Source organism: Tetrao urogallus (genome assembly GCF_951394365.1).
Source record: "Tetrao urogallus genome assembly, chromosome: 4".
Lineage (NCBI taxonomy): Eukaryota > Metazoa > Chordata > Aves > Galliformes > Phasianidae > Tetrao > Tetrao urogallus.
In genome coordinates this window covers 47,252,186-47,324,274 of record NC_136817.1, presented here as the reverse complement: position 1 = coordinate 47,324,274, position 72,089 = coordinate 47,252,186, and the positions used below count along the sequence as shown (strand labels likewise).

Genomic DNA, 72,089 nt, shown 5'->3' with positions numbered 1-72,089 from the left:
AAGTAACAAGAAGGAAAAAGATAGAAAGTAGCAATATTAAACATTAAAATTTAATTTTATAATGATCAGTTGTGGAAAATCCTTTCTTTACTTATTTTGGTCAAGACATATCTGAATGAGGCTGATGAAAGTCTAGTGAGATGGGGACAGTTGCAGCTAGAAGGACAAAAGTATTGAATGCCTGTAACACTACCATCAGATGAAGAAGTAGAAAGCCTATTATGTTTCTTGCAATTCAGTTTATCAAAAGATTTCTGCTGTGTTGTAGTGCCCGTTCTTTGTAATCTGACATAATCCCTAATGGGCAAATTTAGTTGTCTTTAAACTGTTGCTGAATGTCAACTTCTCTCTGGTGAGCTAAGCTGAAAATTTTGCCTGGGACAGTTCACCAAACTTCATATTTTTGAGCATCTGCCACTGAGTACAGGAGGTATTACAGAGCATTATATGGGATTTTATGCAGCTCATGCTAGAGCCTCTTAAATATCTTTCAAAGAATAAGTGGAGGGGCAGTTTTAAAAAAGGGGACCTGTTCAGTTTGAAGGCTAGCTGGAAGGAGGCAAGCTTCCCTAGACACAGAAGAACAAGATAAAAATAGATTATCATCTTCCACTAGATTGTTAAGACCAATGGAAATCAAAACATGAAAATATGGACAGAGGTCAGCTGAAACTCCGTGGGTAGTATTTTTGGTTTAGATTAGTCTTACAGCTGAGGAAAAAAGCACTGCAAACTACAAAAGAAGGTGCTGGTTCATTTGAGACCTTTTTTATAACTGCAATTGTAGAGGTTTTTTAGGAAATAACAGTTTGTCTATGCATGCAAAAAGCCCTCAGTCAGATTTAATCAACTTGAACACCTCAGGAAGTAGCTCTGGGGCCTTGGCTAAATTAAAGAGAACACTTCTTGCTTTGAAATGGTGTATTTCAGTCTTTATAGACCAAATTCCCTTTTTCCCTCCTGCAACAGCAGTGCTAAACCTCAAGGCCTTTTCTAAACCACATATCTCACTTGGAGCTCCTATTTTAAATTGTCTAGTCTACCTACATAGCTTACTATTCCGCCAGATCATATGACTGCTTAATGTAATGTGATATGATGCAAACTTCAGCTTGAATCACTGTTGAAAACAAATGACACTTTCTGGGGCAGGTTAAGAATTAGAAAGGGGAAATAAATATTCTCTGCATCAGTCTGATCAACAGACTGGCCTTTTCCTTTTGGTGGACTATGAGAGCAGCAACTTTGCTTTTGTGTTTTAATAATACTGGCAAATAGAATTAAGGGGAACAGAATTTTGAAGTGGTGAAAATTCAGTCCCATGAAAGAGGTTCTTGTTCGATAAAAAGAGGAAAAATACCCAGCATATAGAAAAACAACACAACGTTGTCTGAAAAATTATTTAGGTTGTATAAACACTGTTGTTTTCGCCCAAGGAAAATATAATTAGTTATTGGACTACATTGCAATGTTTTGATAGCAGCAGTTTTACCTCAGTATCACCATTCTTAATATCACTCAACTAGTTAGCTTTATATAATACTACTGAAAATGTAAATAAATTGACCAGAGGTATATAGCTTACTGTCAAAAACTGCCTATAAGGTATTAAGTTTGCTTGGAGAATCTGCAATTTATCATCAATTTAAATCAACGGGTCTGCACTGGGACTCAGTGAAGATGAACTATATTATGATCAATAGGTACATTTTTAGACTTGAACAATACTTTGTCTTGTTCATGAAGACAAATGACTGAATTTTAACCTCCTGTCACAAACAATGCATTTCTTGTACAACCACCCCTGTGTCCTGTAGGACTTCAAGAAGGAGGATAGTTTTCCAAGTACGGTCTTGCTCTATTATATTTCTCTCAAAACTTGTAAAATTTCATTCTACGAGATAAAACAATTTCACATATTTCTGAAAATAAATTTTAGGCATAGATAGACATTTGTACAATACTGTAAATTTTTACTGAAAATTCATAATTCATTTGATTAATTCAAACAACTCATTCAAAGGGTGAATCACAGAATCATAGAATATCCTAAGCTGGAAGGGACACCAAAGAACAATTCCTTCCTTCACCCAGCTGCCAGTGTTGCGTCTGATGCACACCACAGTATCATTTATCCCTTTGGCTGCCAGGGGACAATGCTGACTCACATCCACCTTTCTGTCAACCAGAGCCCCAAAATCCCCTTCTATGGGACTATTCTTCAGTCTCTGGTCTCCACCATGCACATGTATTTAGGGTTGCCCTGTCCCAGGTACAAGAAACAGCTCTTACTCTTGAGATATAGCATTGTTGCAGATGGTAAGACAATTATGATAAGCTAAGAAAAAGATAAGTTTTATACAAAGCGTATCACGTAATAATTGCTGTTCATTCCTTAGAGAAAGAAACAAGCTTGCTACAACAGATGTTTGAAATGTTTGATGCACTGTTGAGAGTACCTGGTGAATGAGATGTTGGCAACAAGATGAAGGCTGCAAGATAAGCCTCTCCAACAAGAAGCCAGGGCGCAATGGACCCACCACAGAACAGCTGATGGCATCTCTGTGAAAACTTATCTTTTAAAAAGAAAACACCTCACAGGCAGTGAAAAAGGGAACAGAAGAATGAGAAACAACAGTGGTGACACCATGTTCACAACAAGAGAAAGAAGTGCTCGATGCAAATGTTCCTGAAGGACTGCAGTCCATGCAAAGCCACATTAGAGCATAAGAACAGTGCAAAGAGAAAGGAGCAGCAGAAGAGAACAACAGTATCCTGCTGATACCTCCCCACTCCCCACCCTCCTGTGTTTCTTGGTAGAGGGGTGTATAGGAGTCTGTAGGGAAGGAGCAAATCTAAAACTAGGGAATGGAAGATCTACTATTAGAATTCAAAAAAAAAAAAAAGAAAAAAAAAATAGTTTATTAAGGTGCTTCAGTTGAATTCCATAAACTGTCTTTCAATAACTTCCACACTTCCAGCAGTGTGCCCAGGTGGCCAAGAAAGCCAGTGGCATCTGGGCTTGTATCAAGAATGGTGTGGTAAGCAGGACTAGGGAAATAATTCTGTCCCTGTACTCGGCACTGGTGAGACTTCACCCCAAGTACTGTATTCAGTTTTGGGCACCTCTACAGAAAGGACATTGAGGTGCTGGAACAGGTCCAAAGAAGGGCAACAAGGCTTGTGAAGGGCTTGGAGAATATGCCCTACGAGGAGCAACTGAAGGAACTGGGGCTGTTTAGTCTGCGGAAAAGGAGACTGAGGGGAGACCTTATTGCTCTCTTCTAATATCTGAAAGGTGTTTACAGCAAGAGCAGGGTCTTTTCTCACTGGTGACAGGCGACAGGACATGAGGAAATGGCCTTAAGTTGTGCCAAGGTAAGTTTAGGTTGGGTATCAGGAAACAGTTCTTTACAGAAAGGGTTGTTAAGCACTGGAACAGGCTCCCCAGGGAGGTGGTTCAGTCACCATCCCTGGCTGTGTTTAAAAACCGTTTGGATGTGGTGCTCAGGGACATGATTTAGCAGAGGGTTGTTAGAGTATTATTGGTTAGGTTGTGGTTGGACTCTATGATCTTTAAGGTCTTTTCCAACCTGAGCAATTATGTGGCTTTATGATTCTAACCACAGAGCTGCAAATAATATTCACTGTAACAGATTTTGTGCAAAGGAGCCTCAATGACAGCTGAGATTCTTACCCTGAGCTGTGCTTTTAACAAATTTATTTACTCTCCCAAAAATTTAAGCAGTCAGATCAGGAAAATATAATATATATGCATATGATTTGATCTAAACACAATTCAAATCACTTGGTAATATTCAGTAAAACTATATAGAAAATTACCCAAATCGCATGGATTCAACCGCGAAGCAACCATTACTTGCGAATATTTCTATTATCTAGTCACAGTTTCATTTTTCTGTTTGCTCTGCAATCTGCATCATTAAAAATAAAATAAAATAAATAATCTAGCATATCCAAAAAGGCTGTGATTCATTTTAAGTTCACAGCAAGCGATGTAAGATCCAAAACAGTTCTCCCGGATTATTTTTTATTCTCTTAGATTAAGTCAAAGACCTACTCTAGCTGATCTTTTAATTAAAGTTCTACACAATGGACTCCAGCTTTCTAATTAGTTCAACAAATGTTCCTGTATCAGATTTTAAGTTAAACTATTGCCTAGCAGAACAGATCCAAACAAAAGCTGGTAATTCTGGATGAGCTTATCTCTCCACAGGTTTTCTGAATATTTAACAGAGTATATCCTCCAAGACCATGCTTTTTGGAGGTGAAATCTGAGGAAGAACAAGTTGCCATTTCAAAGCTGATTCAAGTACATCATCTCCAGTTTTCCCTATTGTAACTTCTACAGCAGGATCCCTGTAGACAGAACCTGAAACTCTCACGTTCCCAGACCTTTTGTGAAAATCTCTCTTAAAAGCGTAATTTCCTGCCAACAACTACCTACGTAGTAGACAAAGTTTTCAGGATGCTATAACTTCCAACAAAGGAGAAATCTGATACATTTGTAATTTGTCCATTTCAGATCTATCCCACCCCTAGAAGATAACCACACCCAGCATTATAGGAGGAGATATATTTCAGAGACTAACATCAGCACTTATCTCCTGCCATTAGCTCTGTCTCAAAAACAGATTATAAGCAAAGATAGATCAATAGGAGTGCTGTGAAGCTACTCATCATAGAAGCCTCTTGAAAAAAACAGAAGTAACATGGAATGCCATATCAAAGGTAAGTCATATGTTAAGAGGGGCAGAATATGCTATATTCTTCCATGGAATAAAGTTACTATATAGGTTACTAAAAGTCATCCAGAATTGAAGTATATACTGTTCATTTAAAGTTGCCAATTTTCTATTCAAATCAAGGATGTATTGACTACTGAAAAGTTAGAAACAAGATATCATTGCAATTATAGCTCATAACAGGAAAATTGTTCCCATAGAGCAGTATGAAAGAAAAAAAGCTGTTTCTTTCTACTGTTTTAATTTTTCCCTTCAATAGCATTCAAAAGCAAAATTTGACAATCACATATATAATGGTTGATGGGTTACCAAGGTTTAGACATTCTGCAGTTCTCTGCAGAATGAACTATTATCTTTCCTTATCTTATATTATCTTACCTAACAGAAATGAACTATTATCTTTCTTCCATGAGGACTACCACAATCACAGGTATGGTAAAATAAGAAAGTAAAAAAAAATTAAAAATTGCAATTAAAATAGAAATAAAAACACAGTCAAACTCTGCATTATGTGTAGCTCTCACATTTTATCATTATATTTCCTTCCATTTTAATTGTTTTAAGTCATTTTAAGCTTCCTGGATGTGAAGAGGGAAAATATAAACAGAGGGGAAATGGAAAAGGGGAGGTGATGGGAAGGGGAAGGAAAAAGCAAAGAGGATAGCTGATCTTTTCTCTACATTACCAAGTTAAAGAGTAGCATCCCCTTATTCTTACTTTTTAAATTACAACCAATCACCTTTATGAAATCTTGATGCAGCCAGATTGCAGTTTTCAGCTTCCATATTCTCTGCAAATTGTATGAAATGCTCCAATTTGAAATAAATCATAGGTCACACCACATAAACTCCTGGAACCTTGTCAGGAACCAGACTGAAACAAAGAATAATAATTTTTCTGCAAATAAATGTATAAAGAACATAAACCTTTCAAAAATGTTTGCTATTTCTCTCTCAAATGAAAGAGTGTTCGACCAGTTGTTTACCTGTGTTGGTCACTGATCATGGATTTTATCTCCTTAGTGCATCTTTATTAAGTAACTTCCTGGTTGCCCAGGCATGATGACTATGTATTTAAACCAGTGACGCCGTGAAAAAGAAAAAAAATGTTTTTTTGTAAGAGAAACAAACAAAACATGTAAACTGGGGAGAAAAAATATAGCTCACTGTTGTTACAAAGGTAGTTAGAGAGTCCATCTTACAAACAAGTCATGTCTTTATTTTTGAACTGAATCAGAAAGAATAAATGGATGACTCTCATTTCTATACCTCAAAATCTCTCCTCTTCAGGTTAGGCCAAAATGTCATTTCTTCAAGCTTCTTTACAGCTTTGAAGTGGAGGTCCCTAGCTATGGCTTCTGAATCCTCAGTTTACAGTTTGACAGTCATTTTCAGAAGGAAAATCATCACTTACAGAAGGAGCCGACACAGAAGCTTGTTGATAAATTGAACTGTGTACATACTCGATATTGTGACATACTTGTGTATTTTTCATAAAGTGCATAGGACTGTGAGAGTTCAGCTGACTTTGCTTGAGCAAGTACCCCTTCTCTGAGCAAAGCAAATAATGTAATGGCTGCCCCATGGACAGCACAGTACTAGACACAGCCTAATCAGTTACGATACAGGGCTGTCACCTTACCTCCAGTTTTGGTGTGGTGTCTACAGTAGTTCAGGGGTCTGCATGCTGTGTAGACCTACTAACACCATCTGTAACTGAAACTAGTGAGAGTCTAACTAAATACTGAGATCAATATTTATCAATAATTAAAATTCATATTTGAGAGTTTTCTGACTTAAAAAAAAAAATCTAAACAAAACAGACAGACATAACTATTTTCAAAATGTCTAGAATTCATCAGCAATAAATTTTTAAGACTATTTTAATTTATAATTTAAATTATAATGAGTTCTGAAGATAATTTCGCTTTTTTTTCCACTTCCTCCCTTCCTTGCCTTCTGTCTGCTTTCCTTTTCTTTTTTTTTTTCTGTTCCCTTCCCTTTCCCTCTGTTCCCTTCCCATCATGTCCCTTCCTTCTTTTACCTTCTTTTTACCTTTTACCTTTTTGTTTGCTGCCAGCTGGAAAGCAAATATTTGAAATATTTCTCAAGAAAATTATTTTCCGTGAAATTCTTTCCCTGTCCCAGAGAAGATCTGAGCAGTTCCTTTCTAAGATTTAAATTGTTCAACTAACAATTTAAAGCAACTATTCACTTTCTTAGGCTGTAGGAAACACCTTCCACAAGTCTCCATAAGTCTCACCTGAAATACTCCTCCTTTCCTTCTATAACCTTATCTTCATTTTTCTTTTAACACAGCTTTCTATGCTCTGTTTCTCCTCAGTTTCAGAAAACATTCCTGTTCTATTTATAGGCTTCTTCACAGGCTTCATAGGCTTCTTTATATGACTTTCCCGGTTAGGTAGTTTTGACCTTTTCCCAAGTCCACGCAGACAAATTCAAAACACATTTCTGCTTCTACTCATTCTCCTGAGGAATTCAGTTCTTGAAAGGAGAAGGCTTTGATATGCACCTAGATTTTTCAGTCACTCTGTGGGTATTCTTAACAACAAAAGCAATAAACTCATTCTCTCTTCTCTCTGTAACAGAATTGTTCACATCTCATACAGTTGTTATGCTTCCTAAGAACTACTATATCAAACATTCTCCTGTAAGTAATCCCTTGCACTAAGAGGCTGCTGGCCATACAGTTCACAAAGTGGTTAACACAAAAAAAATCCAATTAAAATATTTAGATTTACATTTCTGGCAATAAATATTTCAGATTAAAGATATTTCATATTATTTGAATTTCTTACTAAATCGGGAAAATAAAAGTCATAGACTCAAATGTTATTTAATGACCACAATGTTATAATATTTAAGATCGACATTATCTCAGACTTTCTGAATGGCCTTTTGTTTCCTCGATCCTAACAACATTTGACATTTGTGCCTGTGGATAGAATACCCAGCAGCTAATGGTATCCTTCTCAAACTTTTATCCCTTGAAAAGCAAAGCGTCTGGTGATGTAATGAAAAGTATAGTGTCTTCTAATGACATTTGAACTTTTGTTTAGCTCCTTCTCTCCTTTGATCTTTCTGCTTTTACCTTCTAGGGAAACGTCCCTAGGCTGGGATGCTATGGAAGGACTATTCCCGGAAAACTCTTGTCTGGAGAGCAAAATGGAGTGAGTAGGCATTATCTCTCAGTGAGGATATCTCAGTGTAAAAATGTTGCCTCCACATGGTCTTCATCAAGGCAGTAATAACTATTAGAATGAAGCATTGGTTTGTGCACAGAAAACTATCATTTCTCTGTTGGACTATGAATAATGAATTAGTGGCTTATTTTCTGTCTAAATTATCAGCTAATTATTATTTCTCAGACAAGCAATAATCCCTTTCATGAGAGAAAGCCTTCAAAGGGAATATTTTCAATCAAGAACACAAAGAGCTCAGAAATGTAAAGCAAAGAAAGGTTAATCTTGGTTTTGGTGCAAGCCTTCCCACTTCTCTAATCTTTTCAGAGCCTCAAGGAGTTGGAAAGGCCTCAAATAAAGAGACTTTCATTTATCACTCTTCTAAAATCCATTTAAAATCTGTATCTGTGAACCTGATCCATTTGTATTTTTAGTGTAGGAATTAGAATGTTAAATGGTGACAGGAAAGATAAAACAGAAGGACAGAGACATGGCAATGCTGTGCCAACTAGACCTGGAAAAACATCAATAGGGACTGATGGATTGGGTGGAGAAAGAAGGAAAGTCAGTTAGGCTCCCCCTAAGCCGCTAGTCTGAGCAGAAGGCACCACTGCCTTTGTCCCAGAAAGCAGGAAAATGCAATGATGCTGGAAAGTCCTTCTGTTGGATCATAGAATCATAGAATCACAAAGGTTGGAAAAGACCTCCACGATCATCCATTCCAACCACCCATTGATCACCAATATTTCTCACTAAACTATATTCTTCCTGGCTCCCTGCTGAATCAAACAGGAATGCTGGAAATTCTCATGCTAAATAAGAACATGAATTCACCAGGATAATGTGTGTGACATGGGACAGACATGTCTGCAGCACACTGCCATCTTTGGGCCAGATGCCTATGTTCTGCCAGGGCCCTCTACCCACAGAAATCAGCTCACAAGCAATAGGGCTTGTTTGGATCCCATCATGTTCTCCCTTGCCTGTCTGATCCCAGGACTGAGTCAGGAAAACATATTAGCATAGCTGTTCCAGGCATAGCTGAGCTCAGAAAAGCACATCTGAGCAGAAAAGGACATAGAATTCTCAATGAGGCTAAAAGGTCACAGGAATTCACATCAGTTCCCCTTTCGTTCTTTCCATTGCAGTTAGATCAGCTACAATTCCAGTCTCTTAACAGAAATTACAGTGCTGCTTTTAATCAAATTCTGAGAATAATGTCTGGCAAAGTGACTGCAGTCATCTTTCCTAAGGCTGGCATTGTAAGCATAGTGTGGTACTCACTCTGTGCTAATAGATAGTAAGAGGTCTGCTCCCAGAGATGAACACAAAGGCAGCAGAGTGCAAAGAAGGCTGATGGGTTTTAGAGGAACTGTACATCAGGGAATTAATAATTCTCACTGAATGAATCATGTTCTATGTAGTCAACACAGCCTAATATCATCTACTTCTACTTATCTTCACAATGTCAGCATGATTACTGGCTATATCACAGGACACTGGCTGGATTTGCTGCCCAGATATTACACACTAATCACAAGTAATCTAGAGAACAAGTCAGTTTTGATTCATAACTTTGCTTAATGTGCTTTATAGAATACAGAGACAATAACACATGCACATTCATCTTCATTGTTATTGCTGCAAAATTTTGAAGGGTGTCTATAACAAGCTTTTCCCATTTAGATAAATGACCATATTAGGATTTTAAAGCACTCAGTGCTGTCAGAAGGTAGCAACAAATCTCTAACCTAAGAAACATTATGTGAAATAAGAAAATAATTGGCTAAATAATAGCTAACAGCCTTCTACTGCACACTGCTGTAGAACTCCAAATACAGAGAATCAATCCCAGACATGACCCTAATGTTGAGAAACGTAAGTACACGATGCAATCAACTGCACACATTAAGTAGCAGCAGCTATGGATGAGACCAGTGTTGAACACTGACAGTCTGAACAATGACAGTGATTTCACAGGTTTGCTATGTGCTGAGAGTGCTGTAATTCCAAAACCATTACTTCTTTGCAAAACACTTGTGCTTTTTCTCACCCAAGACAGAACATACAGATTTTAGTTATAAAATCATTTGGATTATGCAAAGTTGCAGCTGTAAATCAGTGCAATTCTATTGATTTCAGAGGACCACACACTGATGTTCTGGTCCTGTCAGCTTTTAAATAAACTTAGAGCAGCAGTTAGAATTCTCAATGCAGAAATTAAACTTTGCTATTAATTTTATATTTTTCAGACTATTTTTAATCATCTGCTCATTCTGTACTAAAGTAGCAATGAGTTGCGTGCATGTCTACAGCTTAAGTTAATGCAACTATAAATGTCTTATGGTCTTCCAATGCTGTCTGTAGAACAAACTACAAATAAAGCTAATACTGATACAGTGTGTTGGTATCAGCAACAGTTTTGAAACAGGAAACAGATAAACAGGATAAAAATTGCTTTTATGAATTGTAATTAATAAAAACTGAAATATATCATTTTACCTGATTTCACATCAATTTCAGAGAGTTTTTGTGTTCCAAGGTTACTCTCCTGATAATTCTGCTTCTTGCCACTTCTTGAGGTAAGCCCTGATCTCTAAATTATTCTGAGGATCATAGAATCATTTTGAGTTGGAAAGGACCATTAAAGGTGATCTAGCCCAACTCCCCTGCAAGGAACAGCAACACCTGCAGCTCAGTCAGGTTGCTCAGAGCCCTGTTCAGTTTGACCTTGAATGTCTCCAGGGACGGGGTACCCACCATCTCTCTGGGCAAACAGATCCAGTGCGTCACTTTCACAGTAAAAAGCTTCTTCCTTATATTCAATCTAAATCTCCCCTCTTTAAGCTGGAAATTTATTCCCCTTGTCCCAACCGATCCTGCTGAAGTGTATGTCCCATTCTTTCTTATAGACCCTCTCTAGATAGGGAAAGACCATTAACACTTCACTGAATCACAGAATCACAGAACTGTAGGGGTTGGAAGGGACCTCCAGAGATCATCGAGTCCAACCCCCCTGCCAAAGCAGGTTCCCTACACCAGGTCGCACAGGTAGGCATCCAGGCAGGTCTTGAACATCTCCAGAGAAGGAGACTCCACCACCTCCCTGGGCAGCCTGTTCCAGTGCTCCGTCACCTCACTGTAAAGAAGTTCTTGCGCATGTTTGTGCGGAACTTCCTATGCTGCAGTTTCCGTCCGTTTCCCCTTGTCCTGTCTCCACTCACCACTGAAAACAGTCTGTCCTCGCCATTCTGCCCCCCACACCTTAGACCTTATAGACCTGCATCAAGTCCCCTCTCAGTCTTCTTTTCTCAAGGCTGAACAGACCCAGTTCACTCAGCCTTTCTTCATAGGAGAGATGCTCCAGGCCCTTCACCATTTTTGTGGCCCTCTGCTGGACTCTTCCCAAGAGATCCCTGCCTTTTTTTTTGGGGGGGGGGCTACTTCAGACTACAGGAGGCTGATGTACTACACCATCAGACTGTTGATGGCATATAGAAAGGCAAGGTTTCGTTTCTGAACTCAGCAGCACTTTCACATCTACATCTCTCCCCTTCCATAATTCTTTCCTGTGAATGTGTGAATTAACCCAGGACTGAACAGAATTGAGAACATGAAGGTGCGGAAGCAGGTGAAAGGATGGACAGTGAAATGAAAATTTAGGAAGACACAATCATACCTAAGGCAAGGAAATGAACCAGGTATCATATTTGCTGAGAAAAGTTAGTACAGCAAGGATCAAGATGGTAGGAGGAAGTCATAAAGAAGGAAAGAGGTGGGTGAAACCTGAAGCAGTATTTACTTACTAGTTTTAGTTATTCTTCTACTAATTACTACAAAATAATCACTATGATTAGAAATCATTAGGAGAAAGAAGTTGGGAACTCCCTTAAAAATGCATTGCCTTGTTCTAACTCTGCATTGACATTTAGTAAATTTAATCAGCGGGGCTTGGCCCCACTCAAATCTTTGCGGTCTAATATTTGTAGAAAATAATATATTTCAGTCTGTCAATGAGAAGTAAATTATTAGCTCTCACAGGCATGTATTGTGGAAGTTCACTCTGTTGACAGTGATAATGAAAAATGTTTACCTTAAAAACATAGATGACAGAATTTACTTTGAAGTCTGTACATAAGGGCTTTGCTTAATTCCCTCATTCATCAGCTGCTTCCGTAGAGATTTGATTTTTTTTTAAGTAGAAAGCTATTCAAACCATTATGTTCTCAGAGATTTGTTATTATTCAATACCACACTTCACTGAATTGCTCATATAACAGAGAGAATATCAACAACCTTAAATAAAAATAAAAATAAATGCTATTGTAGCTTAAACAACTTTAAAACTTAAGTAACACTTTGGAAGTTGTAATAATGAAGATAGTTACCAGGGAAAGAAGAACGTACAGCACAGCAAAGAACCTAGGTAACACTGATATTAATGTTTTTAATCTAAATGTACAAGAGGCTGCAGAGATCTATTTCACTATCCAGAACTCTGAGTGCCTGAAGTGGCTTAGAGCATCTTTGACTTCTTTCCCAGAATTTTTATTTTGAATGTATCTTCATCACCTTTCCACACTTAAAAAATATTTAAAAATATTTCCTGGGACTGATCACAAGAGAAATCTAATACTCACAGGCACATCCCCCGATGATCATCCAGGCCAGAGAAAAAAGCAGGTGAGGGAAATAATTTCCCCAGGCGTCTGTATTCATCATGGACTCTGCTCCTTGCCTCCTGACACATGTAATTGAAAAATACAACCTTCTCTAAAATAACAAGAAAGACAAAGAAGACGAAGCCACACATCATAGACAAAAAGGATTATGTAAGGGGAAGGAGAGTGGGATTAGCCAAGTGCCAGAGCAGGACCTTTTGTCAGACCATTGCTCTGTGATGTAAAACTGGACCCAAACAAAATAGGATTTGGGCTCCACGCTTTTGACCCAGGCCAAAGTCTTCTGTACATCATTATTTAAGCAAGAAAGAGGGGAAGAGATGAGAGGAGGAAAATGAAGAAAAATGTGAGCAAGGAAAGGTATTGCTCTTGATCAGAGCAGCGTGCGAGTTTATTTTCACCAGGAAAATAATAGTTTGTGTTCAGTTCTAAAGAGAAAGGAATGTATGCCACATAGAAAATAAATATCAGAAAGTGAGTAGCCAGGCACTATTTAATTGCTTTCACAGTTTAACCAACTTCACAACAGATGAAACAGTAAAAGCAATGCATTACAACTTTTTTTTTTTTTTACTTTTTTTTTTTTTTTTTTTTACTTTTTTTTTTTTTTACAAAGTTAAGAGTTGAAACTCTTGATTCTTGTCAGTTTAGGAGACATCAGAGCACAAACATCTAATTAAATGTGTTCATTTTGCACAAAGCACATGGTTTTCAATGGAGGTTTGTTTGTTTGTTTGTTTCTCTTATTTTTAAGACTGTAGCTTTCAGAGTTCTACATTAAAAAGATTGCAAGCCATGACTCAGAGACACCTGTGTGAACCATATGCCAGAGTGCAAGCACATTTCCTTTCAACACACAAGGTCAAGTGCAACATTTATATGAAGATTTAGTAGACATTAACAATCACTGTGCAGTCATGAGCTACAAAACCTACTGTTCAAATTAACATTAGTCTTCTCTTGGCAAGAGGCTTCTGAGATTTTTTTTCCTAGAAGTTCTTCTAAACCATTTTTTTTTCCCCATAACCTTACTACAGAACTTCTGTTTTCAAAGCCTAGAGCATCTGAGAACCTTCTGATAATGAAGACCACAAGTACGTCCTTTCTGAGCTTGTTAGTATTACTCCCGCCATCAGTGTCAAAGGAGTCAAATCAGCTTTTAGCAACAGATGTATTATTTTGTATGAGGTATACCATTGTCAAAAAACCATGATGAAATGCCTCCATTTGCTTTCATCTCTCCACAGACCTCATAAAAGAAAATGAAATGAAATGAAATGAAATGAAATGAAATGAAATAAAATAAAATAAAATAAAATAAAATAAAATAAAATAAAATAAAATAAAATAAAAAATAAAACAACATTCAAGATAGAACAAAATACAAGAGCTATACTTGAACATTTTGTAACATACTACGGAAATCTAAATATAGTATTTATTTAAAACACTCGGTGATACCCGGTTCATGAGTCCCTTGCTTTTGGAGTACTTTAAACAAAATAAAATAGAAAGGGATAAATACTCTCCAAAAGTCAGATCTTAAACTGCATATTGGAAAATAAGGCATCCAAAAACAAAGAGCATACTAAAAAGTTAAAAAACTTTATTCAATCTTTTGTTTTGGTAGCAGTAGAATTCTGACGGAGAAGAATCCATCTACCCTGCGAATGCAATCACAGCAGCTTCCTCAGTATTGAGGAAATTCTTTCCTCAAATTTACACGACAGAGGGAATTTTCACGTTTACCTTCAGTAATGCTTATCTATAATCAGACTAATTATGTTCTCCACTGTTTTTAGTAAAAATGAAACAAATCCACAAAATCTATCAAATAAATCAAATAAAGCCATAATTACTTAAAAAAAAAGGACCCTTTTTATTGCATGAGTAAAAAAGCTTCATAAAATTACAGTTGAGGCTTTTTTTTTTTTTTTCAGATCTTGCTCTTTAGTCTGCATATGGAAATGTCTTTGCCACTGCCAAAATCATTTCTACTATGCTCCCAAAGTCTCTGTCACCTGTGATCTATACAAGAGCATCATCAGTTTGTTATCTCTGAAGATTTCTGGTTGACTTATGCTCATTAATAATGCTGTCAAATACTAAAATGATGATACCAGTGTTTTGTACTAACCTGGCAGACAGACTTTATCAAAGTGGAGAAACAAATAACGTACAATTTAATACCTGGAATTGCTTTAGTTTTGGCATTGCACACAAAACACGATGGTACTTTAGGAGGGACTGAAGATGTCATGGCTTAATTACATTAAAAGCCTGTGAGGATACCTTGATGATTCTGGGTAATTTAATATAATAATGAATGATTGCATACCAAGGTTTTTGGAGAGGTACCAAATAACTGAGTAGAACTGTAAATATCAGCACGCTTAAAATATTAGCCCAACTGAGGAGGCTTCTGAAAGGAAAATTGAGAATAAATCTTAATCAATACGATGTGTTTCATGTATACTCCACAGAAGAACTGCTGAAAGTTACACAATTTATCTCAACATTTATTTTTGTTCGGTAAGTTACAAGGGCTTTCCTATGTAATTTTACAAGGAACATTGATTCACAATATTGCAACATTGTCCACTAGTTCTAAGATGCTGTCAAATCAAACACATGGTTTGAATGTTCAATTAAGCTATTAAAAATTCTAGATTTTTTAAAAACAATTTAAGGAAGCATTAGTAAGGGACAAACAGTGAATCAGAGAAACATAATGTGGACTATAGATGTTGGGATAGGAAACTGCAATAAGAGTGTATGTGCATTTAAGTCAGAAAGAATAAAGAAACTTCAGTATAATAGACTCACAATACAGTAACTTAATGTGTTATTTTGGAATGGTATTTCTGTAAACTTAGTCTTTAGACCAAACACTGTAACATAAACTGTAAAAAAAACAAAACAAAACAAAACAAAACAAAAAACGAAAAACCTGCCTGTAAAATTTCACTATATAGGAATATTAATATAGTATTATTATTTAATTAATTAGAACTTAAGATTATAAAAAGGCAGTGTATTTTTTCAAGACAGGCATCACCATAGAATTATTGGATTCTGGGCCCTCAGTTTCATTTAAAGGAAAATTTATATTCTATTGTAAATAAATTGTAAATAAAGGTATCAGAATGCAACCATTGATGTCCATGAAAGTTCATGGTGGGAAACAGCTGGAAAAACAAAAAATACTTTCATCAAATCATTAAGATTTCATAGATAATAAAAATATAAATAGTTGTATATTTATGCTGGGTCTATGAATATATAGATGTTCACATTTACCTGTGTTGGAAAAATGGAGCCATCATGCAGGTCCCTTTGTTGTTCTTGTTCACTGGGGAAATGGAAAAACATGACTGTTTCTATTTAAAATAACTCAGACTTGCTTTCTGCAGACATCACAGGTCCAAAACGTTCCTATTTCCTGTCTTTGTCAGGAGAAAAAACAATTCAAGGGGAAATAGGTTTCTGAAGTGAAATAGACTCACCTTCCACCCATGGTAATCAGTTTGGGTTTTGGTGTCTAAATATTGGGTTGACAAAAGTAATTCTCCATGGGACAGTATTGGTCATTTCTTCTAGCAGTACTAACATTTTAAAGTGACTAATGACAAATTACTCTTAATGCCACTGTAGAGAGACAGTCTGCATCCTTAGCTGTGTCCATAGAAAACTTTTCCAATATTTGCTGTCTATACCTCTCACAGTTTTAGTTCCTGGCCAGGGAAACTTGAAGAGGAAATCTTTCCTTTGAATTCAGCAAGACTTAAACCAAGATGATAAAGATCATTCTGTGAAACCAGAAATACAAAAGAATTACTTCCAGCCTGAATAATCTTTAAGTTTCAGGTAGGCATACATAGATGTACAGAAAAGCAGCTACAACAAAGAATTATAAAAGAGAGGCCTTACTACTGTGAGCAGACGCCTGTCTCTCTTGATCATATCAGTGAGAGGAACTCAAGCCCTGTTGTCAGTGGCAAGCTTGTCCTCATTTACACGTGCTCTGTGCTTTCTACTCTTCTGATATTCTCTCCTTGACTAAGAAATGGGATGGAGGGAAAGAACTATGCATAATAGTTTCTTGGTTTTACATCCTCTTTGTCTCTCTCACACAGACCAAATTACGTTGACATACTATAAGGAAAATCAGCAGGTAAAGCAAGATTTAGGGAATAATCTATAATCTTGTAGGGAAAAAAAAAAAAAGTAGTACATTTTCTAGTGGGCAACAACTTTCCATAGATAAAAGGCATAGATCTTCCAGTCTGTTACAGTTTTAGCTAGCTGCCTAACTCCAATAGCTCTAAATTTTCACTATCATACCAGATCCAAACCAGAATGCACAATACTGTTAGATTTGTGATCAATTACGGACAATTTGCCCAGGAGAGCTAAATTCTCCTATTGTATCATATGGGGAACACCTCAGAGCCTTGTAACATCACATCAGCTCCATGAGAATGTACCCAGGCAGAGAAAAAGTCCTGTACCTTATAAGTTTTCCTATCATTTTGGAAGTCACAGCTCAGATTCACCTTCTGTAGAAAAGTATGCAATTTCAAATCATAGTCTAGCAGGTAGAAATCTCTCATTGTTTTAACAAGAATCTGCTACCAGCATTCTTAGCGAACAGCGGATATCCATGATCCCACCTGATTACGATCATAATCAACCTTCCCACTCCCTGAAGGAGAAAGGGACATAGTGATCTAATTCAGGGTCGGGTTTACCTTCCCAAATTTTGTAGCCCTCAAGGGCTACAGCACTTGTAAACGCATTGAGTGCTAGCTCTCAGTGCCTTTTAAAATTAATACTCAAACATTTTTATAACCTTTTTTCAAATTTAACCTGATTTTTTATTTTCTAATATGCTATTCAACAGTCACTCAAGATAACTGTCTGTTTCTCATTTAGTCAGTAGTGAATGTACAGAAAATACATTTTAATAGTAATTGCACCGAATCACAGAATTGTAGGGGTTGGAAGGGACCTCCAGAGATCATTGAGTCCAACCCCCCTGCCAAAGCAGGTTCCCTACATCAGGTCATACAAGTAAGTGTCCAGGCAGGTCTTGAATATCTCCAGAGGACACTTCACAACCTCCCTGGACCTGCTGGCCACACTCTTTTTAATGCACCCCAGTATGCCATTGGCCCTCTTGGCCACAAGGGCACACTGCTGGCTCGTGGCCAACCTGTCATCAACCAGGAGACTCAGGTCCCTCTCCACAGAGCTCCTCTCCAGCAGGTCATCCCCCAACCTGTACCGGTGTTTGCAATTATTTCTCCCTAGATGCAAGACTCTATACCTGCTTTTGTTAAACCTCATCTGGTTTTTTATAATACAATAATTATGTAGCAGGAAAATCTTGAGCAGTCACAAATACCACTGAGAAATAGATTAACCAAATATAAGTCATTCATAGAATCGTAGAATCATAGAATTTCTCAGGTTGGAAAAGACCTTAAAGATCATAGAGTCCAACCACAACCTAACCAATAATACTCTAACAACCCTCTGCTAAATCATGTCCCTGAGCACCACATCCAAACGGTTTTTAAACACAGCCAGGGATGGTGACTGAACCACCTCCCTGGGGAGCCTGTTCCAGTGCTTAACAACCCTTTCTGTAAAGAACTGTTTCCTGATACCCAACCTAAACTTACCTTGGCACAACTTAAGGCCATTTCCTCATGTCCTGTCACCTGTCACCAGTGAGAAAAGACCCTGCTCTTGCTGTAAACACCTTTCAGATATTAGAAGAGAGCAATAAGGTCTCCCCTCAGTCTCCTTTTCCGCAGACTAAACAGCCCCAGTTCCTTCAGTTGCTCCTCGTAGGGCATATTCTCCAAGCCCTTCACAAGCCTTGTTGCCCTTCTTTGGACCTGTTCCAGCACCTCAATGTCCTTTCTGTAGAGGTGCACAAAACTGAATACAGTACTTGGGGTGAGGCCTCACCAGTGCCAAGTACAGGGGCAGGATAACTTTCCTAGTCAGATCCATAGAACTTCATTCTGGTATTACCTCCCTCCCAATTTTTTTTTTCCCCACCATCTCCACAGCAGTTCTCAACTGAATGAAATACATCTATCACAAGAAGTCATCCTTTCTGCCTCCAGCTACAAGCTCCCACTACATGTCTTGGAGGAGAGCAAATGATCAAGTGTATCAGCAATCAGATGAGCTCATCCATCTGACTGAAATATTAACTTAGGGAAAAGTACAATAAAACATATTTTTTCAAATTTGGATCATCTAACAGCATGGCTCAACAACTGCTCTTGCTGGCACAAGTGAAACAGAAGCGACGACTGAAGAAGAACAGGTTGATCATTTCTTGATTTAAGCCACTTGGGAAACTAGCCTGTGCTCTGACTAAATAGATAGGTCTTTTCTACACCCTCCCTGAAATTTTGTCTCTCTCAGTGAGACAGTCTTCCCTGTGGCATGTTCAGAGGGCCACGTGGACTTTCACTGAGTTTCTTCAAAAATAAAACTACATTTGTTTTTTCTAATTCCTGGCTCCAGATTCTAATAAGCTGTAGTCTTGCTGAGGAATTCTATTTTGGTTACTATTTTGTCTACTATAGTCACTACAAAATACAATTATAATTAAAAAAAAATGAAATGATGAACACTTTTAATATAACTGAGAAGAACTGCAATGAATTTAAAACAAAATTATTAAAATGATTTTTTTAAATGTAAATTGGATGTATTTGCATTAATCCTCTGTTATGTGGAAACAGTTAACAGAAATGATGACTGATACAATTAAATAAAATGTATTTTATATGATGCAGATAAATATTGAAATCTAGACTCCTGTTGGGCTTTCAATTGAAAGGCCAAGAGTGCTTTCAGATTGCAGAGTGCAGACACCAATTTTAAACAAATCTTTTAGTAGCATATTAAATAAATCATGAAATTATAAGAACTCTGTTGGAGGCGATTCTCCTTCAAAGTCTTACACAAACCTGTGTATCTGAATGCCAGAAAACTGGATAAGGTTAAAGCCTTTGAAGCACATCAGTGTGTGAATATAAAATACGCTACCCAGAGCTCATGCTTTGGTTGCACTGCCACTGTTAGTACATTAAGCAGATGCACTCAGACACATAAGACATGCACTGAAGATCAGTGAGAACAATCATAGAAAAAAAACTTACAAAAAATAACACACTTAGCTGTACTTACTACTAAAACAGACAAGTGGGGAACATAAACATAGAAATATCTAGGAAGCAACTTTTTTTTTTTTAAAAAAAAAAAAGACTACATTTCAGGAGATGCTGGAAGTTTTTGCAGCATAAAATAATTTCTCCAGACTTGTTTCTCCCCTGTATACCTTTCTGGCAATTTCTCCTCTATGTCCTTTTCTTTCAATGAGAAAATATTTTACTGACGAGGCTCTGGTTCCCATCCTTGATACTCAATCATCTGAGCTACTGAACACCCATTACTGAAATTAATGTAAATTAAGCATGCATTAGTGGCATCAATTCAGGATAACATCAGTCTCTATGACAGTACATAAGCACATGCGTTTCTGAATTCTAGCTGTATTACAATATTGATTAGGAATAGGTTTAAGAACGTCCTTAAAACAATAGTGGTCAGAATAACATGACCCAAATATTGTAACCCCAGTTATCAGTAAATGAAATTTTATTCAAGTAGGTTTGAACAATGGTCACAGCATCCAAGCCCAAGTAACCACAGTCTCTGTTTCTTGCTTTTTTTCTTTTTTTTTTTTTTTAAATCACTTTGATTTCTTGGAATTAAGTGTTTACATGCAGACTACAAAGAAAACACATAGGACTAAATCAGCACATTTATTACATGCCAAGTTACAGTTCACTGCATTCCCATTTCAATTTGCACTCACAATACTATGGGAAACTGAAATGATATCATCAGAAACAAATGAAATACAAATAAAAGTTTATCAACAGACAGAAGCAAGTGTATCTCTAAACTAAACAGCCATAACATTCAATAGCTTTAATACTCTATTACATTGTTTCATAGAAATTAGTGATGAAAGACTTCTTATCCATCCCTTGCCAATTTGGGATGTTTTCTGTTTTCCAGTTAAATCATTGGAGGCTGATTGGCAGCTGACAACTAGATGAATAGAAAGAACTAACTGGACGTGCTGTGAAATTTGTATTTCCCTTGTAAAGTGCCAAGCTCTTTCAAATTCCCTTTGTTTAAAGGTGAATTAATGAAAGTCAGGAGCTCAAAAAAATTGGATCCTGTATTGTGTAGCAAGTAGATTGCCTTTCAAGTACACATTCAACATACTGCTACTGAAGCCACCTTCATCTTTACTACAGAGGAACGTGTTTAGTGTGCTGACAAAAAGCATCACGCTGCACTATTATATGCACTGGCATATTTCCACTGTACTGAACATTTTCTGCGAATGAGACAATAAGGAAACAGTAAGTTATTGCATCAGCATTGTTAGTGTTTCTGCACTTCTACCCTCAGGCTAACAGTCAGAAGTTGCTGCTCAGAAAGGTCACACAACAAATGACATCTGCCAAACTCAACAGCAGACATTCAGACTCTCTCAACTACTTTCATATTTTGTTGGCTAAATAATGAAATAAAGCTTGCATTAAAATGGGATCTTCTCAGTAACACTTGCTTCCAGAATCACTGCAGATAGTCTTGCATTCTATATTAAACTTTGGAACTGAACACTGCAGCAACATTTCACATTTGTCATATCTCTTTATGTTTGTGTCAACTAGTATATGATAATACTCTAGTTCTTCTTCAAAAAAAATCAGGAGGGAGCACATTTAACAGAAATAATTTGTGTGCGTGAGTGTATGTGGGGAGGGTGTACTTCTACGTTTCATTTTCTATAATTAACCATTAATCATATATTTATCTCCAGTACCAAACGTCTTCATCTACAGCCAAATTTTAATCCCATTAATCGTCTTTAAAGATCTGTAAGGTCTTCTGTGTAATTCTGACTTTTAGTTAATGCATATCTTAATTTTACAGGGATATTTGCAAGCTCACTTGAGACTGGTTTCTTTCTGAGAAAGGAGGAAAGATCACATTTTTCCACAGAAATGGAAATGAGATACTAAATGCTGCAAGCCAGCAATAGTCAACACAGAGAAGCCAATCCAGAAAGACTACTGCTACCAAAATATTCCTATCGAAGCAAACAGAAACTCTCATCACAGACTGGAGAAACAATTCTATGTTTTTGAGGGGATATATCCCATCATGGAGGAAGATCTGCAATGCATAAGAATTATTACATTGTCCCTGTAAAAGGGCTTTTCTTTTAGAAATATACTTTTTTTTTTTTTTTTTTTTTTTCCCTGATGGAATTGTATATATCAAGGAGGTAATTATACAGCAATCCAGAACACAGTATCAGTAAATCTGACTTGACTTGGCTCAGTGAGTAACATAAGCAGTAACAAGCAGAACATACAAAACTGTACTGTATGCAAAGCATACCAGGTCACACATTTTACCCTTAGGGATGGAGATTTAGCACACTGATTTTTAACACAAACACTATAGCACTGTCAAAGAATTCTTCCTAATTCTGATGATACAAAGTCTGTTGAGCATAATTCCTTCTCTGCCCCTGAGTATGAATTAGACAAGGAGAGGGAAATGGAGAGGATGTGAAAAGATTATCAGAATGGCCATAATCAATTATCCAACATTTGGCTTCCATGAAATTAGAGCAATGGCAAATAGGTAGGAATTTTTATAGTTGTAGCCCTCTTGGAGAACTTTGAGGAACACACCACAGTGATATAACAGCAGATGGAGCATAGACATAAATGTAATCAAAGGCTGAAAACCAAAAGCCTACATCAGTAGTCAGGATAAGACAAGCTCAGAATTATCTCTGTGGGCTTTTTGGTGATAAAACCATTTGTTGCTCTCATCTCTGCACTTTGTGTAAATATGAATGAGATTAACTATGATATCATTCTTTTTAACATACTGCAGAGAGTAAATGGCTAGTTGAGAAATAGAAGTGCTTTAACTTTTATCAGCTATTTAAAAATCAAGAATTAATAAAAATTATCATCTTATAGATGAAATGGATGAGAACAACTAATCCCATTTTATTAAGGCTTTCTTTGCTAATCTGTAAGAGATGCTACAAAATTCATCACTATTGTCATTTAGAATTAAAATTTAAAGATTACATAGAACTGTCTGGTTCAACGACTTAGTCTCTCATCTGTGTATTTTGTTAGACCCAGACAAAAACAGTTGTGTGTACAGATAAGTTAAATTTTAAGAGTTAATTTTTCAATTTTCTTGTCAAAATACTGATATCATTTCTATTGTTGATCACACGAGGGAGACTATATCAACATCTTGTTTCGAATTTTAAAAATATCTAATTTTAGTAATTTTGGATCAGATCTAAACTTTGACCATTCTCTGAAAAACATTAATGTCTGTTCAGTTTTTTTCTGAGTTTGTCTAGCCAGTAAAATTTATAGATAAAGATACCCAATCCAATAAACGAGATTAAACAGTGCAAAGGCAGTTGGAAAGAAGATTCGAGAATAGGAGTCAATTTTTGCAATACGAATGTGTATTCTTCCTTCTCTCCAAGATCCTGTGCGGCAGTCTTCAAAACAACAAAAGAAGCTAGCACAGTCTTTCCCTTCTAGGCACTCATATCCATAATCATCATCACGTTCAGGGAGATGATTAATGTTATTAATTGAAATTAGTGTTGATCCAGGTCGAACAGCAATTGCAGATGGTTTCTTAAGAAAAAAAAAAAAGAAAAACGTGTTTTTGTTTTATCCTCAAATTAAATAATTCCATACAATTCCACAGCAAGGACTGATGTAAGCAAATTCTTCAGTACAGTATACAGAAATTCAAATGTTAGAGGAAAAAAACGTGGGGAGTTTTGCAAATTATGAACTAGTCTATGCAATTAGCTCATGAGGGCAAAAGATCATGAATGCTTTTCACCTGCCATGGTGAAAACTGGGTTGTGCTGGGCATTGGGAATACTGGATAATTAGTTATACAGACAGGGTTAGATGATCCCATCTACATGACACAAAAGAACATTTTGAAGTAAGTCAAAGCTTGACAACTGGGTCATAAGCAAGCACTTAGGAAGGATATAATCATCACTACCAAGGGAATGATAGCTTTCCCATCATCTGGAATCTTTAGTATCGGATTGGATGTTTTTCTAGAAAATAAAATTTCTCTAAGGCAAGCTTGTGGTATTAGAACAAAATCTCTGGTGAAGTTTTAGAGTCTGATCCACAGCCTCTACTCAGGTCTAACTCTCTGATGGTAAATCCCTAAACAATATGCCCAGCCCATACATAAATACATAAAAGACCGTAGGAGAATGCCATGAAAGTCAGTAAAACTGATTATTTTAGCTCTTAATTCTTGCTTCTACTTTCCACATGTGTAACTCAACCCTCCTGAAATTCAGTTCAAATTGATTGAAGTAGGTGCTAACATTCATAAATAATTTTCACAGAAATATTTTGGGTGTGTTATTGCCTAGTACTTAAACTACTTTCACCTTTCTCATGACTTTTTGTCCTCCCTTTTCCCACACTATCACTGCCCATCTTTCCTCCTTTTATTATTTTTTTCCATGTGGATCTTCATACATCATCCTGGTTTTCTCAAGTATTCAAAAACACATTCTCTGTTTCCTTATTTATCCTTGTTTTAATTCATAAAGCCCAGAGCTTTTTTAGACTACTCTATTATCCTCTTGTACTCTCATTCTTTCAGTCCCTTTCTACCTTTGGCATCTTTTCTAAAATTTTCAGACTAAAGTATAGTAGTTACATTAATATTACTCCTACATTTTCTCCTCTCTTTTCTTGAATCTCCATATTTTGCCATATAATGAATAAAAACATTTAGGAATGATGCAGTCAGAGGAAGTAAGGAAGTGAGTTTACAGTGAAACAATTAACAACTCTGGCTACTGAAGTGTAGAAAAGAATTTCTCATATAATTATACATGATAGACAAAGTAAGAAAAATATATAAAAAGCAAGAAGCCACACCATTTCAATCCTTGTGATATTTTAGGGACCAATTGTCTCACTTCCAGGGAATTACTTTGACCAGTACGGAGATCTCTAGTAAAGGAATAACTTTATTCCTGTGGGGAAATTTTACCACCACGTCTTGAGGAGATGGTGTTACAGGTGTGCAGTATCCACCATACTTTTTAATAGTCTAAATTCCTTTAATAAGTATTTTTACCAGAGGAAAATTAACAAACTGCCATTTCAACAATTTTTAGACATGATGACCTAGGGAGCTAATTATCGTCCTAAAGGGCCTCATTATTCTTTTCAGTCATGATAAAATACTGACAATACTAATAGCCTTTATATTTGAGACATTACAAGCAGGTCTTGTTTTTACAGAACACAAAATTTCAGATGAAATTTGTTTTGAACTTACAAACTCATTGCTTTTAAGTAGATATATAAGGAAAGATGCCTATTTGTTATTTCATTTCATCTTCTGCTTGATTGTATACAGGCAACATTCATCCCTCACCCAGGAAAGTCAACTAATATGATTTAGCTATACAACATCTTAGTTGATGAAATGATCTGGAAAAAGGGTTTTACAGCATTGGTCCTTCCTCTTATTCTTTCCTGAAGAAGATTACGATCAAGCCTCTAGTTTTCTAATGAAAAACCTATTTAATGCCTTTTCCTAAATGCTTTAATAATGTAAATATGAATTTTAAATATTCATGCTGACAGATTCTTCAGAAATTCCAATATTCTTACTACATGAAGAGAAAATCTCTTAAATGGAATACTTATTTCTAGGATTTGTGAGGATTCATACCATACAAATTTCAAATTGTAAAAGAAGAAGGATCATTTTACTAGAAAGAAACATTAGAGTAAATGAACAAAAAAGATTTTTCAAAAACATTAAGCCCAGATAGAACGGCCTCTAATGGCACATGCTCCACAGACAGCTCAAGAAGCACCAAGGACTTGGGAACAGCATGAAAAATTATTTTTAAAGACTCTCTAAATTAGGCTCATATATTTTAATTCATTTATGATCCAAAAATTTTGTTAGTTAACAGTCTTACAGAAAGTGAATATAAACTCCCAACCAATAAAGAACAAATTGCATGTTTTTGGTTCTTAATCATTTGACTAAACTTACTGATGGCTTAGGTTTTGCCTTCTTATCTTTTCCTTTGTCCACTTTTCTGTTGCTAGTAAAGTAATGCAAGGTGCCATATTCCATCAAGGCAGCAAACACAAAAATGAAACAAACAGAGACAAAAAGATCCATTGCTGTCACATAGGAGACTTTTGGAAGTGACTTCCTGGCAATTGTGCTCAATGTTGTCATGGTCAGCACCGTTGTAATACCTATTTAATAAAGAAAGTAAGACAGAAGGGAAAAAGGAGAGTATATTAGTAATTCAAACATATTGTCACACACACAAAAAAATCCTCAAGTTAGTCAATAGCTCATTCATAAGGCATACAAGAACTGAGGCACAACAGAATTCACCTTAGAATCACATCCAGACACCTGTGCTATTGCAAGAAGCCATCCCTATGGATCCAGAAGCCACTGCTGGATCATACAGAAGGTGGCTGGTTGTGTAACCCAGCATGGGGTATGTCCCTGGGCTGCTAGCAAGCTTCAGGAAGCTCAAGAAGTGAAGCTCCCCATCATGATATCTTTGGAAACTCCAACTAGGGTTAGGTAGCTACCTACTGTAGGGAGCCTGCTATGCTGTGGGGTTGGACTAGATGGCCTTCAGAGATTCCTTCCTGCCTTATAATTCTGTGACTGTGACACATTTATTTTAACACTCTAGTTTAAATTCCTTCAATTTTCAGCACACGCTGAAGAAATCAAGACACTGATAAAGTTTTTGTAATTTTATAAAACTTCAATAATAATAACAATAAAAATTTTATAAAAATTTTAAAGAAAGCATACATACAACAAATACAATAGACCAACTGGCACAAATAAACATATACATTTTATAAACAGATAAAAGACCTATGGCTCTGAAAGTTTAAAAATATATGAAAGCACACAAACAGAAAATGGTTTATTATGTATCGATAATTTTAAAAACTAATTTTAAAAGTATTACAAAATGGAATAAAGTTCTCAACTCTTTGCTTATGACACGTAGCAGGTCAAAGTAGATGAATTTAATGGCCTTTCTTGTATCATTCTCTAAATTACTAAATATATTTTCAATATTGTGCCTTAAGTAATAGAAAATATTTTCCTGAATTCACAGAAGGGAGAAAACCTTCCAATTATCACAACTTCTAGCTTAACTTAGTGTTGGCTTTCTTCTCTTAACCTCTCAGTCTTTCCCCCAGCCTGTAAAATCACATCTTTTTGACTGGTAAATTCTTTTTTTCTGCACTAGAAAATCTGTGTGTGAGAACAGTTACCTATAATCCTCCAAACATCAACTTTTGAGCATTTACACATAAAGAAATCAGAAAAATATCACTACTAATCTGAGAGTTGTTAGTGTGCATCCTATGCCCTTCACACATCTCTATCTGACACTTCTCCAAGGCAACACATGATTCCCAAGTGGTCAAACATAGGAGGCCAAAGCCACACTAATCAGGTCAGCCAAGTTTGACTCTAACACTGAATTATAATCACAGAAGAACTTGCAACTTAGGCTTTTACAAGTTACGTGCCTAACTCCTTGAAGTTCAACTTCAGTTGCAAATATTCTTTCCTGTCCCTAAAAGAGCAAATTAATTTACTTCATTATTTAAAAAAAAAAAAAAAAAAAAAGGTACAAACAAAAATCACTTAAATTTTAAAACAATGAGAACAGAGCAAAAACAATACACATCTTCACAGTTTTCCCCTGTGTAGTAGTAATCCTATGTTCCATAACGCTAAGTGAAGTTAAGTCATACTTGACAGACTAAACATTGCCATATTACCATCCCTGGAGATGACAGAAATATCACATAGAAGAAAAAATATATATATTTACGTAATAGTGAATCCACAAGGTTTGGATCACAGAATCCTTAAAGTTGGAAGGGATCTTTAAAGGTCATCTAGTCCAACACCCCTGCAAGGAACAGGGACATCCACAGCTAGATCCGGTTGCCCAGATCCCTGTCCAGCCTGGCCTTGAAATTCTCCAGGGATGAGGCATCCACCATATCTCTGGGCAACCTATTCCAGTGCCTCACCACTCCCACTGTAAATCTTACCTAAACCTACCTTCTTTAAGCATGAAAATTTTCCCCTTGCCTTATATCACCTCAGAAGCCTGAGATTTCCAGGTTTCTGTTATAAACACTCCCTCCCTTAAATTCTGTTGTGACACAACAGCATGATTCTCCTACTCTTAACCTTGTAACTCAATAGAAAGGACGACCAATGGTCACAATCGTTTAATTCAATTAATCCAGTGCTCACTGCAGATTTGTATTGCTGTTCTGGAACCCTCAAGGGTGACAACAAGCATCCTTACCCAGAGATGTCCTTGCAGGAACTGCATCCTTGTTGATCCAAAATGACACCCATGAAAGAACAACTGTGAGTATACAAGGAATGTACGTCTGGATAGTAAAATATCCCATACGTCTGCTGAGATCAAAGAAGATTGTCATAATAATATAATCACCTATGAATTAAGAAAATAATAATAATCTTGGATTATATCTGTTATTTTTGTTTCACATAGATAATACATGCCAAAAAGCTTAACACTTTTCCTTACCAGACAGGGTATGAGAAATCTCAGTTGTATTTCGCAGCCCTACAAATGCAAATTGGTACAATCTCCAATATTTCGGATCTGCCACTTCAACAGAGGTTTTCTTCCATTTGTATTCAATTTCATTTCTGGGATATCCATCTAGAATAAAACAACAAATCAAGACTCCAGCCACAGCAAATTTCAAAGCATGTATTGTGATCTCTGAAGTTGTTTGGAAACGAAACAAAGGCTGTATATAAAGGGAATCACAGAGCAAGAAAATCTATAATCCACTGTATCCACCTAAAATTTAATAACAAAATAACTAGCCTCAATTTTAAGCCTAACTGTTAAGATCAGCCTAAAGTTTTGTAAATACAATTGCTTAGGAAATATCTACACAATATTCTGGAATTAAGAATGAAAAAATGACTCAGAGTCACCACTATGCATTAATGCAGCTTTAAAAGAACACAAAGAGCTTAAAAGTACATGTACTTCTGAGTACACAATATGGTGAAATTCCTATTCTTTGGTATGGATTTTTGTGACCTGTTCAGTAATCCCCCTGGAATTACAGCCTTCTTGATTTTCATGTGTCTCATATATTGACCCACATTACCTAGCACAAAAGCAGGAATGAAATCAAGTAAGGCTCACTTGTATTTAATTGAAAGATCTACGAAAGTTCATTTAGCATTCAGGAAGGAAGCACTAAATAAAGCATTCATTTAAGAAGATTCACTAAAGTTTGATTTCATTGCCTTTTAGGTTTCACATTTAAGAATAAATTGTTTAGCTATGTTCAGTTGGTTAGGGATTCTTTTGCTAGCAAAAACATAATACTCTTAGAACAGTATTTTATTTTTAATATATTAAAAAAATAAGCCTGAAAGTTATGTTTCTTGCTTGCAAAAATATATCCCACTGAAAGGAGAAGGCATGTTTATACTGATTAAGCATTTACAAGAACAAGTTGAAGAAGGCAGATCTTAATTTTCCTCTCAGTATGACACATGGAACCAATTCAAAGTTGGCAAGTCTGACAGGCATAAAAAAATAAAGTTCTTCCAAGGCAATAGATTCCTATTAACTGGAATGAGGGTTGCATCACGCCCCTTAGCAATACAATTGTTTTTAAAGTTGCAACTAAATGAAATGCATGTAATTCAACTCATTCATTATTGCATTTAATTATGCAATAAATAATGCAATAAATCAAAGCAAAAAAAGAAACAGATTTTTTCAAGGCTTCAAAAAGTAATTACTTGCTTTCTTGCTGCTGGATTTTAAGGAAATTTAAAGCCTGGTTGTAAAGAGAAAAGAAAACAAAGTGTTGTAACACTTACAGCTTGAAAATTCCAGTGGACAGGAGTGTTCATCCATAGGAAAGTTGTGAAGCTGAAGATAACACTCAGCATTAATTGTCAGTCTAATTAGAAAATAAGAACAAAAGAAAGATTAGATTCATGCAGCTAGACACTTCAGACTAGATAATAAACATATGCATAGAAATCAGTTTTGCCAATTAATGGATGTTAAGCATATCCAATTGTGTATCTGCAAAAGGCATCCACCATCATCTCCAAAGAACAAAATTATCAAATGCAACCTGATGACTTGTGTCATTTCAATTGCCATATCTACTCATTTAAAAAATGCCAATTGATTTGGTAATCCCTTAATTTTCTACCAGAAAGAGTAAAAGGAGGGGAGACGAACACAGCAATAAAATATAGTTTTTTAAAAAATGTTTTGGAAAGTCTTATGGCATTTGACATCCTTATATCTGATGGTTATATACACACATATAAATATATATGCATCCACATATATACATAAGTGGGAACACAAGGCGTGCTCTATATTTGTGTAAGAAGAACAATGAAGAACAATCTTCACATTTCTGCTTATTCAATGTCTAATGTCACACAGATTTTTCAAGTAGGTAACATATATTTTAGACACAGTCTAGCACTACTCTAGCACTTAAACAACAGAAAAAAATCAGTGGCAGCTTTTGAAAATACTGTCACAGACTTCCAGTTTGTAAATAAGGTGGATTTTAAGGAAAACTGTAGTTCTTGCCATACACTGGGAAAGAAAAAATCCCCATTTCCAAGTAAGACGCTTGCAGCCCTTTAGGGGTGCCCTTCAAATTTTCCAACTGTGATATATACATATATCGTCTTAGTTTTCCATTTTCAATCTTTGGATGGTCAAACCCTTAAAGAAAAAGAAAACAAAGCCTAGCTTTAATTGTAAGCGGTACAACCAGATTTGGAATACCTTCAATGAGTGCAATAGAAAAATCAAGGTCTACCCTCACAATAGACTCAGTAGGCCTACTGAGCTTACTGAACCTACTGAGCAGCTGAACATTAAAGAATCACGATGTCTTCTCCCTCAAGTAACAATGGGGAAAGAATGGTAGTACAGAGGAACCAAAGAACTTGGAGTGCTGTCAAATCCAGTTATTGTTTCTTCCGTCACCAACATACGAACTCAACGTTATTCCAATATGAACTCTCAATGTTATTCCACCTTAGGCTGAATTCAGATCATATCTTCATCTGTACAGATGTTTGCATGTTGCAGTGTCAGGTGAATATCCAGTTTTGCTGTTTCATTTTCAGCTTACTGCAATTCAAAGCTCAAACTTCAGCACAATAATTCTAAGTTATTCCATTGAGAGAGCATCACACTGCTCATACAATGCTACTAGTCTGTAGGTAAAAGCAGTGTAAGTAACTAAGTGTAAGTAACTAAAAAGTTGCTACTGTTTGATTTTTGAAAAGGTCAGATATATGTCATCTTTTGCAAATGTTTCTTGTCTATCAGCTTCTAATTTAAGATTTTTTAGATGTGCTTAATGAGAAAAATTGAAAGATTATCCTAAAATGCTTTCTGTAGACCACAGCTATTTAAGAACTGTTTAAGTGACTCAGAGATCAGTGCAGATAGCCTAGATGGTATATTTAAAATTAAGCCAAGCATCCATCATTTGCCAAGCAGAATTACTACCAACATGTTTGCTCATGCCTAATTTGGAGGAACAGATTTGTAGATTTTAATAATTTGTAAGAGTAAACATGGGAAGTAGTATATGCAGAACTTGGACCTTAGCTTTAATCAAGCTCTTTTAATATTTGTATTGCTTGAAGCATTCATTTTTACTTAAAAAATATGATTTTGTGAAAATTAGATAATTAACTGCTTAAAATAGAAAGTCTGTGAAACAATTTATGACTCTGGTTTATGATATCTTAGTTACAGAATACAACTCTGTTGGTATTTTTTTCCTTAAACCTTGTTTATACCTAAAAAGCAACTAAAATTTGCTACCCTTTTCAACTGTGTTTAACCAGTATTCTGGGCAATATATTTCAATAATATTTATTTAATATTTTTGGTTATCATATCATTTTTTTCCATCTTAGCAAACTCTCTGCAAACTCCTGTGGTCAACAACAAAGGAAATTTCAGGTACTTGATTCATATTTATTTTTGTGTTATACATATTAGTTCTATCTTTTCTACTTAGTTAATAAGGACCCACCTTAGAGTGTATAATACTCTTCCATCACTCCAGATTCTAAGTAAGCGATTTGGAGTTGTAATCCAGTGGGCATCAGATTTCCTTGAGTTCCGGAAGAAAGTGTCTGGAATCCAAATTTTTCCAACCATATTGCTATTAAGCATGAGGACTTTCATTGAGCTGTTAAATTTCAGACGACTGTCATACCAAGTCTGGGCAAATATGATATCTATGGTGTATTCCTAAAAACAGAGAAACGATATCTATGTACATATTTATCAAAGCCTGAAAGCCAAGAATTTTCAACTGAGGTATAAATCAAAGGCTATCTCTTCTATTCTCTTTATTATTATTTATATTGCATTCAGCAGCCTGTAGCAGACTAAGGAAAGGCACATATAGCTTTCTGCCTCTATCTCCACTCTCCTGAGACACTCCGTTTAGTCAAAGAAGAGGAGACCTGATAGGATCTTGTAACTTGGCAGCCCTCACACAAACAATCAGACTGAGGGAAATAGACACAGATTTAAGGACAACTTTCTTCTTCTGAGCTAGGCCAAGTTTCTAGAGACATAGATTTACATCTCTTCAAAAGCAAATAAAATTCATTTCTTATATTTTCCCCCTTGAATTTCACAACATGCATCTGTAGATCCTTCAAGAAAGATATAATCATTTTCAACATTTCCCATCTGTATTTTGACAAAAATGAAACACACCCACTGACTAAATTTCAGACTTTGAAAAATTCATGCATATGCAAGAAGTAAATATCACTGCTTGCAGAAATAACTTGACCATCAACCTCATATATTCACCTGCATGCACACAAAAGTATACACAGTCAGAAAAAGTCTCCATATTCAATTTCACTTCACTTATTAGAGGCTGAAGAAAATTATTTTCTGATACAAAGTCAAATTTCTCATTATATTTTATGGTCAAAATAGTGGCAAATCAAAGATTTTAATGAGACAGTTAAAGACAAGGGAGTTAAACACTGAAAAACAATATTTCATTGCATCTGCAAAGAATCTAACATTTGTTGCTCAGTATAGGAGCAAAATAAAGGAGCAAAGCAGCAGACTAAACTCCGTAGCATTTGTCTCAGCTCCAGATCATGACTGATGTTAAGAGCAACAGCTGCTCTGCATGGTGACAGATCTCTCCTACTTGGCTGTTGCATGAAACCTCCTATGAGCAACTCAGTATCTCCTCTGAGAGCTCAATCCACAGGGAAAAAAAAATCACTGAAGGCCAGACTTACACACCTCCTATTGATTGCTCCCTGTCACCTGTGAGGGGAGAAGAGAGAAGGAGGAAGTGCTGGTGTGAGCCAAAGGATGCATTACTAGTTGATGTGGACAATAAAAATGCACACTGCAGATAGCCAATTCTGAGTTTTAGGGCAATTAATGTAGATGCAATGAAATTAGAATGCAATGAAAGTAAAACGGTTTGCTGATTGAATTAGTGTTTATTGCTCATTTTATTTTTAAATAGCCATAGTATCCTGCTATATGAGTTATAGATTCCTTTCTCATTTCTGCAAATATTAGCAGCTGTCTCCCAGGTGAAATTTGTGAAATTTCCATCCTTCAGAAGTGCAAAGGCAGATAGACCAGGACTGCTTAAATCTCTCTCCATTTTCTCACTTCTCTGGGTGTGGAAAGAAAAGATATGGAATATAATAGATAAGCAAGGGTAAGGCTTGCCTCTGCTCTCTCTTCCACTCAAACTATCGTAACTCAGTGACTTGCAAAAAAAAAAAAATAATGGGTGTATAAGGCAAACAGCAATAAGACAAGGGAACAAAAGGACTAATCAAAAATGCATCCTGGAGATGACTTCACTCTAAAACTTTGCTTATTCCTTGACAGACTTTGTCATCAAGAGAAGTTTCTGCAGGTCAAAACAAGTCCTTGATTATTTTATTTGTATAAAAATATCTTCAAGACACCTGTGAAAATCCATAGCCTGTTCATCCTCAACATCCTCCTTTCTGTGTTCATCTGCAGGTTACAACTGGAAAGGAAATTTGCCTTAGTTTTTGTAAATGAATACATAATACAGTGTGCTAAAGAAGTGCTTTCATAGACTTAAATGAAGCAACATGAACAAAGATTTACTTGTTGCCTTAACAATAAAAAATAGGAAAAAAAAGTCAGTGAGTGAAATCAACAGAAATAATCAAATGTATGATAACAGCAGGCTGTTTGAAGGTACCACTCTAAGCAGCCAATTCACAGTGGCACCACATTGTCTGAAAAAAAGAAATATATCAAAGTGTCATTACAGTCAAATACACCCAGGGCAAGAAAACTCAGGCTGCCACAGAATACCAACAACCCTATTAAATTAAGATAAAAATGGAAGAAGAGCTTGATAATTCTGAATGAGCAAAGCAAAGGAACAGCCCCAGGTGCTTGGATTCTCTTTCCTTTCAGTATTAAATGTGCAAGTTTTTATCAGAACCATGTATGAAAAGAGTTGTTTAAACAACATTTTATAGGAGAAAAAAAAAGCACAAAGAAAGCAGGAAATGTTAAAATCCTTCATTAACCATTTTTCTATGCTCAAAAAAAAAATAAAATCTGATATATAATAATTCAATATCATAATATTAATAACTAGTCATTTCCAATGCTGAATGCATAAGAATAGGTCCAATTTCTAGCCTCTTATCAGCAGAGAGTGGTCTTCCATTTGTAAGTTGAAAAAGCACACAGACCCTCTTCCCTCAGAGTTCACCCACTCAAAGGCATAAACCTACTCATTCATCTCACCTGGAAGACTCACAACTTGTGGCTCTCTGATTTCACTCAAGAGCAATTATTCTACTTATAATATCTACATTGCTGGACATAATTCTACTTTTTCAGCATACCTGCTTGTCCCATGCTTTGCTGAGACCTAGCTGTCTTTGAGGATCCCTAGTACATCCTTTAGGCAGTATATGTCCTTTGCCTAACTATCTCACACTCTTAGCTCATTTTATCTATACTATCATTCACTCAAGTGAACTTGAGCATAAACATCAAGCATATGCATGTTGTTATCCCATGTAGACATTCAAGACATGAAGATGGGACTCATACTCTTTTCTCAACAAAAGCTCCTTCACAAAGAGGACAGGTGTTATGGGTCCAAACAGACCTTGTACAGCCTTCAAGCACAAGTACACATTACAGGATGATTCGGAAAATGAGGCTTAAGTAAGTCTGTCAGCATGCAGCCGTGGCAGTGTAGATACCTGAGAGCAAAAATCTGAAAAGGGAATAAAGCTAAAGAAAGTATACTTTCTGAAGATCAAATTTTGAAATGGACCCAAAGCTTCAAGGTTTCATGGATTTACACAATAAATTTCCTTAAATCTGCAGCTCCTAAAACACAATTCATATTTTCTAATGAGAAGGGAATATGGGCCCTGAAAATTTGTTGAAAATGTGGTAGAAAAATGACTACACTAAGGAAGTATTTTATCTCCAAAACTAGATGAACAAAAGCATTATCTTTGTTTATATGCCATATTAACAAGAACAACAGCACATCAGAAAATACAATTTTCTTCTTCTTTCTTTCTGAGCAACTGTTTCGCTTTTCTCATTTTCTCAGAAAAATTAAAATTTAACACTTATCACTGCTTTTATTAGTCTTATAAAGCTCACCATTCAATGAAATTCTGTAACCATAAAAATTGGTTTACTAATCTCTCTTTTAAATGAAACTAATGATAAAACATCCAAGCAGAATAAAATGAAATCAATCTATGGGCGCATTAGTCACAGCCAGAGCAAAATGTATGCTTATTCATATTCAGCCTCACGAGGTTCAATAAATATTGCACATGTTAGCTCATATTTGGCATCTGATTTGATCACTGAAGTCTTTTGCACAGCTGGCATAAAGAGCCCACCTGCCTAATTATTTCCAGATAACTGCAATCCTCCTTCATCTCTGTCCTCTCTAAAAGTTAATAACAAACTCCAAGGCTGGGAATACAGTGACTAATCAGAGAATGCCATTAAGGGAACAGGCAGTGAACAGTCAGTGAATATTGACAAGCAGGTGTATAGTCTGAGAGAAAGAGTTAGAAAGGAAAAGCAATTGTATCAAATAGAGCAGGAACAGTTACTATACGGAATACACCAAATTTCAACTTAATTTCTTGAAAGGATGAGTACAGTAACAGTAACAGTCAAATATTAGATAGGCCACTAGATTTTTGTTTTATTGGAAAGCTGTGAAAGAAAGGGAGGCAGCCATCATTCTATAAGGTTACATCTCAGTGCACCTACAACACACCAGCTCCAACATAAAATCAAAAGGACGGAAAAATTGCACAAAATAGAAAACCATTTATCTTTTCTACCATTTATTTTGTCTAGCATTCCCACATCTGAGTTGATATTTCACAGCAAAACCGTGGAGAAGTGAGTAGGCTAGTTGTTGCCTGGTTCCTGTTAACTGCGATACATTTGTACAACAGGAAAAAGTGGCCCAGTTTTCTCAGGCTAAACACAAATGCAATGAGTTTCTCCAACACCAAAATCAGAGTTGAAATACTACCCCCCAGCTACAGTTCTATGATATAGATCATTACCAATGAATTGAAGAGGTAAAAAAAAAAAAAAAAGAAAAGAAAAGAAAAACATCCTTTTCTTCCTCCTCCTTTGGCCAGAAACCTACAGTTGCTTCTCCATAAGAGCCAATCCACACCTTAAGTTTCCTGGAATGCAACAGACTAATTCAGAAATTTGTTTCACAGGGAGGCCCTGAATTCATTTCAATTACAAATGCCTTAAGTGCAGTGACTTCATCTTGTTCAGTTATACAAGTTCTATAATATTTTCCACATCCTTCCTCATTCTATTCAGTCTTCTAATTTCTAAAAGAGAAATTTAATTAGAGTGAAACAGGGAATTCTGCAGGGGAAAAGCCAAAAAAAAAAAAAAAAAAAAAAAAAAAGAAGCTAGAGAAAACATTTTACAAACCATGTTTTTATATGAAGATATGCAATTTAATATCAAAGACTCAGATAACTATGATGGTTAAAAGGTTTAGACAGCAAAGACATTCATAAACAATCACTGGTATCCATATGCCCACCCAAAAGAACAGATTCAAGTAAACTACCAAGCCAATTTATCTTCATCTTGCCAGAAAGCTGCCAACAGGCTCTCATAACCTTTACCTTCTCCCATATCTGACTATCTCTGGACAGCAATGTAGTGTCTTTAAGTACTTTACTAAAATACTTAGCTAAACTAAAATATTTAGCTATCTTTGATATGTGGCTTCTTTTAACAAAAATTCAAAAATGTTTGTTCTACTTGATGGGTTACTTTAAAAGTTCTTAAATTATTATTTTTTTTTCTTTTAGCTTCATTAGACTCAGCCAGGATTTCAGAACTTGATCCCCATGGTTGAGACCAAAGTAAAAATAAAATTTCTTGGTTTAGTAAACAATTTTAGTTTGCTCACTCATGGACCTTACAGTGAGATCGAAAATATCTGACAAATCTCAATTCTGATAAGAACATCTGTATTAAATTAATAATCCTCCAATAGTGAAAGAAGTGGGGGTTGCCAGAAATATGGTGAATATAGCATTTGCTCCCGGAATCTTTTAAGCAGTCAGATTGTTATTGTTGAGCAGAAAATCACAGTGAAATATGCCATGAAAGCATATGCACAGGATAAGAGAAATACAACAAATCATATCCACAGAAGTTGAGGGAGTACAGAGACCTACATAATCATAATACAGAAGAAATCCATTGTTCTTCACACCATAATTTAGCATCTGTGCTTATCTGGTCCTTATTTTGAATGCGAAGTGACAGATGCAAACCACAGTATAAATAAAAGGCAAGATTTATTTAAATGCTTTGTAGATTTGAAACAATAATAAAAATCTTGCTAACTAGTAAAAAGATTAGCTAGATAAGTAACTAAAGCACTTCAGCAAAATCTCTGCTGATAAGCTATGATTATGGCTATTTAAAGAGAGCATAAAAAGAGGAAGTAAACATTATACACTCATTTGCACATTGAAAACGATACAAGTAGGAGTGCTTTTTTGTTTTTGCTTTTTTGCTTTTTCAATTGAAATTTGAACATTTCTGTCACTGCCATTCATAAACAAACATTTAAGTACAGAGAGAATTAAAACTCAGAAACAAAAAATGAGACAAAAATACTACTTATACGTTAAAAACACAGGAGTGAATACTGATAAGGAGTAGGGTTTTGGCTTTGAGGCTGTCAAGAATGATTTATCAACTCAATTAACTGTTCTTTCTAAATTCTGGGTCTACATCTACCTTCTTGTAACAAGAGAGACTCAAGCAGTCAAAATTAATCCCACACAAAATTTCTGCAACAAAGCTGAGCAGCACTCAAACATACATGGTTTTCTACAATTTCATCTTACAAACAAGCTGCAAAGTCTCAAAAACAAGGTTTCACCATTCAGTATTGTAGAACTGCTTTAAAGCCAGATCAATTGCAGTTATTCAGTTAAAGTTTTTTGGTCTTTTGCTTCCCTGGTTTTCCTGCCATATCACAAAATCCCAATATCCCCAGATCGGTGATGAAACCAGGAGAGACAATTACCTGGGTTTGGTTCCCACCTTGCATCTCCTGCAGTGAGTTCCTATGTGAAATAGCACTTCTAAACAGCTTTCTGGTTGCTGAAGCAGTAAGGAATGTTCAAATACCTATGTGCTACAATGAAGATAGAAGAACATGGCAACTACTAAGAACTTCCTCAAAGTGCCTCTTGAACTATTGGCCCCAGGGAAAAGCGCGTAACACTTTGTGGGAATAAATCACTGCAAGAGACAATACTCTTGTTCAAGAAAACAAAATCTCACACAGCACTTACTGTATGCCACGGAATAACACATTCTAAAATAGTCCAACAGGAAGTGTTTTAAGTGCAGATTTTCCAGCAATAACCTGACCAAATTTATAATTACAATAGAATAAAAAAATATATAATTAAAACCAAGATCAGCAGGCAGCAAAGTTACACCCGCTTAGCAGCAAAAGAGCATTGCATTTCCTAGCTGCTATTTTATCTACTCACTCACACATATATCAGCAAACGAGCAGGACAATAACTTCTTCCAAAAATGGGTTTACTTCTTTGGTAAAAATCCTAGGGGTCCTGCTGTAGGAAAGGGCATCCAAACAGTTCCACCACTTGAGAAAGTGGTCTTCCCAGAACACATATTATGAACAGAAAAATCCTGCTCATGAGATCGCTCAGCTTTTTACAGAGGGTTAGTTTGCATAGAGTCAGCACAGATCCTGGCACCGGCCAGGGCAGTAGCTTTCCTCTAGAGTGCAGTACAGAAGGAAACAATAATATTCTATGTTGTAGGAGCCATTGCCAAGGACTGTTTCTAGATTATATCAATCAGTTCTAACAGTCAAAGCACAACCTTTACCTTTCTTTCCAAAACTGCAAATCTAGGCCAACAGAATCACTCAAAAAATTTGAATACAGCCTCCCACATTTCCATTTGGACAGAAGAATTAGGCATTAATAACAAAGAACAATCAAGCAATGCTCTCCTAAGTATAAGAGGTACAAGACAAATAACTAAATAAACCTTCTCTCAGCTACAGATACAAGAGACAATCACAACAGAAGCTGACAGGAAGGGTATGGAGCAGATATTAAGATATCAGAAATAACAATAAACTGTACAATAGAGTAGCCAGACAGTCTGTGCAGTTGAGAGGGAAAAGCAGGAGAAAAGTACTGACTGGTTTAGCTTTAGTGACAGTTGATGCCTTCCATCTTTTTAGTGAAGATCTGGAAAGACAATGACGGTAAAAACAGCAGGAAATAGAGAACCTAATACCAAAGAGCTGTTAGTAGCACAACAAAAGTTTAAATGTTCACATTTTGTAGCCTCCATAGAGAGAGAGAAAAGAAAGTTTAAGCAGGAACACGATGAGAAACAGTAAAAAAGCTTTACAGACATTTATGGAAAATGTATTTGAAGTATAAGGGGCAGACTGGGAGAAAGCATATGGTATACCAAGTTGAAAAGTTGAAAGGATGTGAACAGAAACTGTTGAGATCTCAGGTAGGAATTGTCATCTTAAGGGAGGGAAAAAAAAAATAAGGCTGCGAATAGACTTTCAAGTGTCTTGAAGGAAACAGTCTATGTGTGAGATTCAGTGTAAGAGAAGCCTGAGGAGGAACATGAGCAAGAGATGATTCAGTAGAAATAGAGGAAAATTTTCTCAGTAGGACATCTATAAGTAGTATAACTGGAGCAAGATGGCAATTGCAATCCAAAAATTTATCATCACAATAATGCAAATGTGGACAAGAGATTCACTATGATAAATGGATTAAGAACAGATAAAAATAAAACCCCTGAAAGCTGCATTACAGTCAGAATTTGCAAGACTATCTGAGACCTTGCTCCAGGCTCTAGGATCCATCACAACATAGAAAAATATTAGATTTCAATGCCACACAGAATATCCACAGCAATGGAGAGTGAGGAAGGGTAAAAAAAATGAGAAGATTTAAAGTCGTGATTTAGCCACATTGAGGTATCTAAAGATCTGTTAACAGATGTGAGGTACACAAGGCAGTATTTCATATGGCACAGAATGAGGCACGCAGAGTTACAGACAACAGAAAGGCAGCTAAATTTGCATATGTAGGTATCAAGAAGTAGCTGACAGCAGAAAACTAGCATGGAAGATACTCTGCTCAGAAATATTGAAGAAAGAGTTTTAAAAATTACATTCACATCTACAGTGAAATAGATATTTTAGATATATTTTATTTATTTATACTTATTTATATTTATATTTAGATATATTTTAGATATAAAAGTACTGGAAACATAAGAAATCAAAGTGCTTGCTCCCAACAAGATCACAGAGAAAAAGGAAAATATTTCAGGCAACATTTTCTAGCCCCAGCCATACACAGCCATCTTAGCACTTCTGCTATTTTCTTTAACAAATTAGCCTTATGCAAATACAGAACACTGGCATCTGAAGTCTCAAATACTTGACAGAGTTATTGCTCTGGCTGTTTATCTGTGAGATCTGAGATTATATAAAATGGATTTCAACCAGTGTATGCTGGTATACTCTAATGAAGTCAAGGGAGTTAATGTAGCTTTTCTCATAGTTTATATTTAAACCATGTCAGCTGTGGCTTAAGTGATACAGTGGATCTACACAAAAAGGTATCTCCTGAAAAACACAAAATTTGAGAATAAGCAACAGAACAAGAAGTCTGCAGCTCTGATTGAATTGCTCCTGAACAGCACACACAAATTAAGGCATATTTTACAGAAATGAGTGCAGATTTTCTGATGCTTTGTGTGGGATCTTAACTACCTATTCTGACTTTGTATCTATGGAGAGTCAACAGGTAAACTGCAGTTGAAATACCTACAAGTACTGAATGCTGTCTAAAGCAACATTTGAAAAGATTGCTCTGCTTTGGTTTGCTTTCAGAAAAGATACTGCAATATTTCTCTGTCATACAAAGGCTGGCTTTTCTCTCATCCCTTGTCATTCCTTTCAAATGATCAGAGAAATTGCAAGTAACATCGGAACTGCTGTGTTGAGCCAGTATGAGCAGGATATTTCTTGTACTTGGCTGATTCTCCTGAAACCAGATGGGATAAGCTTAGAGCTACCTTGCAACAGCAATAGGCAAGCTCACTGCCTGCAGCAGCCAGACTAATCAACCTAAGCTCTTTCCTTTTTTACCATGAAAAGCAGAGAGCACTTATAAAATTTTATTTATGAATTATTACTCAAGTTCCTATAGCTGGCAAAATAAATCATACTAATAGGCGCTTTTTAATACTTAAGTATATTTCATAACGAAGAAAAAGCAATATTCAGAATTACTGAAGGAATATTTACTCAGCTGCTATAAAAAAAACAGTCTCCAAACACTCATATAGTTAATGGCTAATTAAATCTGACTACTTTTAGTGTTGACAGGCACCAGAATTATTAAAATCTATCTTTTCTAATTAAAAAAAAAGGAGTGAGTTGGGGAAAAAAAAATGCGTCATTAGTGTTCACTCCAAAGAAGATGCCATACAATAAGTTACAGGTGATAATCAAAGGCTTGCTGATACTTCTGTTCTAGTTTCCAAAGCACTGTTCCTACCACATGAAAGAAAATGGAACCCATTTTCATAAAATGCACATTCTGGACTCTCCAAAAATCTGCAGGGCTTGCATGCTGGGCCCACACAAAGTTATGCAATTTCATAAATTCTCAAAAGTGGGAAAAAGCAGTCATGTTATTCCTCTGACTCATTAATCACAAAGATTACACACAAAGATATAATCACAAAGAAATATTTCTCTTCAAACATGAAAGGAATTCCAACCAGAACTGCCAGATCATGAAAGCTGAGGTGCTCGTATGGTTCTGCCACAGACAGCAGCGGAAGACATCTGTAAATAAAGTGGTGTATCAAAGCACAAAACACCGATGAACACAGAAAGACTGGATGATGAACACAGGGCAGAGAAAGATCATGAGGTTCATAGGCAACATGGGTGGACATCATTTACACACAAGGGCCATATATCAGGCTGTACTACCTGCACCTCGAGAGTGGTTTTCTGTTAGTTTTTGTTGTTGTTGTTTGTTTCTTTTGTTGTTTGTTGGTGATTTTTTTTTTTTCAATGTTAGTCCTAGCATGAAAGAAAAAAGTACTAAGAGTACATTTTCATTAAGTGCTCAACAGAATGAGCTTCCACATAGAGAAAGACAGGCTCAAAATATTTATCATATGTCTAAATTCCATTAAGAAAATCCCAGACTACTGCAAAGCTTTTGGGGATCAAGACTTTGGCCATAAAAATGCACTTAAATGGTAGTTTATATGACTGCTGCAGGATGCATGGTGCAGGATAGCTTTAAAAAATAAATTCAAAAATCTTTAGGCTTAATGAGTATTAGAAGCCTAAATACTTCACTGATCTTAAACACTTGTTAAGAATATTTACTCAGGCTGTAGATGCCTAGAGAGACCACATGCTGCAGGAAGACATCTTTTATGTATGGGGTGCCTATAGCATCTAGAATTTTATGTAGATCTTTGTTAAATAAAATAATGAAAGCCAGACTCCAAGAGTCTTTAAAAATAAATTCTAATGAATGTCATACATATACTTAAAATCTCTGTTTTATGAAAGTGAAAGAGTCTATTACATAGCAAGAGGAAAATAAAACATATTAGAAAAAATAAGTCAGTTTCCTCTCATAATGAGTACCTTTTAAAGCTTTCATAGGAATATATTCCCCTGATATCATGCTACAAACTTATTGTTCCGAAGAAAAAAAAAAAAGAAAAAAAAAAAAAAACACCCTCTCTACATCGTGCCATTTTGTTTCTAAACTAAAAAGTTAAAGGTTATCATTTGACAGAGTGAATTAACATATCTGGGACATAATTAATCCAAAGGGGAATCACAGAAATGTGTTCACGCATAAAGTAATAAAATGAGGGCTAAGGACAGCAATGGAAACTGAAGCAAATGTTGGAATATTGGGCAACAATCACAAACAATATTAATGCCAGGGAAAGCGCCTTCTTAATGAAACATCTCACATAAAGAGAGCTTACAAGGTCGCATCTGCAATTATTTTTTGCTGAGAATGTTTTTCCTAGATTAAAGATATTTTTGTGGGAAGCTTTAATAAATTCACATTTATTTATTTATTTATTTATTTTTAATGTTTGATTTTTTAGTGATATTAGACGGTTATACAATCCAGGTTCCTAGATTCCAAGCTCAGAGAAAGCAATTGCTAGTTTATAAAGGAAACTTTTACTGTTTGCTATGTCTCTATTAGAAGTAGAAACCTGTCCACACGTCTTGCTCCTACTCTAAGTTCCATCAGAGGGGATACAATGGGGAGAAGTAGAGAAGAAAAGATGGAGTAGGAAAACAGATGAAGCCAGAGGAAACATTTACACTGAACATCAATATATCTCCCCACCCCTTCTCCCTCCTGCTTTTTCATGCAGTTCTCTACACACAACCCCTGCTTGAGACACAGACTCAGCTAATGATAATCCTAAACTTGGTAAATTGTTATGCTGGAATGAATGCCCGTATCAGCATCTTGCATTTTTAACACCTTCATCCCTACTAAGTACCATCAGTCTTTCTTGTCTGATATCTCATCTCTGAAAGATTATATTCCCCACCTGAGCATGACGACACATGTGCAACTCACACATTTTCAATATACTTCTGGAAATAGCATCATTTTGGCAAATGCTCAGAAGTTCCCTCTACTGGCATAGTTTAACATACCTGAAAGAAAAGGCCCTTCTGCACACAAATGCAAAACTGAGCAATACTGTAGGGAGGTGAAAACGAAAAGGAAAAAAATGAAAAAGGAGGGGGCTGAGCACAAACTCATCCACGTGCCAGTCCCAGCCTCATTCCTTCTGCTTCTGAGCTACTTAGAGGAGACACTGCCTCTGCACTGTCCAAGAGAAGTCATGCAGCCAGGCTTCTAACACATCAAACTCAGACAGAAATGAAAAAAATTCTAGGCGATTTCGGAAAGGCCACAGGCTCAACTTCCTCACAAGTGCTGTTTGTGTCACAAGGTCACAGTTTGTATCAAACAATGAGATCTAGCCTCAGCAGATCCCCCCTGGAAATCAGATGAATTGCACTGTTTAACTTTTGAAGGAATCAGTTACGCATACACACTGAGGATGACCCATGATATCAAATAAGTCATGAAAGAAGGAATACAATTGAGTTTATTTCAATTGCTTTTTTTTTTTTTTTCCCCCAGTGAACTGAATAAATAAATAAATGCAGTGCAAATAGTTTCATTCATAAATGTTGGGTCAAACATTATTTTTCCAAATCCCTAAGGAGCAGCTCTGGGAAATATTGCATGCTGAGCCAGAGGTAAACCAAGTATAGATAAATACAGTCAAAATGTTTAACATGTGCCAAAATAAGCTCCCAAAGCAAAGCCTTCTGTATGGTCTCATTTTTAAAAACAAGTTTATTGAAATAATTGGACTGGACTGGATGATCTTTTAGATCTTTTCCAACCTTGGTGATTCTATTCTAATTTCAAATGGCTAGTCTAAATTTGATTTTGCAATAATCATAATTATATCAATTATATCCAACATCATAAGAATATGTATTAAGAAATAAAAAAGCTTATCTGAATACGATTAGAATTACTTCATAATACTAGCCCGCAGCATCTCTCTGATAATGTTTTCTGTCAATAATCTGAACTTACCATATTGATTGGGTCAACTGGGCCAATGCTGTTAACATAGACATCTGTTTCAATTACAGTTGTTCTCACTAAAAGAAAAAAAATCAGCAACCTTAATAATTACATATTCAATTTATTTTCCACATTGATAGCATATTTTATTAAAGTAATAATAAATCTGATATTCTTTTATTAAATTCAGAATGATTACATCTCTAGTTTGTGCATTCTGTGAAGAATCATATATGACATGGCTTCTTTATTCCATATGAATTAGCTAAATTGTCAAGATGATTTTTTCGTATCTTAAGGCACATTCCATCTAAACTTTGTGAATTAGGCATAAAATAGATACAAAAAGTATCAAAAGCAAAGGAAGTGGGGAGAAAAACAGATTATTCCAGCATAAAAAAAAGAACTAACACAAAAACAGAAAAAATGTTCAGAAAATGAACATTTGTACAGTAAAACCAGACGGTCTGGGAGCAGACGTTTACCAGCTGCAAAAAATCAATAAGCAGCATTTCCTACTGAAGATATCTAACAAAAATAAAAAAGCTTTTAATCACATATTTCTTCGCACAATTACATTACACCTATGGATTGCCAATATACTTTCATCAGCTTCATCAATATATTGCTCCACACAACTAACTGAAAGATCCGGTTTAGGCAATCTGCTTTGGCAGGGGGGTTGGTCTCGATGATCTCTAGAGCTCCCTTCCAACCCCTACAATTCTGTGATTCTGTGATCTTCAAGAAATTCCAGTAAAATTATTGTTTCTGAGCTGACAAAGTTAATTGTTTTAGAAATACTTTTTTTTTAATGCATTTACAGAAAGACACAAAGTCTAAGCAAATTTCTGAGCAAATGAAAGTCACATCTGATGTGTGAGTCACTGATAATTTTGTTGTTATATCCAAGCTGTTTATAGAGGAAAAAAGACACAAATGGAAGAGGTCAGGATGTGGTACTGGAGAGGTCTGCATTTAAACAACACCAATTTACTAAGCACTTTTTTTCCAGATTGTATGATAGACAGAATGGCAGTGAATGAATACAAGAGGGTTAATTCTGAAGCTCTGCTGGTCTTTCTCCCATGATCTAGCACGTTAAAATGAAGTCCCTCTGTTCATTCGTAGACAGAAAGGGGGAAGGTACAAGAAAAATATACTTCGATTTTATAGAAGAGGGATTCTCCATCACCAGATTTGATTTCTTCACTGGCATGCCATATCAAGCCTTTTATAAGAGATGTAAAATCTTAAGTAACACAGGATTTTTCAAACCTCAAAGACCTAGAACTCAAAAACACAGAAAGAAATAGGGTATCATTAACAACTCTGCCAGCTATGATAACAGGCAAGATACATTTCCTAATTATCCACAGATACCTTTCCCGTGCCAATCTCACTTGACAGGAAATTATCCCTGATCCCAAATCTGATTACTGATTCCTTGAGCTTGTGACTAAGACACACCAGTCAGGCTGCACAAAGGGTTTTCTGTACAACCACAGAATGCCGAGTCACTTGATCACTCTCCTGTCTCCAGTGTTCTCCACAGAAAGTTTAAATGGACTCTGGAAATCAATTTGTTTCCGGAGGAAAAAAAAAAAAAAACACTCCCTGCGCTGCAAATGGCTTCAATATGCAGGTCTCAGAAAGGAAGTGGGAGAGCACAATAATTCAAATGCTCAGAATGAAATATTAAAAATAAAAGTATGTGTATGTATTTGTGTGCATATGTATAATGCAACATACTTTACACATGCCACATCTCACAAGTACATATCCACTGCCTTTGATTTTGCGAGTTTATTTATCTACATAACAGAAAAACTCTCCAATTTAATCACTGCCAGACTAGAACACAAGGGGCTGGATCAAAACATATCTTTTCTCATTGCTCAAGCAATGCAGAATCCAGTACTTCTCCCCTGCATTTGTAGGGAATATCTAGTTCTCCTTAATGCTAGGAAACTATGTTTTGTTTAGAGGTTCAGTTTTTTGACTAACTTTCAGCATTACCTAGCCACTATACTAAACCTGTTCCTCAGACACAAGTATCTGTACAGAATGATTGAGGTCACCTCTCAAACTTGGATATGATAAGCAGCTCATATCACACATTGAAAATGCAACTTGTGGTTTATCTGTTCAGCTTTAACATCTAAACTTTCACTATTTTTCCACACTCATCTTGAAATTTGGACACCAGAACCGGCATTCTTTCTAAACAGTACTATCGTGAACACTTCTAGTTTTCTATTAAAATGTCTCTTTTCAGAAGGGACTTACCTCAGAACAGTCCTCTGGGAGATATCTACCTAAGAACTCAATACACAAAATGATTAGATTTTCTCCTGAATTACCACTTTTCTGTGAAGAACCTCTCACATTGAAATATAAGCCATGGGCTTTCCTTCCACATTTTGTCTTACTTTTTTTTCCCCTACCATCAGCCTTTATCTGTATCTCTAATTTTACTGAAGGAGGGCATTACTCTGCAGATGCAATTTCTCTCTTGCCAACAGTCTTTGTGCTATCTGCCAAATTTACTACAAAAATTCATTGGTGAAATCAGGCAAGATATCATTATTCTTGATCGAGTCATGCTTGTGAGATCCAACAATAGACAGCCCTACCATTGATATTTCCTTATTAACAATTAAATTTTGAGATCTGTCAGTGGGCCAGTTTTTAATATGGACTGTGTCAATTTTATGAAATTCCAGCATGCAGGAAGAAGTACTTGATCTGCCCCAAAGGCTCTCCTGTAACGTGCCACCGAGTTCAATTTGCCTTTTCTATACTGCTCTGAGTAAGATTATTAGAGCTATCAGGAGCCAGTGAAGGGTCAGAAAATCCACCTCTGTTCAGATTATTATAATTGACCCAAATAATACAGAGCAGCAGATTCAGTGCAATAAGATTGGAAGGGGCTGTTTTGTTTCCTTAGTTCTGTGCAGAACCGATCCCAGTGCTTCTGTGAATTAGAAGAATTCCTTCTACTTGTGTTTGTGAACTAGAAGTAATATGAGCCTGTGAAAATGATAAAAGCTGGAAGAAAATACAATCTTGATACTAATTTGACCTCCAAATAATTACTATGGCTCTTTAGCTTTCCACAAAGAGAAACAGCGATAGATGGTTTGGAAAGATATTTCCCCTTATTTTGTTTAGGAAATGTAGTAACAATCTTGAAAAAAAAACTACGAGTAGGAAGAAGGCTATTTTACAAACCCTGAGTGCAAAGTGGTACAGTAGACCTTATAAATTTCTAAAGAAGAGGAGAAAATGATAGCCCACTTTAAATATTTGCACAGAAAGAGGCAAGAGTAAAGCAAGGTGAGAGAACAGTAGTACTCCCTGCATATTAAATAGGTTGAGTGAAGAGCACCGCTCAGCTGCCCCCAAGAGTTCATCAACTCCCAAAGTAACTGACACATGCAAGGAACTCCTACACTATGCCTGATATAAAGAAATACACTCATACTTCTGATTTTCCACTTTGTCACATTTTCTTCACTAGAATCATGGAATCATTTCAGTTGGAAGGGACCTTTAAAAGTCATCTAGTCCAATTCCCCTGAAAGGAACATGGACACCTACAGCTAGGTCAGATTGCTTATAGCTCAGTCCAGGCTGACATACATAAAAAGTCTCCAGGAACAGAGCATCCACTACCTCTCTGGACGTGTTCCAGTGCTTCATTAGCTTCACTGTAAAAAGCTCCTTACATATATCCAATCTGAATCTTCCCTTTTTTAGTTTGAAATCACTTCCCCTTGTCCTATCACCGCAGATTCTGCTTAAGACTCTATCCCTTTCTTACAGTCTCCTTCTAGATACTAAAGGTAACTGCTACAGGTCTCCCTGAAACCTTCTCTTTCCAGGCTGAACAGTTCTCTGAGTCTGTCCACACAGGGGAGACATTCCATCTCTTGGATCATTTCTGTGGCCCTCCTTTGGACACAGTCCAATAGCTCCATGTCTCTCCTGTACTGAGGACTCTATATATGGACACAGATATGACTCCAGCTGAAGTCTTGTTGGTGCAGAGCAGAGGGGCAGAATTAGCTCCCTCACCCTGCTGATGTATTTCTTGCTGACATTTTTTTTATTTTTTTGATGCAGCCCAGGATACTGTTGGCTTTCTGGGCTGAGAGGACAAATTACTGGCTCATGTCCAGCCTGCCATCCACTCCAGGTTCTTTTTTGCGGGGCTGCGCTCAATCCTTTTGTGCTTCAGCTTGTATTGATAAAGAAAGGTTTCTTCTTTAGGAAATTTAATTGATATTTGACATCATTTAACACAAGCATGTAGCTAAGGACAGGCTTGATCTCTGGAAAGAAGTGACTCATGCCTGAAGTTTAAGAGTGAGAATGAATGTCCCCACAAGAAGCAAAACATGGAAAGAAGTGTTTCTTGCAAGACATGACCACTGCTTCCCTAGCAAAGAATGATACTGAAATCCTCAGGCATATTCTGAACACCAATTTGGGTTCAAAATCTGTATTTTGGAAAATGTTAACTATGGATTAGAAAAATCACACTGGTACATATCACTCAATCACTGACAAATAATTTTAGTAATTGCTCTTGCTAAAAAAGAAGTATTTTCAATAGCCTGTATTTAACCAGGTCCAATTTTCAGCCACTGATCTTTGGAATCTCTCTGCTTGCTATGTGGAAAACCTCTCTTTATCCTGACAAAAAATATAGTCTTGAATTTAAAAGCACAGAATATTGCCCTTTTTACTGCTGAATATTTCTCCATTTTCATTATTCTAGTTCATAACATTACCTGATAGCAAATTAGTGCATCTAAATTCACTAATTTGCTCATTTAACTTACCAAAAATGTGCATTTTAGAATGAAAGTCTAACACCTACCTTTATTTATAGCGATTTTTTAATTTAAACAAATTTAGTTAATTTCACCTGAGCTTTTTTTTTTTTTTTTGAGCAAGATTTCTGTAACTCCTCAATAATTGCCTAAAGTAATCAATGATAAAGCAGCTATTCAGCAAAGAAATTAGGTGATGACCACATTCAAGAATAGCAGGGTCTTCAATGCTTCAATACTACTTCAATAGTATTTAATATAACAATACAATTCTGGCAATAATTTATCTAAGAGTATTATTTATACAACTATCTGCATTAAAATTCAGCTTCAAATGACTACAGCAGGCTTCCAGCTCTATCTCTAAAGAATTTTTTCAAAGTTATTTCAATGAAAGTAGAACACTGCTCTTCATTCTTAGTCTTATATCTTTTTTGATTTAAAAAGAAACCCATCTCTAGCCCACCATTTTTTTTCCATCATTTTCTATGCAGGGCACACATCAAGTACTTTTAAAATTCACTGCAGATGTTCTTCTGTATGTTGCTTTTTTATTTCAATTTTCTTCAATTCATGTAAAAAATTCTTTACAAGAGTACATCCCTAGTTTTACCTGCTATTTTTGTGCTTAAATGAGTTTATTATTTTTCTACCTACATCATTATTTTGTTTATGCTATACTAAAAGCACCAGTTCAAGACAATATCCCCTAATATCTTAATCTTTTCAGAGTTAGCACTTCTATCAGTCTCTTGAAAGTTCACTTTTCGTTCTTGCAGTTTTTAATACCTCTGAGTACATAACTTCACATTAGTGCACTGAGATGCACTAACATGCCTTGTTAACAGGATAATTACAACTATTCAAATTTCTCCATGTAAAATTTTCTCTTAGGTTTATGAGCCATCATCTTCATCATTCTTAAAAATTATATCAATAATGTCTTTCCTCAAGTTAATGATTGAAAATGCTACATTAGAGAACTAATGTGATTACTCCTATTCCTAACTGAACTTTCAGACGATCAGTTGTGTTTCATTCATGTAATACATGACATTGGACATGAGACATAGCTGGAAAAAAATATAGATTGATAGACTAACAGTAATATGCTAGTATCCCTAAGTTGTGAGGGATGGAATAGTGAGCAGAGAGAGTTCTTTCTCTTAACAAGAGAGTTTAAAACTGCTAACTTGATCGAGGACTAAAGCTAAAACGGTGTGGTTATAAGTTATATACATATGTATATATATTCTTACCTTATAGTAAGTATAATATTGTTTTGTTAATATATCAACACATCAAGGTTGTATCAGTAATTAAAAGGATTTATACTACAGATCAGAAACTCCAGGTGGTAACTGCTACTATTTCATACTGAGTAGAATGTACTTTAATAATAGTATCTTTGTGCTCCATACATATAAAATATGTTGCATATAATGTTAAAATCTAACAAGTGTAATAAACATAGGAAAGAGTAGCAGTTAACAAATCAATACAACTCATGGATATTAGTATGAGATACACAAAATGACACTGTGGTTTTCTGAAATTTCAGTATTGCAAAGGATTTTTTAATTTTCATTTGGCTCTCCTTTATCACGTCACTCTGCTATTCAACAATGAAGCCCCTTTTCCTACTCTGACATGCTGTGTCAACATGAAGAGGAAAATTAAATTTGACGCTGTGATTCAAACCCCAAAAGCCCAGGCTCAAAAATATACAAAAGTCTTGCTATTTTAACTGAGCTTTGTAATTCAGTAATAACATTGCATGGAAAATTATTACCTTGAAAGATAATTATAATTTCAGTCAATAACCTCATTGTAGAAGTACTGGCATACTCTGAAGATGTGTAATCTGACACTAGATTTTATCCACATAATTGACTAAGAATAAGATGAATGTGCCACAGCCTGATTTTATTTTTCTGTGTTAAATATCTGCTGTTAGATATCTCAAACAGCTGGACAGAATGTGATACCTGTATTTAAAGCTGTCATTTTGTCTTACTTTTGCCAAAACTCTGCAACTTTCTCTCTATAGAAAAAGAGAGCCAGACTTCACATTTGCTCTCCTGGCAACAAAGTGCCTCCTGTTCTCATTATTCTAGCCTTTCAGTATTTGGGCAGAGGCAGGTTCCGAATAGAAAAGGTCAAAAACTGAGCGTCAGGAAAGTGAAGAAGAAAAAGTAAGGGAGCATTTATGTGAGAGCAGCTAGAAGCCAGAATGTACTTTCTTTCAGAAATAATAACTCTATCAATAATTGAAATCCAGAAAGCTGTACATTCAAGTATGCAAAAAAAAGACTCAAAGTTTTTGTTCAACCAAGACTCAGTGCATAATCAACAAAGCAAAGGTAAGGATAACGTAAAAAATTTTTGGTGTCCCTCTAAGTCCATTGGACATCTAAGAATGAACTCCTCTTCCTTTATTGTCCCTTTTTGCATTTCAGAGTTTTAAGGGGAGAGAAAAGTATTCACATTACTTTCATCCCTGCATACCAGCTAATTATTAGAAGGAATCCTAGTGGAAAATATTTATTCCCTCATTATTCTTTTGTTGTCCACTGCATCAAAAAATCTGAAAAAAAAAAAAGAAATACTATACATCTTTCATAAGTTGAGAAATTAAGAAAAAATATGCTGGAAGATGTTTTTTGTTGTCTGTTCACAGTAATTCATTAAGTGGAGATGAAGGAAAAGACAAGGGAGGGCCTTTTTGTAAAGGGCTGGTAGCAACAGGGCAAGGGGAAATGGCTTTAAGCTGGAAGAGGGTAGAATTAGCCTAGATATTAGGAAGTAGTTATGTATTGTGAGGATAATGAGACACTATAAAATGTTGCCCCAAGAGACTGTGGATGCCCCTTCCCTGTAGGCATTCATGGCCAGGCTGAATGGAACTGAGCAACCTGGTCTGAGGGAAGTGTCTCTGTCTATAGTAGGGGGTTTGGAACTAGGTGAACTTAAAGGTCACCTGCATTCTATGATTCTATGATAAACTTCATGAGATTCCATATTGTGACAGGAAAAAAAAATTTCCATTCAATATCTTCAGGATAACAGTCAGCAATAAAATAGAACTAAGAAACTTAGGGAGGGAAAGAATTTTTCAGAAGCTTTAAAAAGAAAATACTTAATCTGAGATTGCATCTCTTTGTTCTCCTACCTAAATAAAAACGGTTAGATTGCACTACTGTTTATTGTATAAGTAGCTTATAGACTTACACTGCATTCCTTTCATAGGGAACACCAGGCATTAAGCAAAAAATTTTGTCCTCCACCTCTCTTTGTGGTTCAGAAAACAAACTTAAGGAAAACATTTTTCTTAGTTTGATCCAGCAAGCACATGGTAGATGACAGCTGGTAACTTTTTCATGTATTCCAGGACTTCAACATGAATACTTTCAAATATTAATACTTAACAGTTGCATTTAAACTGACATTTTGGTTCGTGAAAGACAAAATTGACTTACTACTAGCTGCAAAGTATAAATGGCAGTAATGCAGTCTTCCATCCTATCATTCTGCAGAAAAGCTATTGCTCTAAACTGACTTCGTAAATTCTTGCAAAGTTTTTCAAAATTTGAACTGAAGAAAAATGAGTGAGAAAAATCTATAAAATATATACATAGTGCATTTTCTAAAGAGAGAGAAAAAATGTCTAGGAATAATACTTTAAATTCCTGCAGACTCAATTTTTTTTTTTTTTTCCAAAATTGAGATAATATATACACTAATATTTGTCAGAAGGTCTTAGAGTAAAAAGACAATATATATTTATCTTTTAATGATGAATTATATACACTGCTCATTTTCCTCTCAAAAAAAATCCATAAGGAAATGATTATAAATATAGCATAAAAATTCTGCTTATGGACAGATCATGATTTTTACAAGTTTTAGAACAACACTGTATTTTATTGATGTTATACTTAGATTACTATTTTAATTTAAAAAAAAAAATCATTTGTCATCACTGGCAAAACATAAGTGAACTTTGCTTCACATCTTCTATTTAGTGAATTATTTCAAGTGCTTACCCCCAATATCTGGCCGAAGCTTATTGTCATATCCTTGAAGTAATGAGTCCAGTATATGAGTCACATCCCCGCCATGAATCTTTGGTGCTAGGACCCATGTTTTATTCACAGTTAAGTCTTCGTCATCTTCATCATCTGCTTTATCAGCTCTAATAGTGATTGAATTAAAGAAAAGAAAACAAGCTTAGAAAAAAACAGTGAATCAAAATAATGAAGAGATGAAGAAGAAACTGGAGAATACCAAGCACTTATAATATATCCTGGTGCCAACAGAAAGAGGCAAGCCCTTATTTAAAACATCAACATTTAGTTATATGACTGCAGAAAGTATTAGCTAATAAACTCATCTAGAGAAGGGCTGACATATCACGCATACAGAGAAACTCAAACCATAAGTCAAACACATAAAATTGTACCCTTACTCTCAGCACTTTCGTGCCTTAAAATGCAAAAAGGAATTTCCAAGCTTTCCCCAATACATGCCCCATTTTCAAGTCATGGCACTAATATTTTTAAGAGATGCTTATTCATCATAATAGATGCACCTTGGTGTTAATAACATTAATAGCATTTCCTTCTTCATAGCCTCTTGCTCTAGCTATTATATAAAGAATTAAACCTCACATAACCTCACTCAACTCCTTCTGAACATTAAGAAAGCAAACAAACACTGCATCCATGTGCTATGAACTAAACAGCTGAAGTCATGTGTCAGTAAAGTACACACATGTAGATGTAGTATAGTTAAAATCTTCTATCACTCCTTTAACTTAGTCTTATTTGTTAGCTATCTCTTTTATCACGATAGCACAATTGCACAAGAAAAACACTCATGTTCATTTATTGCCTATCTTTTAATTAGATAAGCAGCAATATATATTTTATCACTAAGTCGTTAGAAAAATGGCAATACCTTAATTATGTCTGCAGATTCGCTCAGATATCACCAAAAGGTCAAAGAATGCCTGGAAGTAGTTTTCTTTCCATTTGAATCAAATGAGTGTGAACTTAAATATTCCTCCAGTGCTAAAGTTTGCAATCTACATTACTCATCCAGCATATTTCAGGGAACTGCTATGGGCTTCAAGTCAAACAAAGTGCATCAGACTGATAGCAGTAACTCTTACAGTCACACAACGTATCTTCACAAACGGACACTAGCAATTATTACTGAGAGTATGCAATTCATATAAATCAGTTCCAATGTTAGCATAAGCTTAGCTATTCCAGTAAAGAAAAGAAATTAAAGTACTGTTCTTGTACCAATTTGTATTGTACACTGAATCTAAAAATATTACCAATAAATTATTAGAGAGGGATTTTCAAGAGTTTTTAAATTACAGTCATACACTGCCTTCAAGACTAAGGGTAACTTTTCAGTGAATCTTCTACAGAAGCGAAGACCACAAGGTGTTCCATGGGGATACAACATTAAATTTACAAGAGTTAAGGACAGAAAAAGTCAGGAAAGTCATGCCTGGAACAGTCATGCCTGATTGTTACTGTAGCCCCTAGTGGGAATGCACCAAAACAGTCTGTGTTTATAATTCTTTGCACCACCTCTCAGATAACACTATTGAGTTTCACTGAAACTCAAGATTATCACCAGTGTGAAAACTGCTCTGTGTTTTCCACATGCCTGGATGATTTGGGAAGTGCAGTTGGGAGCTTGCCACAACTCATTGAGTTTCCAGAGGGTGAATGAAAGGCATTGCTTATATATCAGGGCTTTTATACCTAGCTTGCTGCGAACAAGTCACAAGAGTCTACTATATCTAAAAGTGATGTGCAGTCTAAATATGAGGTTCACTGTCAGTTTCCCCAGTAAAGGTCTAAAAAGTGTTTTTATTCTTTGAAATTGAAATGTGTTGTGTAATACTGAATTGTTTGCTGCACAACATACACATTATAGAAATGTCAGATATTAAATATTTAACATCTCCTATTAGCAGGATTCTGCAAATGTGAGCACTAAAGAAGTAGAAAGCAATGTTTTTAAGTATGTACTCCATATCAAGCAAAGCTACCTATTGCCATCTCTTTCATGTTTCATTGACACACTGCTTTTTTTTTTCTTTCTCTTTTTGGCCCCGTTGTATCGTATGCCATCTCTAATTGCTATGTAAATTTGCTTAAGGTTGCTAAGAGTGCAGAGGCAATCCCTGCTCCCCTGTGGCATTAAAATGATGAGGAATAAAACTTAACTTATTAGCAGCTCTCTAAGAAAGGAAACATTCACTACAAAACTGATTTTTTCCCCCTCACTCTTTTTGTTCCCATGCCTTTAAACAGCAGAAAGTACAGAGAAACAACCTAAGATCTGAGAGATCTGTACAAAGTGATGCAGAATGACAAGCACACATTTGTCCCTCTTTTGTCTTCCTTTTGCATCATTATTGATAACAGCCTAGATTCAGTCCAAATGAAATATACAAGACTTCCAAAGGCCCATGCTCATCATTGGAGAGTGGCCTTGCATAATAGAATCTGGGTGTTCTGGCTGATGGAAAGTTGTATCTGATCAGCAGTGTTCTCTGGCAGCCGGAGGGGCTAACTGTACCCTGAGGTGCCTCAGACCCAGCACTGCCAGCCAGGTGAGGGATCAGATTGTCCTGCTCTGCTCTGCGTGACCTCATTTGGAGAACTGTGTGCGGTTTTGGGCACTAGAATACAAGCAGGACATTAAGCTATTAGAGAACATCCAATGGAAGGCAATAAAAACTACCAGTCTAGAGGGCAAGATGCATGAGGAGTGGCTGAGGTCCTTGGGTTTGCTCAGCCCAGAGCAGAGGAGCTGAGGGGAGGCCCCATGGCAGTCTACAGCTCCTCACAGAAAGTGGAGGGGCAGCACTGAGCTCTGCTCCCTGTATCAGCAACAGGGTCCAAGGGAACAGCACAGGGCTGTGTCATGGGAGAATCAGGCTGGGTGTTAAGGAAGGGTTCTTCATTAGAGGGTGATGGGGATGGAACAGGCTCCCCAGGGCAGTGACCAAAGCACTGAGGTGCTGGAGTTCAAGGGGTGTTTGGACACTGGTCTCAGACATAAGACTTGACTTTTGGGTGGTCGGGAGTTGGACTTTATGATTCTTATATGTCCCTTCCAATTCAGGATGTCCTATGATTCTAATTAAGAAAAAATAAAAGAAAAACATAAGTACATTTCAAGTTTTCACTTTCTATTTTATCTAGTGAGAAACCTCTGATCCTCCAATTTTAAAACTCTGAACTAAAAATTGGTATATAGATGAGAACACTAATAGCTTACTAAAAACTATTAATAATGCAACATCAGGGGTGGAGGGAAGAATTCCATCCCAATTCCATACCAGTATGCTACCTTGCAAAGCACTAATCCAGTAGCTAAACCAGTAAAGAAAATATTTAAAATCTGAAACATATATATAATATATATAAATATATAAATATTAAATATATATATATAATATAATCAAATATAGGGGAAATAGGCTCACACAATAAATAAGCTAGTCTCACTTGCTCGACTCCTACCGTACTGGCATTTTCAGAGATGACACTGATACCTTGCTACCAGAATACCATCTTTTTTTTCTTGAACTCTACTTTAAAATGTGACCAAAATCAACCAAGTAATAAAGGCATTTGTAATGCTGCTGGCGGCCAGCTCTGCACTTCTGATTCAAAAGCTATAGCCACTGATGTGCAGTCACATAACAGAGATAAGACAGAAATGAGTCTGGCTGAAAAAAGGAAGTGACCAGAATATATAGGATTTCTTCTGTATACACCAGAGCACACACCACCTGTCAACCTGAGTTCTCCATTCAGAGTTTTTTGGCGAAGTTGTATAAAGCAGCTAGCTCCCAAACAAAGCACACAGAAACACGAATGCAATATGCCAGACAGCGGGTACACATTCATTTCTTGGAATCAGAATTACTTTTGTCATGTTACATTCACTGACCAATGCATTTCAAAAGTAGAAAATCCTTCAGAATAAGAAGCCATCAGGATTTGCTGAGATGCTGTTACCAGAATCAAACTGAGGTTGCTAGACCATATTCTTTAAATAAGTATTCACTTTAGAGAGCAAGTTGGTCCAAAAGTTTTTACCTTTCAACTAATTCTTTGTACTTCTCAATCCACTTTTCAAAGTCCAGCTTTTTTCCCCAGAGTTTGGAATGGGATAAAAGATAGAAAATAAAAAAAAGAATAATTCAGTCTGAACTGGAAAATAAAATGTTACATTTAGCAGCAACAGTTAACTCTGGCATCTTTTTATTCCTTTGTAGTTGAAATAAGTTGAAATAAGATTAATGCTGATCAACTCTATCCTAAACTTAAGAGTAACACCTTCCACTCTCTCAGAACTCTGACAGGAAAGACAAACTTAATTAAAGAGGAATTCTTTTCCTTTCCAACCTCTTTAAAGTTTATTTCACTATACACAGACTTTCACATTTGATTCTCTCCCTATTCACTGTAAACTGTAATTTTTTCAACAGAGTTCACTCAGTAGGTCTTTTGCAAGAAGGAAAAGTCAAGGCAAAAATATGACATCAGTACAATGAAACACTTCTTTTTCATGGCACAGTGATATTTTACAGCTGTTACTAACCATGTTAATCCTAATTTTAATAATTCTATAAGTATGAAAGACTTTGTTTCTAACATGCTTGTTGTTAACACTTCAGCTAGCTTCACAAACTCAGGAGTAACTAAACTACAAGTATACAGTGAACAGTAATTAGGCACAAAGTGCCCTAATTATGCTCTCTGTCCTTCAACTAATTGGAGAATTACCATGACTAATAAATCCCTCTGTACAAGCAACTAATGACTGAATAAGCCTTTTCAACATCAGACAGCGTGATCTTCAGACATTAATATCATAGGTCTTTGTTCTACTTTAAATATGAGAAAAACCAATCACATGAGCTTTAAGTTGAGATTCATATCTGTCAGGTTCATATCTGTCATATCTGTAATGAACTGAAAAAAAAAAAAAAAAAAGAAAAACATGTGGATATAGTTAGTACTGCTACTGGCATTTGCATCATGCCTAACAAAGCATTACACATGGTAATACAGCAGAAATGGGGTATTCAATTTTGTTTTCTTTTCCTAGGCTCCTGAAATGGGAAGAAATGGGAAGATCACATCTTGGCCACATTCACAAGAATAAAATCCACGAGAGAAAGTTTTAAAAAAATAAAGACACTCTACAATCAATATACTCTGCTTCTTTTTATAGCTTAGATCCTAGCAGTCCATATGCTTTTGTCATGTTACATGCAAGAATCAACAGGTTAATCATAAATCATGCTAAAAACAGTGTTATTCACTTGTGCTTCCCACAAGTTAGTTTAGTTATTAGTTTTGCAACCATCACAACTTCACAGTTTAATTTTTGCTTTTTGAGTATTCATTTAAAATCTTTTATTCAATTCCAACATTTCTTGGCTAGTAATATCCTCAAACTGCAAAAATGGGAAAATATATTGTTACTAAAAACACCATTTCAGAAGTTGGTCAAAATACAGCATTTAACCATATAATATTTTATAATGTCAGTCCAGACTGATAAATTTTGCAGGGAAGGCTTCCAGCAGGTCAGACATCTAACTAGACATAATCTTGCTCCATGACACCAACATGATAAGGCTGCACTGAGGATGTGTGTTTCACTGTACCACCAATGAGAACTTGGAATCAGAGGACCCAGCCAACTCCCACACATGAAAAAGACCTGAAACAAGACATGGGAACTCTCAAGATTTATTTTCAAAACTCAATGACCAACTTCACACTTATCTGTTTTTGGAATTTTCAGTGGAAATAAACTCTATTATTTCTTCATCTTCTTTACTGGTATGCTTTATTCATCACTGAAAATTTCCAGAAAAATACCATAGCTGCAAACAAAGAGATGCAGCTATTTAAAACATGTTTTCAGAGTATTACTAGCTTTTTCCAGTGTTATGGGATAGAGTTGACATATTGCTTCTTTATTCTTCCTAAACTGGTTTGACACTGATGAAAATCTCTCTTTTCTCCCCATCCATTTCATCTCAGGTGCCTTTGTTAATTTATTGTCTCTCACCCTTTTTGCTTTGCTTTGCCAGAGTCTGGTGTCTTTTTTTTGTGTATAAAAATAACTTTCTTTATCCCCCTGAAGTAACCGTAGTATTTATTCCCTACACACACACATATATATACATTTTTTTTTTTCCAGCATATCTACCACATACTATTGGGTTGATTCTTCTATATATACCAACTCTCTTATGCTCTTTTCCTTCCCTAATCTCATACTTCTCAAACTACTCACCATTTTCTGTCCTGTTTCCTGTCCTGAATCTGGACCTTATGACAGCAAAATAAAATAAAATAAAATAAAATAAAATAATAATTAAAAAAAAATCTTAAAAAAAAATTATAAGATTCCCAGCATAGAGAAAGAAACAAACCATTTTTAGGATAAATAATATCAAATAGGTAAAGTGTTGTTAAGAAAAAAAATTAAAATCACAGTCCTAACATAATAAAAGATGGTATCTCATTCATTCATCCCCTGTAAGGAGAAATGTGACTCCCCAAATCTGAAAGTGAATACTATCAGACTTGTGCATCTTAATGAATATCATAAGTATCAGGTGATCGAGCTCTTCCAAGTCATTACAGCTTTGAATTACATCTCTGAAAGACATGAAACTTTTCTCCCACACTCAATAAGTTTAGTGCAATTAATTTTAGTCGCAGCAAGATCATAATTTAAAAGCATTATCAGATTTCTTATAAAATGAACTTCAGGTTATATGATCTTCTGTGATATTAATGCAAAAAAAAAAAACAAGAACAATTCAACCAGACGTAATTATGATCACTTAATAAAGGCACAATCTGACCAAAAATAATGTTTACAGAAATGTGAATTTTTGACATTCATAACAACAAGTATTATGAAAGATACTTTACAGAAAACCTTTTTTCAAGACCAACACAAATTTCTGTCCTCCTTCCATTAAATGTCAACTTCCATTAAATGCTCTGTAATACTTGAAACGACACTTGTCAAATTTGTTCTTATTAGTTCAAATAGCCTCAAAAATCTCCCAGAAATTATCATCTGGAATCAAAGCATCACAGTGATTCTTTATCCACCAGTCCTCTCATACAATACTGAGTTAATTTTCACTTGAAAATTCATGCAAATATTGATGTGCTCAACCTGGTATAACTGGCACAACTATTCCTATCAGGTCACAGTCCAAGAACCAACTAAAAATTTTGTTTACATCTGCCTACCTGCAGAGCATAGTCCAGTTGGGTCTTTGAAAATTAGGGCAACAGAAATCCCACAGCCTCACTGGACAACTTGAACCACTGCTTAGCTATCCTCACAGTGATTATTTTTTCCTTTATACCTTACTGGGACTTCCCCTATTGCAATTCATCATCACTGCTCGTCATTCTCTTACCACGCAGCACTGTGAAAAGAATATGTTTTCTCAGTTCCCTCTCAGTAAGTACTGGGGCTGCAGTTGGGTCCCCTCAAGGCTATCTCCAGACTGAACAAGGTCCAGTCTCATAGCTCCTCCTCACAAGCCAAGGGCCTGATCTTGGTGGCCTTCTGCTAAATCCTCCAATTAAGACTCAAAACTGAGTGCAGTATCTACACATGGTTTAACAGGAGCTGAGCAGAGGGGACCAATCACTATCCTCAGCCTCCTGAGTGTGTACTTGTTCACAAAGCCCTGACCTGGTGGCAAAGCATCCTGCTGCCCAACACAGCCTCTATCTGACAGGGCATCTCCCCAGCCCATCCAGCTGCGAGGAATCTTCCTGCACAACTTTACATTCAGACTTTATGAAATTCATAATGTTCCTCACAGCCTCTCCAGGTCTCTCTGAATGGCAGCCCCAGCATCAGATATATGAACTTGGTATATGCAGTCTCTCAATAGGTTAAACATTATAAATTATCTTCAATAAAAACTATGCTAACAGTATTACTCCAGAGCAGTCCTTTTTCTGCCCTAGCTAAGTGAGGAAAAAAGAACACACTTCTCACTTGTCCTTTTTCTTCACACCAATTACTCAGTGCTCTGATTACAAACTTGCAGAATGTGTTTTGTTTTGGCTAACAGAGCTTGGTAACTTATTGATTGTAACACCCACAATCACAGTGAAAGTACTCCTTCTATTCTCAGAAAATCATTAGTACAATATCTTAAGGCTGTTCTGTGTCTAAAGTAGTACTTGAAAGTGGCCATTATCTTCTGTAAGTTGGTACTTTTTTAGTACAAATATTTCTAATTCTAGCTGAAAAGTTAGCAGAACCCTTATGCTATCTCTACTTTAATCTTAGTGATCAAGATATTTTGCCTTTTAAAATTTTTAAAATTTTTATACAAATAAATATAGATTGATCTTCCTCTACAAGATGTTCTTCTAAAGAGAGTTTCCCTCTCTGTATATACCACTGTATATAGGAGAAAATAAAATATACCAGGAAGATAAAGTAGGTCTTAAGAAAAACTGTATATTCTTGGCTGAAACTGAAGAGTAAATGAACTGAAAGTCTTTGGGAGATTCTTTTCAGATGGATTTCAATGAAACCTCACAATGTAGACTTGTAAGTCATACCTTCTCAATTGGTCTTATCCTCTTTGTGAGTTTTAGCCAGACCATACAAACAAGTACTTAAAATGTAAACAGTGTAAACAGCCATATTCCACTGCTCAGTCAGATCAAATATTGGGGAAGAAGTTTAGATTCAGAGAACAAAAGAAAAAAGGACAACCATAGCAAATTATAAAGCTTAAGTACATATAAATGAATAGAGACAAATGGTAATCAATACTAAAAGTACAAAACATGCCCAAACTACTAAGGAAGGACATGATGTTGAATAGGCATGCCTCTGAATAAATGAAAAAATTACTAATCACAGCAGTAACAGATCTCCTAGGAGTGTCAGACTAGGATAATCACATAAACACGTGTAAATCCATGTGCTGCATATCACAACTCAGTTCAAGAGACGGCAGATTTTTATCTGCAGCTGACTGACAAAAGTTTAATCATCATCAAGCTCAAAATGAACTGATGTATTGTTGGCAGGTTAAGTGTTTTGATTCAAGAAATATTTTCAGGAATAGACCTAGGCCTAAACCAAAACTAATATAAATGAACACTGAGAAATAGAACCTAAAAAAAAAAAAAAAAAAAAAAAATTACATCCTATGGCACTACAGAATTCTTCAAATCTCAGAGTCTACTTTGTTAGATTTTTAACTTTAAAATTTCACCTATTTCACGTGAAATGGATAAAATAAGCTCTTTTGGGTATTTTCAATTATTTCAACTGCTGGTATTTCTACATACTCATGTGAACATTTTTTATAACAGAATTCACTGCATATTTCCTGAAAAATCTTCACGTAACTGGGAATCTACTACAGAAATATCAAAACACAAATGAAACAAGCTTATTCAGAATGCTTCCAAGTTCTGGCAAACACCTGAGCAGATACCAGACTAAGAAATATATAGAGACTGAAGTAGTAATAGAGTCATGCATTGAACAGCATACCATAATTGCAATATATAGATGAAACTGACTTAATATAGAAAAACCAGACAAGTATAATAACCAGACAATTACAACGTATCTCTAAGAGAAATACAGTTAATAGGGTCTACTAACATTTTAGTGTAATTGCTGTTAGGCAATTGTGGACCAGTGTGAACATCAGTGGAATTAATGAATAATAACAAAAACATGTAAATATAGTCAGTAAGGGCTAATATGCAAGTTCCTAAACTATGCAATATAAAGCTTGCTGCCACTCTGCAAGCAAAATTTTCTCCATTGTACTATAACATGTATATATTTTACAAGAACAGAGTCCCACTTCTCGTCAGATGGTAAATGAAATGTATGGTTGTTGGAGTAGTTCTCTACAGGATCCATCTGCAGGCCATTGGATTTATGGTCTTCACTGAAAAAGCAAAATGCTAGGATCTACCTCCACTGCTCACCTGTAGCAGACATGACAAAATCTGTACATATCAAAAGGCTGTGAGCTAGTGAGGTCAAATACCTTTCCCCCTCAAGGAAAACTTTAAGGCTAGTTTATTTTTAAAAACATCTACATAATTTATACTGGCATGTAAATGTGACATTGCACAATGATGATAAAAAATTATTAGTGACAGAATTAGCAACGTAAATTAATACTTAATATACAACTTTTCATAATATAAATTTCATCCAACTGAACTTTGTTCTGAAAGACAAATTAGACTATAATATTAAATTATTAATAATAAGACTTAATGCCTCGTGGTACACTGCCTTAAATAGGAAGAAAACCATATTAAATGGATTAACCATCAGCAACTCTATAAAACCTTGAATAATTTAATCCAGAGGGAATGTATCTCATGTTACCTCAGATCCTTTCTATCTGCAATTTCTGTCTATCTTCTTGAAAACAAGAAAAATGAGTACATGTAATTTAGGCACCCAGAAAGACATTCACACCCTACCACGAATGAGGAAAAGGATTTGAGGATCAAGGCAGAAAGTAAAAGGAACACAAGGTACACCAGGGCAGTACTGGAGCTAATCCCATATATTATCTCAGGAATATTAAGGAGTAGGGGAGTAATATTCTGCGTGTATATACCATCAGTGAGGCTAATATTTGTATAATCTGCCCATTTTTGAGGTCTGCTCTTCAAAGAAAAATTGCAAAGGGTTTATAAAATGGCTAAACTAATAATTCAATATTTGCTGAAGAATTTTAAGTAGCTCAGTTTACTTATCTGAGAGAAAAATGTAAGCTGCTGTCAAGTTGCCTCTTAAACTATATATGCCAAGGAAATACTTCCAACAGGAGACTGTAGCTTGGGTAAATCCAATTCAATGGAAAATTTTACTCTGCTCTGAATATCCCTGACTGCAACATATTTATATAAAACTTTTGTTTTGGACTAGATCATTTATTCCACAAGAACTGCAAGGCATGTAACTACACAGAAGTTTCTCACCTGGGAGTTGAGGAAATTTCTCCAAACAGGGAAGTAACCTGCAAGATGCCATGAAAAACCATGCTGAAAACAGAACATGGAATATTTTCTAACCCAAAAAGAGATTCCCTTAGAATTTTCAGGATGAATTAGAGGTTCTCTAATGGATCTCTTCAAGGCAAAATTTGACCAAGGCACATTGGTCAAGAATGAGGTTTTATAACTGCTTTTTGCTAGTGAAAAGCAGCTTGTGCAGACCACTCCCCCATTCTTAAATAGCAACTGCAGCCATAGGTCTGCACTAATATTTTGCCATAGAGAACCAGAGGTATGAACAGGATCATAGAATTCATTAGAAATGGACCAAAACACATGGCATCCAGTGGTTGGGCCAATTGTAGCACATGGCACAGGGTAAAAAAAAAAACTAGAAAAATATCAGATTAGAAATGCTGTAAAATATTTTAGGCTTCTCATCAGATCTATATGCAGGGACATAGAACGATTATACTGAAGCAACAAAGTTGATGCAGAAGTCAGATGAAGATTTGCAGCTTAGTTTATTCTGATGTTGGACCAGATTATCACAGCAGATCCTGCAGGTATAAACATCCATTAGTGAAAGCGTATTATTTCAAGAAAGTATATCTTTTCATCTTTGCCATATCACTGAGATTCCCCTCTTCTTCAAAGTAAATTCCTTTCTGACCAATTCTTGATGACTGTTCTAGTCTACAGTCAACTCTATTACAACAACTCCAGTGTCACTGCATTATTTAACATTTTAAGTTTAAATATCCAGAACTGGGCTTTTATATAGGCCAGTAGGCCACTGAACACATCACATTATTTCCAGCCTTCTTAAAAAAAGCCTTCACACAAGTAAAAATTGAAAAAAATCAGGACTTCCATGTCACCTTCAGCTTAATTCAATTGCATCCGAGTTACTCCTCCTTACAAATTATTACTGTTAAGTTGTTAAGAAATAAAACAGTGTCACTGTCATCCACCACCGTTTGAAATGCTCCTGTCAGTGTGCTGCCATGTATAACTATAATTTATCTCCATTTTTTACTAAATGTGTTATGATATTATTATTTTATCCAAGTGCTTGCTCAATTTAGCATGCTGTGCAAGACAGGACTATGCAGGTAATTAAAAAAAAAACCGAGGCAAAATTCTCTCATAAATATTACTATAAAAAAATGGTTCTTTTCTTATCTTGGGAGATGTTCACCTTTTTTTCCCCATATGTTCAAAATACACAACCTCTTCAGTATATAAGACAGCACATACCAGAGCAACTCATTTCATAACAGGGTATATGCAAAGAAACTCAGTTATCTCCATTTAAGTAGTCCTGCATACTGGCCATACAATCTAGATGCTGAATTTCAACCCAGACCATTACAGTTCTTCTACAACTTCAAAGAAAAAACACAGGTCCTTCTACCTCTTGTGATCAGACTCATGTATTTGTGAAAAAGCTGACCAAAGTCAATGAATGCCCACCTATAATATTTTCTACCCAACTTAGTAAGGCTTACCTTAGAAGCAAGGATGTTCTTATTTAAAAACACAATGTTTAACAAACAGGACGATAAAACCAATTCAAAATGTTTTTTAATTTGAGAACTTTTTCCTAATTGCCATGGTTCAAAGATTTTATTTAAATCCATTACAAGAAAAGAAAACTACGCACAAAATTAGTAATTCTTGATATTTAACTATTTCTACTTTGGAAATGAATAAACTGTTAATAAATTGTATTTTAAACAACTGACTGTTCTAAGTAACAATTTCTTCATGAATGAAGAGTAACAAATAAATATCACGTGTTCAAATGAAATACTACATTGCTATTATCAAGCATTAAGAAACCAATGTTGTTATGGTAGGTTTTACTTTGATCCAGAAATTTATCCAAGAAGAAAATATAAGCTGTATTATGCATAAGTCACTCTGAAAGTAATGCCTCCTATTTATTTCCATTGAAACTAGCACAGATTCAAAGAGTAAAATAACACTGTTTGTTATAGCAAACTTTTTAACAGTCACCACCATTACCTATACATTTTCACCAGCAAGGAACAAAAGCCTATATGCCACACTTGTAAATATCTGCATAGACATCCAGAACGTGGCTTGTCTTCCACATCACTGTTACCACTGCTGAAATGCAACCACTCACCACCTCGCTGTGCTCACCGTTTGATTTCCATATGTGTTCAGCAAGTGTTGTTGAATGTCAGTGTGTTTCGTTTTCTCTGCATGGAAGAATTCAGCGACACACTTTTGCTTCATATGCTTTTCCAAGTGAGATGCCATTTTGTCAGACTGCCCCTCTGCTGTCATTGTTGCACAGTAACAAAATGTAATGGAAATTGGCAGGAAGGTTCAACCTCTAACTACTGTAACACCAACATTTGCCTTTCGCATCTTGGGCCAGCATAATAAAATAAGAGTCATTAGTTTCAGAGCAACTCTCACATAAGTATTTTCCTAACAGATACCAAGAAGTGGAAAAGAAAATGCTAGTTGGCATTTGCTCCTACTGCCAGTCAGATAGTGATGGAGCATTTATAACTGTTTTTTTAGAACATCCACGTAAAAAATCTAAAGAGAAGATGTGGGAAAATTAAGTAAATCTGAAAATACACTCTTACAAAAGCTGACCAACACATATCATTTGAACGGTAAAGGCATTTGGAGGATACCCTCACTAATATGCTCTAACTTTCAGTTAGCCCTGAAGTGGCCAGGCAGCTGGATTTGATATTTAAAAGTCCCTTCCAACTGAGCTATTCCATTCTATTCTGTAAAAATTAAAACAAATATTGCAGTGCATCTGTACCTGTATACTAAGACCTAAGCAATATTAATTATATTGTCAGCCCTCATGGTCTCCCTATGAATTATCCATTTATTTGAGTTCAGTAAGAATAATGGGTGTGCTGAATGTGTAAGACTGTAGTGGAAGGGGAAATACTCATTTCTAAAGCGTATCCACTGGAAAGGCTCACAGCCCTAATTATCCTACAAACGAGGTGTAGCTATTGAAAACATCCCTCTACAATGTACTGGCTCTTAAGTCCTGATCTGTTTGTACCATGTGTACAGAACCATGGGAAAACAACTGCTTTATGGAAGAGAGTTCAACTGCTGCAAATTCCTTCAGCGAAGGAAGTTTGATCTAATGATACACTATGTTTTGGGGAGCAATACACTAAAAGGGATAAACTCTTAGTTGATGTCAACTTCTGATTTTTTCACTTAGGCTTTAACTTCACACATTGTAACTAATTTCTACCCAGCCTCATCACAAAATATTTGGTGTATCAGTGGAGTTTTGGAATCAGGTGGCCTTTAAGGTCCCTTACAACCCAAACCATTCTATGAAATGCACAGGAAAACTTCCACAATTTGCAACTTTTTAAAAGTATACCTTGAAAGATGAGCTAGCTCCCTCAGGATGGTTTTTGGAAAACCAACTAGAATTGGCACAGCCCAGCCTATTCTTGAGAGAGTTGCTTCTATATGTGTTTGCTTGAACTTCAAGGAAAAGCTCTAGCTGAAACTACAGAAAGGAATCCAAAGCAGAATGGTGTTTCCATCCTACTTTGTGCAGGCTGCTAAAGGGCATAGAAGCACCTGAGCTCTCTGCAAATGCCCAGAGTTGTAATGCAGCACACATCAGAGAACCAGGATCTGAAAAGCATGTCCATTTGCAGCCACTTAAAATAATAACAACAGAAATCTCTCAATAGTCACCATTTTCCTGTGTAGCCTCTGAAAGACAGGCAAGGCTGAAAAGTGTTCATTCAGATACATGCATATTTATACTAAAGGTTACATTTTATTTGAGATGTTTGAAGCACAGAATAAAATAATGTGTACAAGTCACCTCTATTTCTCACTGACAACTTCTCATCAATTTCTTCATAACTGCTACTATTAATGAGATGCATACATAACAATCTACACTTAGTCCTGTAATCACAACTACTTTGACAAAAGAACAAGCAACTTTTTTTTCAGCTAGCCCTCCTCCCTGTAGCCAAGACTTTGAACTATCAATTAGCATGCAGATTCTTTTCTCTCAAACCGCTTGGTAATTATTTCATACCTGAGGTACAATATGTTCATTAAGAAGCATTCTGAAATGCACAGCTGCACTGGTATAATTTCCATCAATGCTTTTGAAAAATATTTCCATAATATGACAAGGTTTTAAAAGACAGAATAAGAAAAGTATAATAACTGGGATAACACAGCAGCCTTCTAGAGATGCTCTGAGATCAACATGCTTCACAGATATTGATACAAGATCAATCAGTTTGAGAAAGGGATCTACATTCTAGTAGGCTTGTAGGGAAAAAATAAAATAAAATTGTTTATAGATTTATTTTTTGCCACATCTGCTTTAGCCTCCTGGAATGATAATTTGATCTTCCTTCAAAAAGACTGAGCGACAGCCGCGGCAACACTGCCGTGTGATTGTTATAACCTGTGGAATGATGCACATTATCACTGAATTATTACTGAAGTTGAAAAATCAGATCTCTCTCGTGGATACTAATAACACATTTACACAACAGCACCCAACTGTTGTGCCTTCAGCACTTCAATTTAGCAACTTCCTCCCCCCCCCCCCCCCCGCCCCAAGAGATCGACGCCAACTCCACGGAGCCGGGCACGAATGGGCCCGATCCCTCTGCTGGGGCCGTGCATGACCGGGGCTGGCAGCCCCCGACCACGCGCTGCCCACTCTCTCGCCCGCAGCTGCCGCTCGCAGCCCCGCAGCGCCGAGCTAGAACCTCGGGGGAAACGCGGGGGCACGGCGGCGGGGGCAGCTTGTTGCACGGGGAGAACGGTGCGAAACTCTCCCCGCGAACAAGTGGGATGCGGCAGAAGTTTTACTTCGGCGGCTCCCTCATCTCCCGCAGCCTATCGGAGGACCTTTTTAATTATTATTCTTTCCATTATTTGGCTTCGTTTTTCACTTTCGCAGCACACCCTCTCCTCCTCCCTCAAGGCACCCCACACCCGGCACCCCTCACTCACCCGCTCCCCAGGCGCACGGTGAGCAGCAACAGCAGTAGCCGAGCCCCGCGGCAGCGACTCCAACGGGATGCGGGCACCCCCCACGCGTCCATGGGCGTGCGGGCGCTCTCCCGTCCCCGACTTTGTTCCGGAGAGGCTGGGGAACAGCGACCCTGCCGATCCCAACCCCCCCCCCCCCCCCCTCCCCGAGCGGCACACAGTGGGGAAAGGGAGGAGGGGGAGGGGAATAAATAAATAAATAAAACACCCAAACAGGTAGGAACCCACTCTACAAGGACGGACCAACTCGCCCAATAGGCGCATCAGGTTGCTCCATAAATTATCCTAAAAACTGCCGGGCGAATCAATCCCTAGTAGAGGTGGAGCCTGCTTTACTAGAAGGGAAACACGCTTGGGGGGAAAGGGTGGCATTGATTTGCTATTTTCTCCAAAGAGGGAAATAAAACAGATCTTTAGTATATATAAATGCGGAATATATAAAATATTAAATGTGCATTTAAAGCCACGTGCGTATATTTAGCCTTTTTTCTTCCGTATTCAGAGGACGGGAGCATTGCGAGAGGCACCCTCGGCCTCGCCGCAGGGAAGAGAACCCCGGGGGGGCGACGTGCTCAGAGCCCAGCGGGAACTGCGCGGCGCAGCAGATCTGGGGGCAGGGCGGCAGCAATTTCGGGGATGGAGGAGCCCCTACTCCCAGCTCGTCCCCAGGGGCCCTCCCCTCCGCTTCCCCTGCCGCCCCGCTGGATGCTGGCCACTCGCTCGGCGCGTAAGGGTGAGTGCGGAATCTGCGCGCAGCCGGGGAAGGAGAGCTGCGCAAGCTCGGAGGCTGCTGGTAGCTCTGCGCGGCCGCGGAGTGCCCCCGGGGGGGAAGCGGAGGATGCGCGGAAAACACAAAACGCCCCCTTTTTTCCCTCCTCTTTTTTTTTTTTTTTCCCCCTATTTTCCCCCTCTTTTATTTCTCTTTTCTTGTTTTTCTCCCTCTCCTTATGTCTTCCTTCTCCTCCCTCTTCTGGGAGACCTGAGGGGAAAAGTAGTCGAATAATAATTCTGAACCTTGCAAATCCGCACGATGGTGCAGTAGCAGAAACTCTGCGGCTGTTCCTCACCCGCAGAAACCTCCAGCGGTGAAGAACGGGTGGTTACATCTCGGCGGGACCAGGGCATAAATAACGCGTATTTCTTTGCATGGCTTTTTTTTTGGGGGGGGGAGCGGCCCCTGCGACTCCTCCCCAAACTTCCCTGTACCCAGAGGAGTCCAAGCATTCAGCTCTCAATGGGGCATTCCGGGAGCAATCAGCTCTGTGGGCAGAACACCTGTTTTATTGTCATAGTCATCTTTCAAGTCAAAAACGCAGCTGTATCACATCCTAAATAATCCCCCATTCAGTGATTATTCTGATGGAGGGTAGTGTTTTGAATTGGATTCTTCTCCTCGATGCACCATCATCTCTTTACTGTTTTAGGCATACAGTTTACAGCTGCTCTAATGGTTAATGAAATTAACCACACTTCAGAGAGCTGCAGTACATTAAGTGAAAATTCAACGACTTGAAAATTAATAGTCAGTCCTGGGGGTGCTGGTAGAAGGTAAAAGCACACATTTCTGCATGACCCGGGGTCTCTTTATTGGTGAATTAACACAGCATCCTGGCGTGATAGCAGAGGCATGAGCTCAGAGGAGCATTTGTTGCAGCGAGCACAGAAGCAGCCCTGCTGCAGCTGGTGGTAGCAGCTCTGCTTTGTACTCACTGCTGGGGGAATCTCAGCCCCTCTCCTGGTCTTCCTCTTCCTGTAAAGTCCTTCCACCCTATAAAAAGCTATGGTCTTTAGGTTTGTTGTGGATT

The 72,089-nt window shown here is 36.5% G+C and overlaps 1 protein-coding gene across 1 annotated transcript; it reads right to left on the bottom strand.

Moving 5' to 3' along the window:
- Positions 1–23,173: 23,173 nt before the first annotated feature.
- On the bottom strand, positions 23,174–70,337 carry GABRG1 (gamma-aminobutyric acid type A receptor subunit gamma1; the record flags this gene model as incomplete). The annotated part of the gene is made up of 9 exons (XM_079535021.1): positions 23,174–23,452; positions 25,881–26,092; positions 28,210–28,362; positions 28,459–28,596; positions 29,787–29,869; positions 31,997–32,217; positions 45,285–45,352; positions 54,163–54,311; positions 70,246–70,337. The coding sequence occupies 9 exons, from the start codon at positions 70,335–70,337 to the stop codon at positions 23,174–23,176; spliced, it is 1,395 nt and encodes a 464-aa protein (XP_079391147.1).
- Positions 70,338–72,089: the final 1,752 nt, after the last annotated feature.